This window comes from Varroa jacobsoni, unplaced genomic scaffold (assembly GCF_002532875.2).
Source record: "Varroa jacobsoni isolate VJ856 unplaced genomic scaffold, vjacob_1.0 scaffold_923, whole genome shotgun sequence".
Classification (NCBI taxonomy): domain Eukaryota; kingdom Metazoa; phylum Arthropoda; class Arachnida; order Mesostigmata; family Varroidae; genus Varroa; species Varroa jacobsoni.
In genome coordinates this window covers 1-72089 of record NW_019213825.1, presented here as the reverse complement: position 1 = coordinate 72089, position 72089 = coordinate 1, and the positions used below count along the sequence as shown (strand labels likewise).

General features: G+C 38.6%; 5 protein-coding genes and 1 long non-coding RNA gene across 15 annotated transcripts in view; 2 read left to right on the top strand and 4 right to left on the bottom strand.

Moving 5' to 3' along the window:
- LOC111265014 (uncharacterized) overlaps nt 1–2745 on the bottom strand; it is a 63841-nt gene extending 61096 nt beyond the window's left edge. The window contains exon 1 of the mRNA XM_086970307.1: nt 2155–2745. Within this exon, the coding sequence (XP_086826433.1) occupies nt 2155–2181 (27 nt within the window). The 5' untranslated portion in view covers nt 2182–2745. The remainder of the gene's footprint in view (nt 1–2154) is intronic.
- Nucleotides 2746–6885: 4140 nt separating this feature from the next.
- Nucleotides 6886–13308, bottom strand: LOC111265017 (uncharacterized). Its single transcript, XR_002683208.2, has 3 exons — nt 13122–13308; nt 7576–7896; nt 6886–7335 (listed from the first exon to the last, which is right to left on the bottom strand). It is a non-coding gene; the product is annotated as an uncharacterized LOC111265017 (long non-coding RNA).
- A 5353-nt stretch (nt 13309–18661) lies between these two features.
- On the bottom strand, nt 18662–19796 carry RpL15 (ribosomal protein L15). Its single transcript, XM_022841330.2, has 2 exons — nt 19568–19796; nt 18662–19199 (listed from the first exon to the last, which is right to left on the bottom strand). The coding sequence occupies exons 1-2, from the start codon at nt 19737–19739 to the stop codon at nt 18757–18759; spliced, it is 615 nt and encodes a 204-aa protein (XP_022697065.1). The 5' UTR covers nt 19740–19796; the 3' UTR covers nt 18662–18756.
- A 634-nt stretch (nt 19797–20430) lies between these two features.
- Nucleotides 20431–22501, top strand: LOC111265010 (SOSS complex subunit B1). Its single transcript, XM_022841329.1, has one exon. It carries the CDS (start codon nt 20709–20711, stop codon nt 21429–21431), a length of 723 nt encoding a protein of 240 aa, XP_022697064.1. The 5' UTR covers nt 20431–20708; the 3' UTR covers nt 21432–22501.
- Nucleotides 22502–23628: 1127 nt separating this feature from the next.
- Nucleotides 23629–38430, top strand: NitFhit (ntrilase and fragile histidine triad fusion protein NitFhit). 3 transcript variants are annotated; one of them, XM_022841326.2, is made up of 10 exons: nt 23729–23928; nt 25185–25691; nt 25903–26233; nt 31390–31610; nt 31872–32453; nt 33566–33737; nt 34226–34342; nt 35782–35930; nt 37299–37397; nt 38081–38430. In XM_022841326.2, exons 1-10 carry the CDS (start codon nt 23923–23925, stop codon nt 38168–38170), a joined length of 2274 nt encoding a protein of 757 aa, XP_022697061.1. In that variant the 5' UTR covers nt 23729–23922; the 3' UTR covers nt 38171–38430. The 3 variants fall into 3 exon arrangements, with proteins under 3 accessions (XP_022697063.1, XP_022697061.1, XP_022697062.1); XM_022841327.2 differs by lacking the exon at nt 35782–35930 and adding an exon at nt 35359–35504; XM_022841328.2 differs by lacking the exons at nt 37299–37397; nt 38081–38430 and adding an exon at nt 35359–35504 and having other exon boundaries at nt 23629–23928; nt 35726–35875.
- Nucleotides 38431–41619: 3189 nt separating this feature from the next.
- LOC111265018 (lewis-type alpha-(1,3)-fucosyltransferase) lies at nt 41620–64217 on the bottom strand. 8 transcript variants are annotated; one of them, XM_022841338.2, is made up of 5 exons: nt 63968–64216; nt 45520–45632; nt 45107–45256; nt 43900–44115; nt 41620–43659 (listed from the first exon to the last, which is right to left on the bottom strand). In XM_022841338.2, the coding sequence occupies exons 3-5, from the start codon at nt 45254–45256 to the stop codon at nt 42859–42861; spliced, it is 1167 nt and encodes a 388-aa protein (XP_022697073.1). In that variant the 5' UTR covers nt 45520–45632; nt 63968–64216; the 3' UTR covers nt 41620–42858. The 8 variants fall into 8 exon arrangements, with proteins under 8 accessions (XP_022697073.1, XP_022697077.1, XP_022697074.1 ...); XM_022841342.2 differs by having other exon boundaries at nt 63973–64216; XM_022841339.2 differs by lacking the exon at nt 63968–64216 and adding an exon at nt 60599–60662.
- Between the last annotated feature and the right edge of the window lie 7872 nt (nt 64218–72089).

Here is a 72089-nt window from a genome sequence, read left to right as displayed (position 1 = left end):
ACACGTTAGCGCCAGTCTGGACCATTCCCGCTCGTCTAGAATAGAAGACCACTGTTCATCTGAATTGATCGGTACGGTTTTAAATTCTTCTTCTTCTTCTTTCTGGCTATAGGTTTGTGAAGACAAACTGCCTCGTCGTCGTAAAAATGAGCCAAATCAAAGCAAAAAACGATTCGGATTCCCTCCATAGAGAAAAAATTTCGTTTGTTATTTTTTGCTTGGCCAAGTATTATCTGCTATTCAAAATCGCCCTTCTTATCGTGCAAGTCTGTTATTGCTCCTTTGTCCGGAGAGCAGTAACTTATCTCTAGCTTGAGATCTAGATCTTAGTCCCGAAAACTGGCATCTTTCCAAGCAAGTTAATTTCAGAATTTTATAAAATGAAAAAAAAAATTTTAAGGGAACAATTAGCATGAAGAATGTATAAAAATCGAATTGGTAAAGGCTCTTTTAGTCGGTTTTTTGTCGACGTCTAGGTGACGTACCATATATTGAATTGGCTATCGGTCGACATCTAATGAACAGACCTGTTGACCATATTCCCTAGATGCACGTAGATCTCGGCGTTTCCGGCCAACGTCTCAGCAACGTTCTGTCTTTGAAGACGGTAGGGCTAATGCCCCGGCGACGCACGTAGATCGAATGGGCCTTCAACCAACGTCAAATAGGCCAACATCAGAAACTGAATTCGTTAAAAAACTCACGGATGAAAAAGTTAAACCTGAAGATTGCTGAGCGTAAAACTAATCCACTTTTATGAAAACGTTGTGGTTTCTTCTAGAAGACATGCGATAACCCTTGCACAAGGTTCACAGCAATCTTTTTAATATGTCTTTGGCCAACTTACTGATTTTATACGTTGCAAATGCTTTATCAGAGAACAAACGTAGAGTATGGACTTCAGGTTCAAGCTTGGTCAATCAAAGTCACTTATTCACCTTTGAAGGGCAGTTTTCGTAATAAATTAAAACGTACATTTCCCGAGGTTAAGTTGTATCATTTTAATTAGTCGTCTGCGGTTATACAATATAATTGAGTCTATACAAAAATTATTGAAAAGACCTCGCAAACGATCTAAGAAAAATTGTAAAGGAAGAATAGCTACATATAATACCTTTCTGGAACTTTTTCTTGCAATAGCGTTCATCACATAGACTGAACTAGTCAGCGATCTCATAGAGTATAATGACAACAAGCAGAGCGTGTGCGGCAATCCAAGGTGTAACATAGATTTTATATTGAGGTGTAAATAAAGCGCATTACTTAGGCGATTCGTGTAGTTCTGTATAAAACCGTACCCCCATAGATAGCATTACATAGGTACCTATACGAGTTTTATATTTATCGTTGAATTCCTGAAAAACAGCGGACTTCGCCAACAGAACATCAAAGATCATTGCAAAATATTCTTATTCCCCGATAAAAATCAATAGTTAATAAGCGGTAACTTGACAGCGTGTTTTTCCGGCAACTTCCTCTACACCGAGTACGACTAACAATAAATAACTTTTTATCATTAATTGCTTACAACTTAGGTATTAATTTATTAAATCACAAAAAAAGCTCAGTACAGATGACCTCTTATTCCCGTTATGTAACTTTTATTCGTAAAATTTTTTCCAATACTTGTCAATTTTTGAGTCGCGCACTTCTGTTTGACGTTGAGCTGTAGCCGATTTATCCGTGATGTCTCGGAAAGGGCTGTGTTAATAGAAGGCGGAGGCTAACTTGTTGACGGTTTCATATTCAGTAAACAATATCCGTAAACAATATTCCAACTCCGCCCTTTAACGATAACCAGCAAGACATTTCTACAAATAAGCGGTTCATTTAGTATAGTGTTTGGCTGGTATCGATGTCATATCTATGCCCTATGTCAATCTGTATTTATGAATTCTTAATGCTCGTCTTAACATCGGTCGATTCACAGGAACTCGGTATACTCTCTAAAACTTCCGTCAAAACACTTAACTGCTCAAAAATCAGGTAATTTCTAGGAAATTCTTTTTCAGTATAAAGCGTCCACTGTAGGCGCAGCATGTTCGGATAGCCGATTTTTCGGTACTAGGACAGCAGGTTAGTTTCTAAACAAAACACGAATAGTCTTTGTCCGTTTGTTGAACAGACGTTAAAACGCTTCCGACAATTACTTACCTGTGCTGAAATTGGTCGTGGCTTCATATTAGCTGAGTGTACTTCATTGATGGGAAGTGCACCGAAGTGGAATGAGTATTCCACAGTGGCTGCAGAGACTTCCAGCACCAAATATACGCCCCATGGAGAAATACGATTTGACGAGAAATTTCTAAGTAGCTGCTAGTAACACTTTTGTTTACTAAACCTATATAGGCATCAGTAAATCGAGCAGCGTAAATCGGGACCTACGTAAATTGAGGTTCTTGAGGTTGGCGTAAATTTTTATACCAGCTGTGCTGAGCTGCTCCAGGTCAGTAGCACGAACTTACGCGAACAATTACGAGCAGTTTCAGCTGTTCCGTTAGTACGTTAATCAGTTATTCTGCTGTGGTCTTTGTGATCAGACTCCAACTGTCTTTTTTTATGCCACTTTGGAGCCAAAACACACTGGCCAAGCCGCCGAACCATGGGGCTTACTGCGATTGGCCTTCATTGCCCATGGTTGGTTTGGCGCTAACTGAGATGAAGCAGGAGGTTGGCAGTGAGATGAGGTTCAAAAAGAGGTGGTGTCGCCTGGGGTTGCTGGTCATTGTCGGTGCTCCGTTGGTCACCGGGGCTACCACCCAAGGGGGTTAGTAGCAAGTCCCCACTGTAATTTGGCGAAGTCCTATCTGATATAGTATCTCGCTCGATGCCTAATGCGGCACTAGAAAGGGCTGAGTGGCGCGCCACCGCATAGTAGGATTCAGTCTAGTTCAGCAGTAACGTTGCGAGACCGACAGCCGCAGCATCCTTCATCGAAACAACACATAAATGAAGCCGCAATGGCAACGATAGCTTGACCAGAGGCTATATCAATAATAGAACGCATTGCCAAAAAATTAACACTCACATACGTTAATTCCGATCGGAGTGGAAAATACTGATACATGTAAACTTCAGGCTCCTGTGAAGTCTTGCTACAGCAAATATAAGTCATGGTCCTGCTTATTCGCTAATAAATTACTCAGTTTTCGATTTGGTGATGAAATCGCAATTAGCGTACTAAAAAAGGTATAAAGCGTGAAAGACTGATCGGGCAAATTGGGCTAACATTGCGTGGCCTCATACTCTATAACACAAGTGAAGCCAAAAGAAACAGCTAAAAAATAGGCTAAAAGTGACTGACAATCGCGATTTTAACGTTGTAAATATACCTGCTGGTACATTTCTTTTGCCGATAATGGTTAGACGATGTGCTAGTTCTTTAAAAGTAGTTTGCACCTTAGTGGAGTAAGCTGATGTCTGCTATATGCCGGGAACATCTTTGTTGACATACACGAAGACGTACTATGTTTTGTTTCTCTTGCCTTAAACCCAACTGTTACTGGAAGAATTCTCTCAGATAGTAAGGGTTTATGATGTTCTGTGAGCCTGTTAGTTCATCGTTGCCGTGACAACGACCGAAGGCCACCGCTCCTCAACTATGTTTATACGAATCGGCAATACGCAGGCGGATATGCATTTGTTTTTCTCTCTGGAGGGATCCGAGTTTTGCTGGACCAGTGCTCATGAGGGACACTGCCAGGGTCCAATTTGCACGAGGCCATAGGTGCTGCGTGCGATGGCTATTAACAAAACTGTGACGCTGCGACAAGATATGTGAACCGGAAATGTGGCAGACTAAGCGGATAGATTCATTGTATCTCAACCCGAACGTACTTCAGATATTATCCAAACTATCGTTATGTATATAACTTGCTATGCGCAAGTTATTTTTTTTCAATAATTGCATGGACATATTATATGCTATCTATACCCTTTTTATAGCAAAATATTAGCCTAATCGTTTAAGTTGCTTTGAAGCCAGTTACTTAGAGGACTGTGATGGACCGGATTCCTAAGCAGATATTAGCAAAACATGATGCATCCCAGCGCTATTTCCTATACGGAGAGAGCAAGTCATAAAGTGACGCGTCAATAGCCTATATTTTTTTTTTCGGGTGGGTTGCTGCTATTCGGCCCAACGAACCTTTACGGCAGTCCGCATAAAATAATAGAGATAAATAGTATTATTAACAAATATGTGCCGCAGTGTATCTTACCCAGCGCATATGACTTGGCATTGTATGCATACAAATGTATACCCTTTTTCCCCATAATAGACCTAAACCACTTACCAAACCTAAGCAGCTGAACTGAGCAAATTTACCTACTGTAATGCTGCGGTACGATCCCGTAACCCGCTAAACTATCAAGGACGCATCAAGGGAACTCGAAAACAAATTTTATCTAAGATTGATAAAAGGTTGACTTTAGCCTATTTACACTGAAACACTTGATATAATCTAGAGGAGTTTATTCAAACTTTTGCTGGCGCATCTTTTCGAAAAGTTTATAAATAATAATAATATTTACAAATAAACAAATGTTTCAAATGATGTCCAAACAGCTAAGTATCAAGTTTTCTAAGCCGTTTACTTTCTAAAATTCTTGTAACCTTAAAAGTTTAATGACCAGCCTTCCACATTGTTGGATCATTATACCACTAGATAATGTACAGTATTCATACATTGTGCGATTAAAGCATTAGAAAATCATTATCATTAATTTTAAGACCGTGTGGACTCTAAGATCTCTTTTCATGTATTTGCTATTAAGGTTTCTCCGCCTATGCTTTTACTCTAATGTCCTAGAACTTACAAGCTAATCTAGAGAATTAAAAAAGGTCTGTCTAAAACGAAGTTTGACCAGAGGCGCCTGAGATATTCATCATCCAAAACATATGCTCCCGATTTATGCGTAAAAGGAACATCGACTCAGATCGCATTCACCATTAATTTTTTTTTGTTTTTCAACAATGCATTCTGTTAGTGTAGGGCGACACGTAGGTCAATCATTCTAACTCATTAAGATAAATACCCAAACTGTGCCTGCCGCTAGGTAAAACCTTTACTTCAACACTACTACAAGCGAGGTTCAGGCCCATAAAGTAACCATATTAATCGACATCAATCTTTATTACAACGATAAGAAACTTATTTTCTTGATCCTAAGCATTTTAAGTAGAATAGTTATTAATTATACGTGAAAGACGATGTCAAACTGTTGGAATGATGGCCAGAATCAAGAGTTGCAAGAAGAGGAAATGATTTTAATTCGTATCTTCCACCGGTTTTGATCGATATAAGTCTAGTTGCACAAATACAACTTTATGCAAAAGAAACAATCAACAACGCCAGTAGTAGGTGCACGCCTAACGATAATATGATGAGTTTTACGCTTGTAACGCAGGTGCTTGCAACCTTTGCCGTGCATGCAGATCTTCAGTCATCTTCATGGGTAAGTATGGTTGGTACCCTATCCAAGTTAACAAATTGTGAATTATTATTATTAAGGCAACAAGTTCCTTTTTTCTTTTCATATATAGCCCACAGAGATTCAAGTCAAAAAGAGATGCAAAGGAACCGCTGACCACGAAAGTTGCAGTTGCCTCTGAAGGACTGCTGGAGAGGTCTACGACACCAATGACTCTCAAATTTGGTTCGGCATGCGCTCCAGGAATCATAGCGGTATCATGAAGCCTATTATTACTGCCCAATTCCCTTGCAATGGTTTGAGTGAAGAGACCAAAAAGATCGTCAAATTTTGTGCCTTTCTACATCAGAGACCCCAGACGTCGAACTCAGAAACGGCTTTTAGATACAGATTTCGTTTATTGTTAAGTGGTTACTACAGTCCTATAATGTAAAGGCAACTTAAGCCAACCAGCTCTGTTTAAATAGTAATGCCATATAATTTATTTGAATTTTGGCGTTGATTAGAAAGGAACAATGCGCTCCGGAACAAGGACTATGCTTTAGGCTCATCGAAGACACGCGAACAGACATTTTCACAGTGTCACGGGCGGGTATATTGGTTAGTAAGGACAAAGCCACTTATTTGAAATTCCATCGGTAAGGAAAATGGGCGAATAAAACAATGATACTTATACCGACTTTTGGTAATAGGTATATAATAAATTGATTGAAACATTTGTCGCTCGATTCGCCCCCGACGTTGGATTCCAAATCGAAGAAGCTCCAGCTAAATGTAAACTAAACATTCTTAAATCGATTGCAATACCTTTATGAAACGTATTTCTAGGTAAGGAGGAATAAACTGTTCACCTTGTTCCGGCTACCGTCAACGAAAAATTAAACAAAATTAATATATAAGTGGAAAAAATAATTACCGAAATGTAACATTATTTAAAGGCTGGCTATATCAGGAGCAGGAATTATTAAACAGTTATATTATAAAATGCAACTATCATTAGTAAATGAACCAGATTAACGGAATTTGTTCTCATAACTGTACCTAAAGTGACAGTTTAAGACCTGAAAGGTGAATTATTAAACCAGTATCTTTATGAATACATGAAAACATCTAACGATTAATATACTTTTACGAATAATTTTTCTATCGAGTGGTGCTGTTATCAAAGGTATGAGTTAGCGAAAAAATACGCTAGTTTGACAATAATTTAAGTGGTTTTTAAATGGGCAGCAAATCAATTTCGTCAAGGACGTATCTCCTTTTCGCTACCTTCGGCCAATGTTTACGTTATTATTTTTACGTAGTTTACGTAGAATATCCACCAGTCTATATTCGACGTGCTTCAATGACGAGCTTAACCAAAAAGCAATGACACGTGCGATTAAATTAAACAAGTGAAGAACTAATAGCAGTACATATATTTTTCAAATTTTTTGACATTTATCTCATTTCTGTAATACTTCCTGTATTATTTAAATGTTGGCTTTTAGGTAGAAGAAAAATCCAAAATAGTTTTCTAACCCTATCCAATAATACTAAATAGACTAGAGTATAGATCTCTTCTCAGAAATACTCTATATGATTTAGTTTTGTGTTGTTATAAGGATGTACGGCTTTTAAATATATTGGTTTTTTTTAAACCATTGGTTACTACGTTTTACTCCTATTTATATTCAACAGGGATGAAATTTTCCCTGAAAAATGCGGGAAAAATGCAAATTTATTCGCACGAAACTTTATAATGTCCGCTTAAGCTGATGCACCAATCGCTCAGGAGTTCATGTCTCTCCCTGAAGCATTTTTACTGTTCATTTTCGTCAAGTTACTGATCTTTCTATGTATTTAGTTTAGAATTTTCGAAGGGTTTGCATTGCTCATTCAAGCCACCTCTAGCGGCCATGCCTGTAAGTAATAAGTAAATAAGCAACGTCATAGCTCTCATGCAAAATTTGCGATATAGTTTCTAACCGTGTTCATAGTGGCATTATTATGATAGCAACAGGGGTTTCTTTCTTCGCGTCGAGCGATTATACGGAATGCTGTTTACGATAAAATAGCAGAGGTTAAAATACCAATTTGCTTCGATCACATTGATCTCATCTGAGGAAAATATGAGTTATTAAAGGTTATCAATATTCTTACTATTGCCGTTAATTTATCCATGACTGTAGTTTCGAACGGCTTGACTTCACGCAGTAGGTGCTCACCAATTAGTACGGTCAAAGTCACGCGTAGGGGGAAAACGTGGTATCGTAGATACATCTAACAAGGTGGCAAGCAGATTGTGACGGTGTGTGGTGTCGAAAGGACATCAGTTCGACACTATCAACTGTCGATAGTTCTGAGGTATATCCTAGTGCTGGTCAGTCTTAATATCCCAACTAAAATTCAACTCCAAAGGGCGACGACTCGGTACAGAAGCTAGTCTGGCAGAAAACGTTTGTTAATCTCGCTCGCTTTATCCTGCAACAATCAATGAATTGATTTATTATTTCAACTGGATTAGGTGTTTCTTTCTAATACAAAGTGTATTTCGCATTTTAATTGGATCCATAATAATCAACAAATGTCAGCGTCGGCGCTACCTAAAGACCTAAATAACAGTTCCCTCCATTGGTTCGTAGACCAAATCGAAACAGCAGACAGGAACGGTATTTATTAAAAAAAAAAAAAAGCACTGAAAGTGTTCTCAAACTTAGTTTAGATTAAATAAAGCAACTGTGTATACGGATAATAAGTCATATATGCTCACACATACACCTCGTTAAAGCCCGTTTCATAGCTGTTCGTTTCGTCGATTTTATTATTCGCGTTGGATTCAAGTAAATATAATTAAGACGGTACATACATATAGTGAAATTGCTCGGATGGAAATGGATTGCGTTCAACGGTAACGTTTAACACGTCTTCCGTAATTTGAAGGGTCCAATATATCGATCGAATGTTAACGACTTAACTGGAAGTTCACCGGTCTTTTCCGGTCGAAACGCTCGTTCTCTACAAGTATAACGCACAGCAAGCGGTGAATCAACATCTTGCGGCCCGTGAGGTCTGCATTTCGTGGCTTCGTTTATATCTGTACAAAGCTCCGTTTGCTGATAACTACTCTTCTTAACTGATTTTTATTCGTCTAATATCAAATGAGGCTAAAATGATTTATAATATGTAAATGTACATCATTTTCTGAATCAAAACCGTTGTTCTTGTATCTAAATATCGATTGTTTTAGAACGGTAAGTTAGTGTAGCAGTCAGTGCCTAGACCCCTGTTATGTGAATGGTCGAGTCTTCTAGGCGAAGCCTAGTGGAGAAGATATTTTCTACTGTCTGCCCTATCGTGCGAAATATAATCACCGAACATTTACTTCAGCGACGCTGAGCAAATCGCCTTATCGACTTCTGAGCGCGTCGTATGTAACGTTTGGCGCCTACGATATTGATTTTCTAAACCGCTCAACAGTAATTATTCCGTTCACATTCCGTGTTGGTGTTTAGTGCTGAGTCCTTGCAACAACGGTTGGATTTACCGCACGCGATAACTGTGTCCTTAGTGTTGTGATTTCACACCCGCTCAAAAACGGAAGTTCTCATTTGGCCAGGTAGACTTGCTTCGTTAGTGCATATGTCGTTAGGCTATTGGCGTAGACCTTCTCAAAAGCTGTCCCAACTTCCGGTGACGTATGCGAGGTCCTACACCTCGCTAAAACTTTTTGCCGGGTACAGAGCCTTTCTCGAGTGTAACCTGATAAACGCTTATCTATTTAGGTGTACCTCTCTGTGCGACAATTACGTTACCCACTAAGCAATCACAAGGACTATACCTATGTTATTTCAACCACTTGTCCTCAAATCCATTTACTATGCTTACGCGACGTTCAGTTAATTTTATAGAATTTATAATACGCAACCTCTATGTCGTTTCGTAGTAATTGCCAGTCCCGTAAACGGTTGGAGGAAGAACTGCCGATTTCAAAATACTATTAGAGATAGCGTTCCTCGCAGTCTAAAACATACATGCAACAATTACAGGATCTTTTGAGGAACTTATATTTAGAATGCATGAATGAATGAATATTTACCCAGAGTATACTTCTGGAATTTCCGAAATAGACGAGAAAATTTCCTTATAATTGCCCTAGTCTCGGCTTTGTGTTCAGCAGTCGCAAAATGCCCCACAATGATTAGCAGATACCACCAAGGGCTTCGCGTCTTTAGCTTTGTGTATTGTTTACTTTGACTGATGCCATATATTTTCACAGGGACGGTTAATCAGTAACTTCATTTATCAACTTGCATGACGCTAAATGTTTAAGTTGACTCTATTATTTGTTGTCGCTTCTATAGCGCTCGTCTGCAATTTAGGATCGGCGATTATTCATGTGCAACAATCTAGCTCAGAAATTGAGAATGTGCAGTGTCATGCTTTCGGAATTCATTAAATCGTGTTGCAAATCGTTTAATGTAAACACAGGAAAGTTCAGTAGTATAGATCCTTACGAATAAATGCCTAAACAATTTCGCTATGGGATACTTATATCTGTATAAACCAAGACGCTACTATGGTCTCTCTTCAAGATTAACAGGTTCTACAAAGCTAGTGTTTATCGTGATTTGACATGTTGAACAGTTGTCTTTCAGTGAACACTTAGGCCTCAATGAGAGCGAGCAATACTACAGTGAAGAATACTATTTTTTATTTGTTTTATGATCCAAGACATTTACGAGCAATATAGACACGTTTTTATTGATTCGAAGAAAAATTTCTTAAGTAAAAAATGCCATGTTAGTTGTTTCTCCAGAGCGGTCGTTTGTTTCGTTAAGAGTGTGATACAAAGACTCAAAAGAATACATGGACAATAACACGCACCGTATCTTAGTCAATCAAACACGTACATACCTATGCATAACATATTATATATCAATTTATTGCAAATGTGGTGAAGGGATACTTGAGGCCAAGCGTTAAAATAAACATGAAAAAATAATATGTTCCGGTGAGAAGCTGGGTCTCATGTACGCCCTATTGATGTTGTGAGTGTGAAACAGTAAACGATCGGGCGGTTTACATAATAGGTTGATAACGACGCACAGCAAGAAACGCTTCAACCTAATTTTTCATTACTGTAAAGCTGAAAATTGCAGAGAATGTAGCGAACCTGCGCGGCTCATCCTAAATGATCAATAAGGCCATCATGTGACAATATACGGATGTTCTAATATATGACCAAAAGGATAGTGTTCAACCGCTCTAATTAATGCTAGAATTAGGCATGCCAAATGCTTCACGTACTTCTCATCACACGCATTTTTAGTGTCACGTAGAACGATATAATATGTATATAGCAAAGACTGTATTTTTCACACAAACGTTCTACGTAGATAGACCCTATTCTACGTAGATAGTACTATCTTTTTTCCATACCATCAGTTTATTTTGTCTACGCTTTTTGAAAGGGTAATTGAACTTTCTGCTATCCGATTGTCAAACGATCCCGTTCATCGTTCTAGCAGCGTCTCGTGAGCTTTCCATTTTCTAAAAATGGATCCCTTTGCGAAGAAGGTTGATTTTCTCCAGAAGAGAAGTTAAAAGGATACAAAACCTGCATACTGGTCTCCCTTACAGGTGCTCATAGAGACAGGTAGTAGCCACAATGGAATAAGTGAACACTTTCAATTCGCTTTTAAATTTTGACAGGTTTATCTGTTTTCAACGGTAATAATATCGTGAGTTTTACATTTTCATCGTCCGTATAGTGGATCCATTTTCGAGGCGAATATGGGCGCATCCTATGCGCGTTACTGGCGAGGCTTTTACCACGTCAAGATTCCTTTCTAGGCTTTAGCTTTCCTTAATGGAAATTAGAGCCTTTTATTAGTGTTTTTGTATATTCAAGGTGAGTTTTTGTAAATAAATAAATGTATATTAGGCATGGATCCAAATCATTTCTGAGGCTTCGCATATCAAGCTCTGTTTATTGTCAAAGGTATTTTGTACGAAAGTTTTCCTTTTTACCAGCGTTAACTAATATACTACGTTTAGATTTAGAAAGAAGAAGTTTCGATTTAGAATAAAAATGCAAACATGAGCTCAGAGCAATTCAGTGTCGATTACTTGCATCATAAAAGCACAACTGTATCTGATGGGTGACATTAAATATCCACTGCTCTATAAATTATCGTCCCTTACATCAGTCGAATCAAGCGATATATTAATCCGATAGTATCTAGGGGTCACCTACAATAAAATTAAATTATGATGGAGCTATGTACAGTAGCAGTAATAATGCTACACATTTGTTAGACCGTGCGTACCCATGACCAAATGCAGTCACGGCTCTTGAATTATTCGCGTAATAACGAAGTATGTATTATATATTATCAATTGCTTTGTGTGCGTGTTGCTTCAATTTTCTTAGCTTAATGTTTGTTTCTTTTTCGTCAAGAAAGTGACTGTGTTTTTACATACGGTAAGTAAAGCTGCTGCTATGTTGACTCATAATGTTATATGCGTTATAGGTGTAGGGGCTATACGGGTCACCAATTATTTTACGTGAATGAGCCAGTACTTCTACAAAACTAAAGCGAAAATATGTTTCTTTGTACAAAAAGTTGTTATCATATATATATATATATATATATATAAGATTATGATTCGTCTTTTATATATCCAGCTAAAATTTTACTGTGCAGTGCCAAACCGATTTTTTAATGGCCCAGCTAGTGGCACGCCCATGTCTGAAATGACGGGAGAACGATCAACAATATGCGCATAATTTTCTAAAGCCAACTATACCTGATTGATCCCAGTACAACAATAGTGGTCATGCTGATTCCGGTATAAAAGATGATCCGCGGTAAATTCTGATCATGATTAGCCGTAATATAGTGCATACGTCGGTAATATGGCTTTGTCCGAACGCTGTATTATGCCAATGAAATCGCAAATATTTTCTTCGGAAGTTGTGCTTAACACCGATATTTGCTACAGTGAATATTAATCTGCGGCGCCTTTGTTTAACTTGTGCAAATAATGAAAGCTATTACATATACACGCACGCATTTCTACTAAGCTAAGGCCTGTTAAGTCAACGGGGTGTTTTGAGGACGCTTAGTTCTTTCCGTTTTTCTGTCGAATTTGCATTTGTGGCATCGGATTTCACATATTGTCATATTCAGCACCAGTGTGAAGTAGGCATAAAGCCCTGCCTCACATTGGCCCCAATGGCCCTCAGAATGAGCTACATTTACTACATTTACATCACTCAACGCAATGACTTCTATAAAAAAATAACTGATATTCAGTTTACATTTGAAAATGTATTTTATAAGCAGGCGAAACAAAGTGGCTACTTTGCTTCTTTATTGTTTAATAGTAATACAAGTTTAATAGAATGCAAAAAACTTAACTATTCTATATATCATCTTAAAGTGTGATTAAGTAAAAAAGTTCCGCAAGTTTAATAGTGTTAAAGTTTTTAAATCAACACCCCTTTGCTAGGAAAACTTAGTGGCCCATATTGCCCTACGTTTCCCTACTCATTCTTAACGCTACTTATTAAAAGATCTCAGATTTGTATTCGTTACCTACATTGTTGCATGTTTGCGTTATTATTCGTATCGCGCAGTAGATTAGCTGCTACGGCGCGCATTCGCTAATAATGGGGTGAACGTTTTCTAACTCATACTTACATTGGATGACGCTTTATACCACAAGATTGCTTTTTAAGTATATGTGTATAACTGTGATGAGTTACGGGGCATAAACCTATTACTAAAATATTCCTTTTCAACGTACTTTGTAAACACGCCACAACAAAAATCACGTTCACACGAGGCTGTCATGTTGAAGAATGTGCGCTGTAGAATCAATTAATCCAGCCTGAATCCATCACAAAGTGGGCTTCATATAATCTAAGAATAAAAGTTTATTTAACTGGAAAACAAATTTTGCCGCAGAAAGAATACATATCTATAATAAGAAAGAGCTTTGTCATACTTTTTTCAAAAATCAAATAGCCACTTTTCAAAAACCCAATATAAATTCCTTATTTAGTTAAAAAAAAAAAAACTGTATGAGCAATACGAATATTCTATCCTATTACTGTTGATGCAAGCTACACAATCGGATTATAAATGGAAAAGTGCTAGTAAAAAATTCAGCTTGTTAAAGGCTAACTATTGATGATGCACAAATCATGCCTTGGTATCATTATGATCGGTTCCTCGTAATACGTGTAGGACAATATTGTAATACTTCTACTGTTTCCAGCAGGAAACGTACGGTGTTATTGCTTGCAATTCTAATTGACAGTTCATTATATATACACATATTTTAAATTGTAGGTTATCTCCGCACAACATAAATCTAATAATACAGAGGTAAGTTTTTCCATGTCACACTGAGTTGCTAAAAGGTGATACTTACATTCTTGTGCTCAAATTAAATAACAAAGAAAAGTACTTAACGTAGACAATCTTTACATTTTTCCCATTTCCCTAAAATGGCTCTGAATCATCTTAAATTAGAATCCTTATAACAAGCTTTAAAATAGGACCATTAGAGTAAACAAGTAAAGCAGTGTCAGTAATGGCAACTAAACTAATCGTGCTAGCTGGAGTGACCTGTGTAAGTTTACGACCAAAATGAACTTTCAGAAATGCCGTTGTAATTTATTGTTATAACAGAGCAACTTTAATAAGCAGAATCTGTTAAATAATTAGCCCACAACCTAAAAAAACGATTTAACGTATTTCTAAGAAAAACCGTTACGATTTTGCCATACATTTCAAAAGAATTGAACTCTTTTTTAATCAACCACTGCTGATTACTTATGGACCGTGTTAATGGAACCCTTAACATCAACTGATTTTGTTGATGCATCTTGGACCAATCTAGATATTATCAGACTTCTCGTTCATCAGAAACTCAAAACTGATTTTTATTGTGTCCTCGGTAAGATTGAGAAAAACGAGTATAGTACTGTTAAAGGGTACTACCTCTGTATATCGTAGATCAACATTACTTAAGTAATAGAGGGAGCTGATTTATGTGAAGTCTCGAATATATCTTGTTGCATTGACAGAAAGGTAGGACAATATTTAGTTCAATCAAAAAGTCAACTAACGATTCAGCAAATTTTAAATACTTCGACTTTTCATTTCTTTTTACTGTTGTTAATTTTTGTTTCACAGAGCTGACTCTTAACACGAAACGAAGTGTGCTTACGGCCAGTTTCGAATTCAAACTACCTCGAGGTCGATTTAGTTACGACTATATCATCATAGGAACTGATCCAGCAACCTAAAGACTCGTTCGTGTTCTTCCAATCCTAGATGAAATAACCAAATAATTTTATAAATAAAGTATTTATATTTTACAGCCTATTCTTCATAGTATTATCTCAGAGTTCTATAATATATTTATTTATACCTTTTACCATGTGTCAAAGCCCTCTATTATAAACTGTTGATTAGTGTTAGGTCAGTTAACATGCATAACCTTTAGAATTGGGATAAGTGAAAGATAAGTGACAATAAACTATTAAATTAATTTCCACTGAAAGCGCCATCAGCCTACTGCCAACAGCAGTGTTAAGTATACCTTGATTAAGTCAAAGAAAGGCACACATTGGTATTTTCCATTTATTTCTAAAACGATGAATTTTGGACAAAAAAATGTGAAACAACAAGGTGGTGGGCACTGTGAACCGCGTGTATCAATGATGTAAGATTTACCCTACAAATTATTCGTTTCAAGATCTCGAACTCCCTACCTTTCTCATATTTCTTTTTTACCTAAAATTATTATCTTCCAGGTTATTTGAAGTTTTTTGGTACACTTATACCTGAGTATAACCATTTTGAAAATATATGTATTGCAGAACTTATATCTGCATGTGTGTTATGACTATTGCTATGTCTCGCCAAAAGCAATAACAATGCATATATTTATCTATTTTTGTTTTAAATTCCCCTTTCGTTGAAAAAATACTTTTATCATTCAACTTTTTACCACTATTTCCATTCCAAATAATAATATGCTATAACTGTAAGATACATTGGTTCTCGATTAGGGCAAAAAAATATTTGACATTAATCGAAGTTAGATTGAGAGGAAACTGATCCAGATTTTTATACAACAGAGGCTACCACCAATGAAGATGAAAAAAATTGGGTTAATAGGTAAGGTAGTAGGTTAATAAACAATCATTGTTAGCTATTCTGTTTGAAGCTTTCATTACATACAATGTTAGACAGCAAACTTTCCTCGATTATTGTATCCGTATTGCTGTTATTGCAGTTAATGGAATGCTAAATACCACAGCATATTGAATTAAAATAATAAAGCAAACGTAAAATTTAAGCAATAAGTACTTGTCAGCTGCCTTATGAAGTAAACTTGCACACGTCGAATTTTTTTTTATTGTTTACCAGTTGCTAAATAATATTCTTTACGACAACCGCAATAAATAATTCGCTTAGATATTAGCCAAAATGCTCAAAACTAGAAAATGTTTATAAAAGATCTTTAAATTTCTGCTCTTTCTTGAAAGAAAACTTTTTTCCACGCATATATTGACGCACGCAATTTCCCAAATTTTTCCCAATTTCAACTCGGATGAATCCCTCAATGATGTAAATTCTAGGTGGCAAAAGTGCATCTTTAACACCTTGTGTTTTATGCGTTTTCTCTGCATAAAACACTGCCGAAATATTAGATTTATCTAAGGCAACAGCACTATTGCTAAGAGAAATGCTCAAAACTGATTTGAGAACGGTGTCCGGGATCTAGAGCGTGCCCCCCGGCGCTATCGACCCTGCATTTTTGGAAAAAGACAGCCGACAAACAACTCAGGAATTAGTCGGAAAGATGGGCTGCCACACGACCTTCGCAAATCACCTCAACTTCATTAGGTTTTGACAAAGACTCGAAGCTTGGGTTCCTAATGGATTCTTTGTATACACCAAAGAATTACGGCCTTTTCAGCACAATGACCGACTTCTTCTCAGCGTTGTCATCGACGATCAGAAGTGGTATTTATACATCTACATGAACTAGGGATTTGAGTGAATGGTTCAGGAGAGAGACCAAGGCCTAAAATCCAGCCTAAAAAAATTAAAAAATGATATATTGTGCGTTTTGTGTAACTGCAAGGGTCTAAGTCACTGAGAATTGCCTCCTATGAACCAGACGGCACGTCTAATCGACACATTCGCAGCAAACTGCTGTGGTAAAGTATTTACCTACTAACCATAGGACACATGGCTATCTGGATACGATTCCAAGCATAGACAAACTTTGTTTCTCAGTGGAAGCTAAACGTTTGATGAAATGCCTAACGGCGGTTTCAAACGTAAACCGGGGAAGAATTATTCCATAAAATGAATGAAAATATACGACTCTTTTGGACCCCCTTTTCGAGAGCAAATCGAAGTTATTGTTTAGGCTTTGAAGAGCGTAACACTTGGAATTAATCTGACCACGGCCTGCACCGCAAGTTTACCGGTTATTAAGGTTTTCACACTATTTTGCTCATTTAACCCTTTTTAAACTAAATCGAAAGAAAACGAATGTGTATTCATCCCGTGTACAGTCACATAAAAGTGTTTAACTAGATATTTTATGTTTCTATAGGCCTCGCTGTAAAATAGCCGGCCGTAAAAATTCTTTAACAGAATTTGGAAAAAACATACGTTCGCCAAGAGCTAAAGTGCTAGCTCTAATAAAAAAATATGACAAAAGCTTGTACGAATCATTCTCCAAAAAACAATTTGTCGCTTGTAGTATAGAAATAGAGCTCTCATTATACGGGATAACGACCTTCGAGACAATTACCTTCTCTGTATTATAATTGCTACGTTGTACTTTTAACTACACGTACATGAGAATTCACTATTTTGAAAATATAGGCTATCTTAGATTACCTGACAATACGGTAAATGTATTTATCTAAAGATAAAAGCATTATAGCGTCTGAGAATAAAGGATAAAAGATAAGCTTGTTAGCGAGAACTCCCTGATGAGAAAGAGAAATTCGTTCATGGAGCACAGATGCGGATATCTGTTATACGATAGAATTCATACCGCTAAACAAGACTCGATGTACTTTTCGAAAGTACAAGTTTTAAGTTGGCTATTGGCTACGAACTACGTAATTGAGTCGGTATACACAAACATTCGCACAAGATTCAAGTAAGACGAAAATAGTCTACATTACAAATATTCTGTTGTAAATAAAATCATGTCATATCAGTTTCTAAGGGTAAACAGGCAGCTTTAGAATTTGGATGAGAGCCAACGCCAGCAGTTAGCACTACTGTCTAGTTTCGTCAATCAAAACGTTCAAAATGACCAACTCAGCAGAAAAAAGTTCAAAAGTTTTCTTAACCCGACGAAAGCCATCGTATGTTCATGGATATGTATTCACTAACCCAATTATTCTTTGTGTCTAAGTAATGACCTAATAGAAGTTATATATAACTCATATATATGTATAATATAAAGGTTCTTAAGTATAGGAACCTAACCTTTTCGTTCAATAACATAATCGATATAAAACACAACTGTTTGAATTTCCAAATATTACTTTTCAGGCGGTCTTCGAGGTAACATTCAACGAAGATTCGGCGAAGTCCAACGTTTGTACCTGACGTTTTTTTGTACTAGATTTCTGTGAAATGATTATTTGCAATTATTGGTTAATTTCTAATTATTAATAGAATAGAGCAGGACGATTGACCATCGTCAGTCAGAAGCCTTCCTTGATCGAAATAGACAACACAGAGCCCCTGGTTGAACTCCACATTTCCAGAGTCTTTCTATACCAATTAAAACTACATGCAGTTATCCTCCGGTAAGTGACGCGTTAACTGTTACGAAACATTGAAACGTTATGTGCTTTAAAGAGAACGGAAGTTGCTTCTCATTAGTGCCTTGGTGTCCATATGTCTCTCTCTAAACATTAGAATAACATCACTCCGATACAACTTTAATGAACACAGCTCAGCTATTTGCTTATTTCATACTACGTTGCTTATGATGGTCAACATTTCGAGCTCGGCTTACTTTTGTGTTACAAAATATTTCCTCGCCTTGTGGAAATGGCGTACACAGCTTTTTGGAGCACATTGCCGTGTGACAACTTCCTACTTATTTTCCCTCCATTAGCCTGATCTCACAACTACGTTCTCATTAGGCGTTACACTCTCGAAAAAAAAACACCGCACACTTCAAACTCTTCACCAATTGTTTGTTTATTGGTGATGACCAATTACCAGCTGTATTTGTACAACCATATGACGAAGGAGAGTACTACCATTTTCTCTAGCGCTTAAGACGCATCTGGAGGGTGTTTCTCCTCTTCCAGCTGGCACGGCGAGACCCACCGATAGTCTTCGTGTACCGACGACCCTTGCCAAGACCACGGTGTTTGCGGCCAACCGATGTAAGGCCACGTTGTTCGCGATGCTTGTGCACAGGCTTGCACACCCAATTCATGCGAGGATCGCGTCGGATGGCCTTGTGGAATGGATCAACACAAATAACCTCGAAGTACTTATAGGTGGCATCCTGAGCCACCCAATATGAGTTTAGCACCACAAGGGCCTTCACGCGTTTGCCAACGCGCCCCTCAGCGATCGCCTGATGATTGCGAGTCGGCTTTAACTGGTTGACACCGTGGTTGCGAGGCTTGCCATACGTAGCTCCCTTGGGCACCTGGCGTTTGCGGCAACCACGGCGGATGCGGGTGCGATAGATGACAAACCCTGCATATAAAATAAGTAGTAAATCAGCAGTTAGTCTTTGCGTGTATACAATATTATTCATATTGGAAAACTGAAGCATCAGTTGGTAGTGCATGAATCAAATAATCCTCACGATTTCTCAGTAAGGTGGTGATACTTATCATCATTGAAAGACATATATATATATAAACCACACCAAAACAGTATAGCAACCACGTGGCCGAGGCAAGAACCGAGCACTTCGAAATACTCATCTGTGACCTGTAATCCAAGCGAGCGTTTAAAATCAAATACTAGGAGCTTCAACCTCCTATCGAACCACTTTAAATATTTTATAGTTAAACTTCTACTAAAACTTAATAACACTAAGTGATGACTTGTTAGCACACCTTGTTTAGCTTTGTACCCAAGACGACGAGCTTTATCAGGTCGGGTGGGCCTGGGCGCACGATGAACACGGTTCAACTGCCTAAAGTACCAACACCTAAGACGCAACAAGAAGCGCATAACTTCGCTTTGCTTCTTGCGCCATATCTCTTGCATATACTTGTAAGCTCCCATTTCGTCAATCAAACCCTGCCACACACACGGAGCAAAAGAATTGATGTTGACTCAGGAAGGCTCGTCGTCTGCTTCGGAGCGCCATACGCCGAACAATCACACCATGAAAGTACCACAAATGTATTTTTGTACGTTTTTCGGTTCCTAACCATACTAGCGTTCTAAATGGTTTAGCAATAATTACACTTATTTCCAATATTTGTTATATAAACGAAACAGTTTCACCTGACTAATTGTTAATTCGCTCTATTAAAAATACAGCAGTCGTACGAATATAGCATCTGTGGTACGTTTACCAGTAAAAGTTCCTTAAATAAAAGAAACTTTTTGCTCATAATTTCGTTGCGATACAACGCTTCAAGTCTCTACATAGTATTATCTTCGCTTAGTATGATTTTTTGGAAGTATTTTAAATTGATGTCGCTTGAGGGAGTCGAAAGCAAGAGCTGCTAGATTAGTGGCTTCTGTTTAATTGTTATGGGGCATTATTTGCTCATTCCCACGTCAACACAAGTTTTATAGTTTGATATTCTGGTTCCGCGCGTTATTTTACCGTTTACTGGGAGCACCGCATGTTTGGTACGTTTAAATATCCACACGAATTCTCATTAGGTAACAATTGATTACGTAGTACGCATTAACACTACAAATCGATTGCATGCACCAGCATAGTCATTCAAGCGAACCTGCCAATGAGCCATATGGGTTTCGGTCAACTTGCAGCAATATAGGACACGATGTTTTGTATAGTATGTATCTTTACCAACACGAAGAGCCGCTCAGAGCCAATCTCTTTTTGACTGAGCGTGTTCCTTCGTCATTAATGTGTCCCAAATACGTGTGGAAGTACAAATAAGTTGAAATCAGCCCATAGTCAGCTGTTTATCTTGGTGCTTCATCTAGTCACATGATTGATGAAATGAAAGAGACTACAGGCAGTCGGTTGTTTCATATAGAACGCGAAAACGAATGCCTAAGAGCTACTGTTGTGCTACATTGAGTTCGCTTTCTGTGACTCGCGTGTGTTCTATTCGCACTAAGGGACCCCGCCAATTGATCGTCGGGCGCCTCGGGGTACCTCGCGAGTGTTGTGAAATGCCGGAGACCGGCCAGACGCCTGGTGGTAACGTAGCCCCAGCGAAATTGGAGCCGCAAACGTACTTGCGGGACCTTAAGCCCGGCCTAAAGAATCTGCATTGTGTGTTTATTGTGCTTGAAGTCGGCAAGGCGTCGACGACAAAAGATGGCAACGAGATTCGATCATGTAAGGTGGCTGACAAGACGGGCAGTATTAATTTGTCGGTGTGGAACGAGGCTGGACGCCTCTTGGAACCCGGAGACATCTGCCGTCTAACTAAAGGCTACGTGTCGTTGTTCAAAAATTCGCTTACATTGTACACTGGAAAGGGCGGCGACCTGCGAAAGATTGGTGACTTTTGCCTAGTATTTTCCGAAACGCCAAATTTATCTGAACCAAACCCAGAATTCCTTCAATATATGGCTAACAAACTTAATCCGGAGTCACGTTCGAGTCCGCCCAACGGCGCGCCTCGACCGACGCAGGGACAACGGCCGCCGTTTCAAAATTCCAGGCAACAAAAACTACCTCCGCCGCCAAATGCCAGCTCCCAGCCGGCGGGACCCGGTGGAGTACCTACAAGAAATACGCGACCAAACTGGCAGCTAATGTAGAAGTAGTTGGAGTAGGCATATCGAAGTAGAGATTTAGAGATCCAATTGTTATTATTACATTTATTATTAGTACTACGGTTACTACTAAACTGACAATGACAAACAGCGCGAAGAAGAAAAGAGACGAGATATTTCAAAAACTCAGTGACATGGACTGGGATGGCAGAAGCACCTTTTCGGCCAAAAAAAGTTCTCTGAGGATACTCATTTGTCCGCGATGAATCGACTCGTAACAACCGAATTTCTACCGGATTGAATTTTCTTTTTTATTTGAAATCACTTCTTTCCACAAAGCTGTTTGCCTTTATTTAGCTGGGTACTCTCTACGGCGCGGGGATCAATTAACGGAGTGTTGGGGACAACGTCCACCTATTTCTAGCAGTGTAATAAAGAACAGCGCAGTCGTACGCATGCGGTGATGCTATGTAAAGAACGCACATTTTCGAACAACATACGATAACGTGTAGCGCACTGGAAACATGTTTCTTCAGACTCTGATTGACCCGCATGCGAAGTTGTGAAATCCAACAAAGATATTGTTTGTACAGTAGTAAATTAGAAACGTATAATAAACATTCCCGGGTTCATAGATACCTACACGTAGACAAAGCCGTCTATACGCACACTAAAGACAAAACTAAGTAAATCAATAGACCTACTATAATACAACCTATCAAACCGTAAAGCTCTCATAAGTTTCGACGTTTCGTAGTACTGTATATGGGCATATCTGAAACTGTGTCATTCTGTTGAGCGCTTCCTGCGGGATAACTTGCGTAAGAGAGGATCGCAAACAGACAAATAAATAGAGGAAGATACTTGCGGAAGGATGTTTGTTTACGCCGACGGCCTTTTTAGTTGTTTGCGTATATGCGGTCAGGAACGAAGTTACGTGGCCAGTATAATCAATAGAGAGACGGTTCGGGGTTGTTCCCTCAGACGGGAGAAAGATTCAAATGTTGTATTCAGTGTTATGTACATAGGATTAAATTAGATTGCGTATTGTAAATTTAATAAACCTATGGAAATAAAAAATAATGACAATAAAAGACAAGTCTGTGATCTACGTAGTTTACTCGCCTTCAATTTTAGACGTCTCGTAAAATCTATAGAGGTAGATACTAAAGGATACTTTTGACTACAAGAGGAAAAGCTAAATCAATAACTTCGGAGGATTCGTTAAGTGGAACTGTTGCTGTTTTGTGTATACATATGGGCTGGAACGTGTATTAGCCGATCGGTGTTAGAAATGACTTTGTTTAGTACGTACGTTTTGACACAAAACCTAAATTTCTATTAACCTACGAAATTTCCGCAAATTTAGAGGATAATTTATTTAATAAATAATTTAATGTTAGCTCAGTATGAGATTCTATGGTTGTTCATGCACGATATATGACGAATGCTGGGCACCGACTAGAATAGGTTGCTTGTGTTATTTGAGATCTATTATTATCGGGTGAAGTTCAACAGTTAAGTATTTGAAAAAAAAACACTGATTCGCATTTTTTAAGGGCGACGTCAAGATAAAGACATCGCCTGTTGTCATTCTAACATGAAATAGTCTGAAATTTTCGTGACAGTGGCTGACCCGTACTTTAGCGAATAATATAGCAAAACTTACGTAAGCCAGGAAGTATTTTGCTTATGCAAGTATTTCATGTGCTATATTCAAATCGTCATCATCTATTTGTTATGAAGTTGAATCTCCCCTGCCAGCCTAACCAAAGTAGAATCGAGATAAAGTCACTACGACCCTTAACAAACAACGGGGGTATATGAAAAACTTACATAGACTTATTCGGCCAATACGTATCTACAGCACTAATCAATAGCTCTTATACAGTAAGATAATATATGTATATATATAAGAAAAACATACTAGACATACAGTATCATAAACATTCTTTATCTACTGTATAAATGGATATTTAGTTAATATAATACTCTAAGAATTGTCATATTTTTTGTATTGCTATTTGTCTTTTAAACTTTTTATGGTGCTGATATAAATATAGTCTCGATGATTTTAACTACGAGGTAATTTCACGCATTGCCGAGGAAGACTTCAAACGATGTTCAAACGTCGGCGGGCGTCGTGCCCGCTTCGAAATCTATTCCGAGTGGTTTCGAATTTAGCTTGTTGTTGCTGAAGAACTATGTTGATATCGGTCTTGGAGACGTTTTGTTTCGATTGCCGCTACTTCTGGCAATTGTGTGTACAAATGGTAACGCTAATGGGTCGAAGTAATAGCAGATTCAGTGTCAGCCGAGGAGTCCGATGTTTTGCTGTCGGTTCTTCTAGCAGAAAATATAACACGACAAAATATGTTGTAATGAAAGACTACTAGAAAACAGTGACACTCTTTTTGTTTACGCAAATGCCGAATTCTGAATTCGGAAACTGGTGAGATAACGGTTTCCTTAAGTAAACCGCCAGCAGAAGCGACTGGCAACGGATTATCGTCCTGCTTTTTTGCTCGCCTGCCCCATGAAGGTAAGTTCTTTTTTTACTATTTTTCCAATGAGCGAATTGTATTTCTCACCTGTGTTGTTTTTCGAACTATGTGTGTTACCGTTGTCAGGGGAGGCGGCTGTAGCGGGTGTTAAATGTACATACGCTCGATATTAGACGTTTTCTTTTCGAACCAAATGGTATTTTGAACCATAAGTTGCTATGTGATATGCGTTTCTTTATGTATTTATACTATCTGAAATTATTGAAGAAATTTATTTCTATCAAATATTCTTTCAGTGTAAGCTCTATTCAGATAGTGGTAATCTTTTTACGAAATGTGTTTTTAACTGTTTAAGAAAACAAGTAGGAGGCTTTCAATTTCTATATTTTAGTTGGTCCTGTGCACTTTAATGATAAATTTCTATAGTAAAAGTAAGCAAGATGACGAAATTTGTGAAAGAGACTCTATATATATATCGCCCGAAAACTAGCTGCAATTACAGAACCGTTGTTGTCCTCAGGTGATTAACTTAAGGAACTAGAACAGTACACATCTTGGATAGAGTGCATTAGTTAAGGAAATTTTAGATGCTAATTTACGTACATTATAATTTTACTTGGGCACTGTAATAATAAATACATGGCATTTTGACAGTTTGCGATCTAAAATATACTTTTCACCCACATAACACCTTCGTTAAATTAAAATAAATCAGTTGTACATGTTCAGTTTCCTTTGAATTGCCTCTAGAATTTGTCAGATTTAGTAACGCACAAATTTTTAGTTATGTTAACGGTTTATGTTGGCTCAATTCACGTGAAAGCTGCATTAACAGAGTACGTACAAGTATGTAGAATAGCTGATAATCCATTCATTTGTGCAGTATATTGTGTGTAGCATTTCATGTAATTAGATCACTAAACTGGCCGAATTTTTTAAGATTAAGAAGTATTGAATTTTACTGTGTATTATGTTTCTCCGAAGGGGCGTCTCGTTTGTGGGTTGTCAGACTGCTATGACATACCAAATCGCTGAAGTAGAGCGAAATTTTGAACATTTTTTCACCGGAGTTATATAATTTATAATAATATCATTTATAATAATTTGTACGCTTATTTGTCAGTAATTAATTCCTTCATATTTGTGCGTTTTCTATACTGTGTCCGTGAGTTACAGTTTTAAAAAGGAAGAAAAGTTTCAGAGTTACTGACCTAAATATTGCATTATTTTTGAATAGCTTCATTTGCTTGGTATTTTTAGCGTCATAGTAAGAGCTATAATGTCCTATTTTCAGGGAAAGGCGATGGGGAACGAACAGTCGGGCCGTCCTAGCGGGCCCTATTACAGGTTGGCGCTCATGACCGAGGCCATATTGCCTCGGACGGACAATTACATACTCAACCAGATCGGACAGTGGGCAGCTCAGCAAACGCGGACGCCCATTCCTCGTGTCATCGAAACGACCGAGTGTATTGACACGACCAACGGTAATGGCAGCGATGATGGTGTTCAAACCATCGGTGATAATCCGCCGTTAGAGAAGCCCTTATACCGACATCTTGGATCCTTCGGCTTAAAAACTGCTGGTTATGCTACGGATGTAGCTATGCCTTCGCCGAAATTAATGGAAGGTTATGACGCGAAAGCTCCAAGAACTAAGAGAGCGACGCCGGCGTCGTCCTCAAGAGATCGGTCACGATTTGCGTCGTACCACAAACCGCCGCATATACCTAATGTTGACGGTAAAAGCTACCTCGAATTTTTCAGACGCGATTTGCCGAATATCTATAGGAAGCAAGCGGTAAGCCGACAGATTAGCAACTTGTTGTTCCTTAATTATTCTCGCTGGAGAAGTTATAATCGTAAATCAATATTTAAGTGGTAGACTATGTTATGACAGAGAGTTTGTCAGTTTATCTATTGTAAGAAACTGTATTCTGAAACAAGCAAGGCTAGATGCAAATTAAATTTCACGAGACTAACCAACGATGGGTATTTTCTTTGGTTTCTAGGTCAATTTCAAACGGAAAACAGATAGGAGAGAGAACGGAGTAAATACATATAAATCATCATTAACGTTCATGCCCATATCAGATTTGCTTAGTCTCGGGGAAAAGAAATCACAAAGTACTCAAACCGAACTGACTCCAGTTGCAGTTAGTACCGATGCCATTGATAAAAGCGAACCCATTCGACAGTCGCCAAGGAAAGTGTTAGGAGACGGTTTGTGTCTTCAGCTGTTAAAAAAGGAGCTCGATCAGTTTGAGGAGGATCGGTTCCGTGAGACAGCGGCAAATCAACGGCTTGTTGCCAAATTGGCAGAAAATCGACGAAACGTGCAAGGTCAACTAGCCCAGCCAATCATATTAGTGCTATCGCCTCAGACGCCACCTTTAACAAATGAGATGAGGAATTGCATTGACAAAGCTTTACGGATAGCTGATCACAGTCGATTAGTTGTCGAAGAGTTTAAATTACGAATCACGCGGGGCGATTTACATAAACTTGAGGGTTTGAACTGGTTAAATGATTCGATTATTAATTTCTATTTTGCAATGTTAGCTGACAGAAGCGAGAAAGATGAAAAGTTACCTAAGGTATATAGCTTTAGTACATTTTTCTACGAGAGGCTACGTACCGAAGGCTATAAAGGCGTCCAGCGGTGGACGAAACGAGTGGACGTGTTTTCTAAGGATATTCTACTTGTACCGGTCCATCTTGGCATGCACTGGTGCCTAGCTGTTATCGACTTTAGGCTGAGCTCCATTGAGTACTATGATTCAATGGGTGGTGATAATGATGAGTGTCTGAAGTCTTTGTTCATGTGGGTTCAGGAAGAGTCCCGTGACAAAAAGAAAATTGAACTCAACGTAGACGGGTGGAGGACCTTGAACCGTAAGGATATTCCGCAACAGCAAAACGGGTCTGATTGTGGAATGTTTGCTTGCCGGTTTGCTGAATACGTGACGAGGGCCGCGAAGATCAATTTTACGCAGAAAGACATGGCATATTTTAGGCAGCGCACGATGTTTGAAATTCTCGAGAAACGACTTCTATAGTGAACCAGTGCTACCGCACACGAGCGGACAGGCATAAAGAGTCACAAAAGTGTTGTTTCTCGATACTGAATTGTCCCCTACAGAATATAAAACGTTTTCTTGTTGAATTTGCGAGTTTCGGTCCACAGTATGTATACGTAAGTGGGTAACCAAGCTTGTGACTAGTTCCGTGAAAATGTAAACTTGAAATACATGAAACAAATTATTTTTTTCAACTCTTTGCCCTTCAGCTGACCGACGTAAGAAATTCTAGTAAAAGTATTAACGAAGTTAATCTATTTTTTACTACCAATGTATTACATGGCAATAGATCTTGGTCGGAGTTTTAAAAAGCAAATCATTCGATGAACCCGGTGTTATGGTTAACGGCGGCAGGTCGAAACACAAGGCGAAGACACCGCACACTTCTTTATAATCGGCTTACATTGCAGTCGCATCACGAAAATAGTTAATTTAAAATAAAGGTATATAGTTGCGGTAAACCTCTTGCAGATTACAAGCAGTATACTGTATGCAAAGTCATTCTCTTACAATTTCACTATTTTTACCCATTTTCCTAATTATATCAAATGATTATTCTGTATGATAGACCCTCCGTTCTTATTTTGTCATGCACGAAAAAGACGTTAATCATGTCTATTCGCAATCAAAGGTTTAGCGGTATGTCAACGCAAAGCGCTATAGTTGTGAAACCACACATAATTCCTATTATTTATGCTAATTGGTTCAGTACGAATTTGTTTCGTTACTCGGCTCCTACAACAATTATGCATGATTGATGTTATAGCCTATTAAGATCGTGATTTTTATGTTGCTGAGAAGCTTGTGAAAATATAGATCGAACTGTTTGCCGCAGGTCATGTTTTATGCAGTTTTCCAATAAGCTGCAGCATAATGTAACTTATTAACTTGAATGACCTCCCAAAATCATAATAATAATTTTATATTGACGAAATACATGAAGTGTACTGTGTACATATGCAAAACACAGAAATACACGTGCATACACTACGAAAATTAATTTTCAAGGTTAATAATACAGATCCACCATAAAAATATGATGTAGTGATTCGCATGTGACCTTCCATTTCTGCGTCTACGTCTTCCATTTCTATGGATGTCTGCGTATGTGTTGGGTATTTTCTAGCGAAAAAGCAAACCTATTACAATGTTAAGCAAGTGTCAAGCGGTGAAACCTTAAAGAAGAGTAAGAGATTATTTACTATACAAAAAACGTGGGCCTTAATAACTTGAATTCACGTTTATTCAAAAAGGCTATCTGCTTTATGCACTTATCTTGTGCAAGGCAGTTTCACGTTTAGAAATTAAACAAATACGATACCTTGTACATTAATATAATCCAGTCGTCCCTGCTGCAGTGCTGTAGGTCTATATCAGGGTCGTCTATTAGTGTGCTGATGTTTTATAAGTCACATTCTGTAAAATCGAGTCAGCGATCCTGGGCTAAGAAAAACGAATGTTCTTTCTGCACTTTACAGCTGCTTTAATGTTGTTTCCACTTGAATCTAATAATGTAAAATACGCCTGTACTATACATGTTCATATTTAAGCTATTTGAAATGGCGTACTAATGAACCTTTGTGGTGTATTGTTGCACAATCTAGATGTCCCATAGTCTCAATAATTATAAGTCGTGTAGTTCTCGAACAGTTTATTCGATTTGTAAATATACCTGTATGTACGAATTTCTAAATGAATGATGGTAGATCTGTAGGTAGGACTGTCACGTATGTGGTCATGAACGGCCGTCATGACACGGTACGAGAGCGCCTGAGAAAAAGAACAACGCTGCGACCGTGCGTGTGATAACAAGCGAATATCAATATTTATTTCTGTGTGCATTGAATGGTGTGTTGTATGTTACGTTAAGCAAGCAGACGCATTCGGATATTCGAACGCAAAGGAAGATTACACATTCTGAATCTACAAGTCATGGTGGATGTATCTGTTTGCTTTCAAAATAAATCGAATTTAAATTCACATAGATATATCTAAAAATATACATATGGTGAAAAATATAGATATAAGTGAATGGTCGTATGGTAAGCTTTGGCGTTCTGTTTGTATATACTTGCTTTTGTCCTCAGTCCCTTGCCACGGGTTGAATGCAGTTATACATGTAAAAGTCCTTGACGCCTTCTATCAGTCTGTATGATTAGTACTGAAAAATAAACACAGAATTTAATCGAAATAAGGCCCCGAGAGAACATTTCAGGCAAAAAAGTGCATTTTCGATACCAGCTTTACTTCGCATTTCTCCAAGATCAGGCAATGTCTGATATAACTTCGACGATCGATAGTTTCTAAAGCCTACTAAGAATACAGTACTCAAACTACTCGTGAGTGGGCTAAAAATATGAATTAGGCGATAATGGTAACACACCTAAAAACAATAAGTGTAAACGAATTATCTACTTTGCAACATCTCCCCAGAGACCATGCATCGTGAAGAACGATGTTTTTACAGAATCGTCACAGCCATTGAACCTTTTTGATGAAGTGAAAGTGCTACAGGACTTACCGTTTAACTCTATAAATAATTATAGAAAGCTATAGAAATTATGTTGATGATGTTGTCATCTATTATGATAGAAAAAATTGTAAAAAAATAAAGATACACAAACCATTCAGTCGTAGATTTTGCGTTGTATTGCAATCTACCAAGTTTTAGACCAAGCAGAAAAATATGATTTGTCTTTTCTTCTTTACGTCTCTTTAATTCTTTCAATTTAAAAACTGCCTTCTTTTTATAGAACATGCGTTTTAGTGAAAAAGCTTAAAATAACTGAAATAGAATCCAGAGTGCTTTTACTAAACGGATATTTTTGAAGAACTGTTAATATGGGTTGTTGCATGTGGGGTGCTCAAGTGTTGTGATCCAAAAACAAGCTTGAACAGAACCCACAAAACGATCAAATATGAGCATGTCGATATATTTTTATTGTAATTACGCCATCATTTAGTCGTCAGTAACTTAAGCTGTGTGTTACAATACGGAAATCTGCTCCTAAAAGGCTCTCCCTTGTACCTTTACTACAGAAAAATGTATTCGTTTGCCGCATGGGACAGTGGACTGAATTTTAAGTTGATAGTTAAGCCTAGTCTATACGTATGAGCTTGTTACGGGCTAACTGAATGGTACTAATACCCATCAATTAGTACTCGTAATAAATAGAAATATTATTGGGGATGCTCATGAAGTCATAATGGTCTATTGACATTTAATCAGCAGCTTTTTACTGGGCTGAAACCTCTTACCGCCAGCACCCTTGCTAAGCACATTTTACCTATAGAGGGATGAGAAGGTTGCTCACTGTTCTCTATTAGGTATTACGAATATATATTTAAACACTCGCTTTTAAAATTTAATTTTTTGTCCCGAAACATGCATTAAGAGTCACAGTGGTCATAAAAATTATAATGCTGATAAAGTGTAATGCTGTCTTGAAAACATATAGTTTCAGTATTTGTGGATGACCAAACTTTTTTAATCGTTGAAATTTATTTGGAGAGTATGCCAGTATGTACGGGTACTTTTTAAGCCACTGGGATCACACATCAACTAAAACGACCTGCAAAATCGAAAAAAACAATCTAAAAGATATTTGATCATTTTCTTTAAACAAACTTTTGCGAAACCGTTTATATACCAACTGGATATCGAGCCGCAAAAATAACAAGTGGTTGCGTGATTTATCAACCGTTAGAACAGACAAAACACCGAGTCAGTAGCGCATATATTGTTAACGAATTGTAGCATCTCTTCAAACATCGGCGTACTGTGATTTTTTTAAAGGAACGTTTCAGAGAATAGGGTAAGGCAACCAGCCTTACTCAGTTGGCGATATTCTCTTTAGATTTCTGTCCTACACACTCTAGGGACAATGCCAATTCAGGATACGCTCGATGCAATTATGCAAATAAGTATAGAGTCACGCTTTTTCTTGAAGCCGCTCTTCTCACGGCCGCCTTCCTCTTGAATTGGTACACTGGGCTTTCATCACATGCTTCAGAATAATAAGCCTTTATTTTGAGTCTAAGTTCTGTTGTAACATATTCTGATAGCAGATTGTGCATTTGAGAGTCGGAGAATATTTCTACGTGCCTCGATAACTGCCCATGTCCAAATGGCTCACACTAACGAAAGGGTCGAATTATTTCTTTTTACTTGAAGATAACCTGAGTAAAAGTGAAATACTGAAAGTATTCTGCTAAACCTACGTCTTGAGACAGTTGGTTGCTTCGTGTCTCTTCCCGTTGTTGTTTTGTTGTGTACGCCATTTGTCTATTCTTTAAATTATATTACTTCAGGTGATTACTCGCTGAGTCAAATCAGTATAGCATTTCCGAATACTCACTTCGGTGATTCGAGGGCCAGTTTTGTTTTCAACAACGTATTTTGGTTGCCTTTTTTTTCAGTGATGCTTAAGGCTGTACCTCGCTTAGCGTTGAGCTCCGTCGTGACTTATCCTTTCTGTCGTCCTTTGCCGTACCTCACGTACTTTCGAGCAATGAGTACCACAGCTGAAAATCGACTGGGCCGAATCGCTGTCTGCCAAGTTACGTCATCATGTAAAAAGGACGAGAACTTTAATAAATTCTCTGAGCTTATTGTTCAAGCGAAAAACAATGGTGCTAAGGTATGTGCTTATCGATGTTGAAAAACTACTTGAAAGAACGAAAGGCGGATTATTCTTTATACATGTTGTAATCTTTGAATAAGTAAGAAATTTAGTAACATGAACTACCAAATTACTTGTTTATTTAATAGCATTTACTAACAGTTATTATTGGAACATACTTAATTCATTTAAAACGCTCACTCTGAACGCGACGTTACCATTTACTACGCGCATTAGATTACGTTATCAATGTATTTATCTGGTGATATAATGTTTCAGATGGTGTTCTTTCCGGAGTGTACAGACTTTGTGGGTGAGAATCGGGATCAGGCTTTTGAGCTGGCAGAGCCACTTAACGGACCCTTGATGAAATCGTATTGCAAACTCGCTTTTGATAACAATATTTGGATCTCGCTGGGTTCCTTTCACGTTCGACCCGAACGTTTAGCTGAGGAGGACCTAAAGAAGATTAGCAACACCCACATCGTAATTGACTCCGAAGGAAAAGTAGCAGCTACCTATGATAAGGTGCACCTATTCGATGTCGATATTCCAACATTCCGAATCAAAGAATCGCAATTTACAGTTAGGGGTGGTCGGATAACGGCACCTGTAGAAACTCCGATTGGTCGAGTGGGTTTGGCCATTTGTTACGATATGCGATTTGCCGAACTCGCCCTTAGTCTGGCAAAATCTGGAGCTCAAATTCTCACCTACCCATCAGCGTTTACGGTCAGCACAGGCTACGCTCACTGGGAAGCTCTTTTAAGAGCGCGCGCTATAGAGACACAGTGCTATGTAGTCGCTGCAGCCCAAATTGGCCAACACAGTCCGAAGAGATCATCGTATGGGCACTCAATGGTACGTGTATTTACTAGCTTAATATCTGCATAATGTGTTTTGTTATATTTTAATTCAGGTGTTTATATTTACGTCGCGTTTCGACCAACATTCTTTATGGTAGCATTTACGATAAAATGTAATTCGTGTTCTGTCTTCTTGTTGGTTTTTTAAACTTGTAGAACTTAGGAAGCGATCGGAATATATAATAAGTATCGAGGGGCTTTATACATTGGATTATCTCAATTATGTCCAAATAAAGAATGACGCATGCACTATAAGAAATGACTGTAAATAATCAAAGATCCAATATTCATTTTTGCAATCGCAAGAATTTTGCGCATGCAGGAATAATAGCTAAATCATGTGTATTTATCAGATGTATAAAGCAACACGGCTGTAATAAATAATGATATCATGCATTGATTCCTATAAAAATGTGAAAGAATCAGAATTCCCTTTAGCAGTACAAATTGCGCAACTATTGGGTTGTCGGAAAAGTATTAGTTGTTCTTAAGCCAAAATTAAGGCAAACATTTTATTATATTTTGATATATTATTACAAAACTAAATATGTACAACTTTGATCGATAATTTCTTGTCATTCTTCTGGTATTGCCACAACTTCATCGCTGTAAAACTTCTGTGGTTTCTGAATGAACAATTTTCATACGCGATTTTTTGTATCCCTTTGTTAAAACTAAATTAACACGGAGGCCAAAACAGTTAATATTCTGATACAAGATCGGGGTCATATGGTGCATGCATGAAAATTTCATATTGAAGTCCTTTTACTCTTCAATGAATTTTCGCATCGCTTCGCAGGCCATCGAAGAAAAAGCTTGATCACTAAGCATTGGTCTTCGAAATGTTTTTTTTTTTAAATCTATCTCTCTTACAATCACTCACAAGGTTTTCACTCACAAGTTTGTAAAAGACTAGAGCATTCACCAGCTAAATTTCCTCTGCTAATGTCATGTAGTTTAGAAATTATTCAATTTTAAGGTCCGCCCTATTTACTTATGACAACTTAATATTTATGTAAAAACAATGGTGCAGGCTTATTTCAAACCCTAAGACTAACCTGGAATTTCACTGGGAAGGTTTAAAAGAATCAATTTTCTTTTTTAAAGGTAGTCGATCCATGGGGGGGAGTAATCGCTCAGGCGTCAGATAAGACGAATCAGGTGATATACGCTGACATAGACTTGGGATATCTCGAAACGGTTCGCCAGCGAATGCCCGTATTCTGCCACCGTAGGCCTGACCTCTACGGAGAGCCTGCTCCTGTATACAGCAACAGCGGTGCGTTTTGTTTATTCTGTGTAAGATGGTCTGCTTGCCTTTTAATTATGTGTGTCGCCCTGATTGTATGAAATCTGACCATGGCTGTCGAGTCCTTTACCTGTTTATGCATTGCAATAATATGTTCGAACATAAAGGCTTTGTAGGAAAATATAAGTAGCTTATTTTTTTGACTATTGAACGTCCAGATACACAGCGTTAAGTCCATTTGTAACTTGAAGTAACGCGCTCAGCCTTCGCAGTCAGAGGTCTAAATATTTGACGCACTCCGATGAACTCATCCAATTTTTCTATTAGTAATGGTTATCCATCTCTGCATTTACACGAAGTGCAACACAAGAGGCTAATGCCTAGTCGGATTTATTAATTTCTAAGCATTTTTCCGTCTATTTTTCTAAATTTAATTCTGAATGTCAATTATTCTAAGGAAATTTATTAATAGTAAAGTTAATCATTTCTGTTTTTCTTCGTTGTTTCCTGCCGTTCAGGTATCGATTCCCAGGAGACCTACCAGTTCGGCCAAGTGCAGCTATGTAAATCTCAGCTCTTTCACAAAACTGCGTTATCGATGGCGTTTGTCAACAAAATGCCCGTTCTTAACGGACGTATCCTTTTTGAAAGTCTTGCGAACACACTGCAACATACTGTAGCTTTGTGTTGAGTGCATTTAACTTTACACTAAGGCTTTTTACGATCAATCCTGACGATGACAACAACATGTTATTTTTTATGTGTACACAATCGATTCGTTCTGTTACTACATGGACTTCAAGCGTTTATTTGGGCGAATTTGGTAAATCACTGAGTCGTACACTGTTAAAATCTTATGAACAAAAATTAAACCAACGGGTAGAGTGACCATCATTAGCTACACGTTGGACCGGACAAGAATTTTTGAGGACAATAACTAGATAAATCAGGTTATATCTCTCATAGCGAAACCGTTTTAGAAGTGGCTTGTTTAGAATCAGTCGGGATGCTTAGATCACTGGTTCTCGCAAATTTTAGGTTATATTTTGAAATTGAGATCAAAATTTGATACAAAACAGACGCAAAAGTGTAGATTAGAGACTAATTAGATCTTCAAGAGCTGTAATAAGGCATCCCCTGGGTACGGAACACAGTAGTGTAGTAGACTTTATTTACTACGTTAATAAGACTTGTTAAATTATCCATGAAAGTGGTTAAATTATCTGTGAAAGTGTGTTACGGGTAGTACCTATCCGGGTAATCCATGAACTGAACGAGCAACTCTTACTCGTTTCAGATAGTAAATACATGTTACAGATAAAATTGTACGTTCTGGAGAGCTTTTGCCTGGCGCGGATATTTGTTCCGCTATAGGCAACTATACCCAGAACGAATAGACGAATGTTCGGGATCCCATATCGCGACTGGTTTGTGTCACCTCCTGCAGTGCAATCCGAGTGGTGATTTTGGGTACCAAAACAAGTTCACAATGAATTTCTAGATTAGTTTTCCAAAAACTCAAAGCAATTAATCTCAATATATATACTAGATCTTTCTCGTAGTTGTTTTCTTAAACAAGGCGGATTGTAGTGATTTTCCTTAACTTGCACATCCGTTGCTTCTTGACAATGGGCGCTTTGGGGGGCCACAGATGTTTTGGTTACTCCTCTGCGTCCCGCTCTTCGACTCAAAGATTTGACATCTGTAGAACGGATGGACCTCTTCGAGCTAGTGAAACGAGTACAGGCAGTCGTCGAACAAGAGTATCAAGCGGATTCCACCACCATTAATATACAGGTATCACTAGCGACTTTGTCAGCAATTTGAGTAACAAACAGGTTCCTACTTACACGCACATTATACAGATACAGGAATTTGCTCCAACTGCATTGTCAACGGAACAGTATTGTTCACCATTATCTAAATCAAGCCCCGACGTAAGTGATTATAAATGTTTTCGGTGTCTGGGAGTTATCCTTAGTAGCTTTTTATAATTCTCTTGAAAATATCTCGGTAAGCACGCAATTACGCCCTGAACGCGATCGTCCTTGATGTTTGCGATGATTGCACTCAGACGTCTTAGTGGCACCCTTGAGGGCAAGTGCTATCCGACTGGCAGATATCACTCCCGAGGAAGCGAGAGACATGTTCTGGCTCATCAGTGAAGTTCAGAAAGCTGTCGAGGAGGAGTTTAAGGCAGAAGACTCGACTATTTCAATACAGGTACTCTCATATACATATTAAAAGACTACATCATCATTTCTGCGGGCTTCACTTCCTTGCTTTTTCGCAGAAGTCATCGGACGTCGACTGCTTGATTGCTTAGTTTTATTTATAGGACATAAGATTACAGAACTACCAATTTACCGTACTACCAATGCTTAATTTCTGCATTAAACTTGTTCAGGTTCGCAATGTTTTCATAAAGATAAAAAAAAAAACAGGAATGGACACAGGAACTGCTTACTTAAAATGCATATAACAGAATTATGAACTGTAAGTAAGTCTCAAGACTGCTCTTAGTGGTAGCTTAACCAGTAATTAATTAGTCACTATTGGCAAAGCAACGTTAAAGGAAAACGTCTACATTGTTGCCACACAATCCTCTGCCAACGTATCACGTAAATTATTAAGGGAATTTTTGATGTATGCAGATTGGCCTTTTTGCAAAATGTTGTGGGAAAATCACTGGATAACAATTCTGGAAACAAATCTATCCTAAACATTATTAAAGAATTAAAATTATTCTTGAAGACCAAAGGTCGCTAATTAAATAATTTCATTAATCGTAATCTTCAAAAAAGTGTCCTTCAGCTGGGCTTATTCTGCGTAGAAGTCTTTCATGAACCCTAACAAAGACGCATCAGTGACATCTGCTCTAAGGCCTTATAAATTACTGGTTTTATGATGAGCAAAGCCAGTACACATTGTTCTATAGGAGCGGCCACTTGCAAGGCCGCGATTATCACTGATTTGCCAATTCATCCTAAGTGCTTAGGAAGATTCCGCAATCGTCGTGAAGGTCTCATGCCAGGAAACGACGTACGAGTAATCATTAAAGTGTAGAGCATTTGGCGTAGTTGGGCGAACTGGGCTCTAGAGGCCGCCACAGACAACAGTTTTTCAAACTGAGAATAATACCAGTGACGTTCGCAAGTTATTATTGCTGTATTTATTCACACCTTCTTCAAATCCTGCAAACTACATGCTAGAGTTTTCCCTATGCCCTGTGTATCATTATTATAATGTGGCATTTATGGTCGATAGCAGCTATAGTGACTTGGGTCAATTTAGTATATATATTAAAACAATATGTTAACTCTGTGAAAATATAACTATGATACAAAACGGAAACTAGTAATTAATTAAATTGTGACACTAAGTAAAAGCAGCGTCTATTAGATAGAGTGGTCAGAAGTACATCAGAAAGAGCTACATCTATTACAAAGTTATAATAGTTTCTATATATATATATATTTTTTTTTTTTTTTTTACCAAATAATGCACAGAATGTTATTGAGCCGACAGGCGTTCTCAAGACTATCGCAGAAGAGCTACTATTACTGGGAATCCGCTTTGTTTCTCTTATAGGACGGCACTCTGGCAGGACGAAGCATAGACCACTTGCATGTGCATATCCTTCCTCGTCATATAGGCGATTTCAAAAATGACAATGACATTTATACAGAGGTAGGTTCATGACGCCGGGTTCCAACGAGCCGTATTACAGGTTCGGTAGTCTACCGCAATAGCTTTCAAATGTTATATTTCTCAAATGGTATAAGAAAACGAATGTCAGGCATAAAAAAATTGCTTAATTGTTAAGGAGGAATTGATAGGGAAGAGCGAAGCTGAGCTGTGGCCACGTTGTATTGGCTCCCTGTGTTTCGCAAATGTGTCGTAGTACGTAAAGAGACTTCAGTGTAAGGCTATCAGTTAGAGAATAATCGTTTGTAGATTAGATAAAGGTCGGTTTCTAGTTGTTCAAAAAGTGTCGTAAACTTCTTTTAGGTTTGCGTCGTGTACTACCGTAAATTTACCTTTTGCTTTCCTTTGGCATAAACAAATACAATGAATTACTGTAGCATATGTAAGCTAAATTTCACCTAAGTTGCTATCTACACTCACTGATTTCTAATAATTTTTGAAGAACTAACGATAATGTTGATTTCACTATTTTTATCCAAAAGCGGTTGTTGTCGTTCTTCTTTTCTGCATACTAGGATAAAATTAATAGAACAAGTGCACTATATCATCTTGTATGTTTACCTGAGATAAAATTTGTCCGAACCTATGCACTTTTACCATCACGGATATGATAGGTGTACGTATTCTTTCAATATATATTGTCGTCTGTCTCTCTTAACACACAGCTTCAAGACCCCGTGCCGAAGAAACGCCCAAGAAGCCAAGAGGAAATGGCAGCGGAAGCTTTAAAGTTGAGGAGGTACTTTCAGGCTTAATTATCACCAACAGCAAAAATGAAACTGACGTCGTTCTTCGTTCTTCCTGCATATAATCTTCATAGTTAAGCAGCTAGTGCAATTATATTTAGCACATTTACTTCTGGAACAAAAATATGAACTTCAATAATTTTGTTACGGACGCAAAGGGCGCTGTACTTTTATTCTCACACTGTGAATTACTTATAAGTCGATGCAAGTTGATTCTGATGTGACAAAATTGTAAATAATAAATATTATTTGTACACCTTCGCCCAGAATTATAGAGATCTCTTATGTGGGTCGCTATGCACGTTTCGAGTATATATATATATATATAAAGCCGTGAAGCTCCCAAACTGTAGCTAATAGATCGAAACAATTCAGTCTAAGTGAGTTCTTTTCTTGATCAGTATGAAAAAAATGAGGTTCTTTAAAATGCGACTTGTTTAGTGGAGCCATAGGGACTTCTATATTGTCCTACGACATCTTCACTGAGATCGATTTAATTCAACTGCATGAATTAACGATTGTGTCAGGAAGGTGTTCACAGAACCGTTTTAACACAGTTTTAAGACCTGTCGAGGTGAGCTCAGAAGCCAGGTCTTCTCCACAGCGTTAGGGAACAAGCGACAAGTTATGGAGTCTCTTTCTCAGACGGAGCAGATGCACTGCGAATAGAATGGACTTGATCTCAACTGATACAATAAAATAAACGTGGAGATTTGCCAAGAAATATTATTGCCAGATGTATTTTGGCCCAACAAAGCAACTGTTAAACAGGAATCAACTCAAAAAACTTTTGTCAGACAGGAGAGCACATCAAATGGAGCAGACGATCGCTGTCAGCGGCATTATTCTAAATGCCACAGTGGTACGATGATGTGTGAATCAATCGGTGGTAAAGTTCATTTTTAAAGTGAAGCGCCCCTGGACCCGGGTACAGAAAATCATTTACTTATGGACTGAAGCATTTTCTTTATTTAGATAATTTATAATTGGTCTCGGATTCTTAATTAGACTGCAATTGGTCCTAATTTTGAAACGTTCAAATTCGATCGTTTACTATTGAGGCCTTTCATTATCAAGGCCATCTTGTCGATAGCTTGGCTTCAACTCGGCTACGGTCGGTTTTTCTCGTCGAACTAGGTCACAAGTTCTACAGTGTAAATCGAGCTAGTTATGTACGAAATATTTAATTTTCAATGAAAGAACTTATTATACTTTGCGAAGTTTTGGGAGATCGCGTGAGGATTCGAAGCAAGCATTTGCGAATGTACTTTTGATGCATGAACACACACACTGATGTAGCCAAAAAATGGGGCCCGGCTGCTAGATAGCTACTGGGTGCTAAAGTATACCGTAAAGCTTTTCTGTGAGCTCAATCGAATAAAGCGCATTCTCGAATGCTAAATAGAACATATGTTTTCTGCTAAGCATGCAGAAACCTATTGAACCCTTCAAGGGCTTGTAAGAAATGGGGAAACTCATCTTGAGCTATTGCCCATAGCCTCTCTTCTCTTCGACTACCTGACCAACAGTTACTGACCGACCAGGCTGCTGCCAACTGCGCGCGTAAGCTCAGCCTTTGCATCTTGTCCTCAGCTAAGGTCTGCCGTTTATACTCGGTGAAATATACGTACGGTGAGAAGGCATCCGCGGTCGGCTCATAGCTTACCTCCATAATAAATCAACTGCTTCCTTGTTCGTACAAACGCCGTGATGCATGAGGACGCGCTTAATGGTTTCCTAGAATCCATGGCTGGCCAATTTTTTCCGAAAGCTGAATATCATACAACACGTGACACGCGTAACTGTAGCCCGCGCTATTTTACGTTAGAGGCAAGATAACTATTGCAGTTGAATCGTGTCAGAAAAAAGACAAAAATACCATAGGTCTCACTCAGATATATTATCGCTTAATACCCCCACAATCTAATAGAGTAGACTAATATAGAGATATAGATGATAAGTTAGTATTTACCGTTATCGGTATGTTTGACACATTAACATCCTTTGCATACAAGGCTGATTGTCTTATGATAGATAGCTCGGTCGTATAAAACGTTGTATTCGATTTTCAAGTCGGAGCAGTCTACTTTCTATAGATTGGCTTTTCTCGTTTCCATGATAGCTATCGTGGCTAATTCTATAGATAACAGATTTGTCCGCTAATCGTAGCAAAACATAATGGTATATGTTCGAACTCGGGCTTAGGGGGGCTTCATTTTGTGCTGGGAGCCAACTGTCCTATAAAATACTTAAATGTGTTCCCGGACAGAAGACATTCAGGTTGCTTTTTCTCCCCACTGGATTGTTGGCAGCACTAACAGTGGGCGTTTACGATTGACAGCGATTCCAGGTAGAGTCCTTGTGACAACTTATTTGCCTGCTAATCTTCGGGTCTAGGTTGTAGTCTACCTTGGAACCCAAGTAGTGACAGACTTTGTTTCGTGTTGGGAGCCAGCCGTCTGACGGAACACCTGACGGCAATATCGGCCGTAAAACATAGAGGCATGGTCTAGAGTAAATGTATATATATATTAGCTATTCAGCAATGCTACGCAACAGCTATACTTTGATATAATCGAAATTTAAATAGTGCGAAATTGAGGCCTACAACAGGAAAATATACATAGTATTCCAAAGTCAATTGTGACGTGCCTGAAGTACCCTACGAGAAACAACACTCGTCGAGGCAATTACAAGAAAAAAATATTGCGGAGACTAGATTTTGAACACACCTGCAAGAAACAAAATCCTTCTCTAGAGAAGAACCTATTAAACATTATTTTAGCCAAAACATATATTGAAACCAAAGATTGCAATTTAATGAAAATCATATGACGATTGTAGCTAGAGCAAGAAAAAGCCCCATGGCCTTCACTAAGCTTTTCTTATAACTTCAGAGTAAACCAAACAAACGCAAAGTTTTAAGCACTTACTGACACATTTATAAAACATATCTGCCCTTAGTTTATTGTTATTAGTTTACTGTTTGTCAAAAGTGATGTCCATCCTGACAACAGCGGGTCCAGCTTTGCAGGAGATACATTGTGGTTTTTATTGAATAGGTTTATCTACTTTGCCATAGATCAACCATAAAGAGGGTACCTGCTTGCTGTAAAAGCAATGAATGGAACGGAAAAGCCATTCGCGCAGCTTTACGCGATACCTTAGAAAAACTGCAACGTCAGCGTCAAAATCGGCTGGACCATATCAAGAAAGAACTAAGTTACCGAGAGCCGATTCCTTCTAATAATCTTTTAAGTTTTAAAGTGGAAATTTTTGTTGGGATGGGCAGCTCATATCCTGGAAGTTAAACTAGTTTAGGATTTTCACCTCGGGATACTCTGCCCGCTTACGGTTGTATATGCGCATGCAAATCTAAAAAAACCTTATTGGAAGTGCACACGTGTGGATGACTGAATGAATATTGCAGTCCCTCAGAGATACAATTATAACCGAAGTAGTGTTATAGGAAACGGGTTTATTGGTCAGTCATACTCCAGGTGTAAAATGCAGCAGAGAACAATTACGATACCAAAAACTTGTTATTGATATTGATAGCAGCTTACTAGTGCCCAATAATGGCAAGAAAACGATGTTACTTTAAAAACTCAGTCTAAAATTTTGTTTGTTGAGAGGTAGTATTTATGTAATTTATAAATATCCATCTGCAGCACGGATGCCAGTAAATATTTATACTCGACAGGATCAGATTAGGATTCGTATAAATTCCATATGTACTCTAAGTACTAGCTAGAACTAACTAATCAACGAAATTGTACTAGTTAGTTACAACGATACTTACTTGTTATGATTCGCTATGTGATAACAAAAGTCTCCTAGTTTAAACACTGAATCTTTTTTGGAATTTCCTATAGCATAAGGACAGTGGGTTTAATGGTGTAAGTGTTTGGTTCTCACCACCTCCATGACTGAGGTCTGGCAGACTTTGTAATTAAGTTGGAGACTAACTAAACCAGTTCCATAAGGCTAGCTACTTATGCCAAAGTGAGATCCAATTCCACCTACTAGAATGTTGGTATTATCAAAGTTATCATGACTCTTTCAAAGTTGAAGAATATTTGCTTATCTAACAGGTTGCTGTATATTCTGCTGGACATGGGAGCGATTAAATAAGTTTTTAGAACATCGGTGCCTGTGCCACAATCGACCTCGTTCCTTCGTCTCGAGCACCAGTATATGGCTGATACGTTAAGAACCTTAGCGCAGACAGACTTACCGAAAAGAGACTAATACGTTTGTTAGATTTGGACCAGTCCAATATTTCTATCCCGTTCTTTAATGACAGTGCAGTGCGGTTAGCGAATCTCTGTGTATTTGGAAGAAACAAAAACATTCGTCTTGTCAATTGACAGTAGTAAGCTTTTCCTTTGTCAAGAGAGTTCGTAGCAACTCTTCATTGCGTCAGCAAGCGTCCAATAATTTCTAAGTCGACTATAATCGGGAGTCTGAATAACGTATTAGTATATAAGGGACTAAATCAACGCCGTAGCAGACATTGTCGTCCGACAGATGCGAATGCTTATCATTCAGCTGTAATGCTTTGAAAGTGGATTAATAAATGACCTTATCGACATATGAATCTCTTACATACAAACGTACACCTGTGAGGTATACGTTTTCTGCTTCGTAGGAGTAACTGCGAATATCTAATAAGTAACTTCAACAGGCAAACTTTCTCACAAGCCGATTGATTCGAATTTTTGAGTATTACTGTTCCATGTTTTGCATGCTCGATGATTCATCCGGTCTGTCAGGTACGTTCGGTTCCTCGCTTTATAATTCATTGCGCCATTTAACTGTTTTCGAAATTTATCACATATATGGCATAACGGATTAACTTGATTGTGCGCTGTGTACTTTTTCTTCCAGACAAAATACGTAGCGTACTGGGTGATGTTTTGAGAGATTTTCTTAAGCTTTAGGGCTAGTGACAGCGGGTCGAGATTCGACGCGTCAACAAACGCGTGCAGAGAGTCAAGAAATTGGCCTCTGCTTCCAGTCATAGTAACAGGTATTATAGGGTATTGAAGTGTACGGTAAAGCTTTTCAGTCACATAATCTGGACATATCGAATTTTCGAAAGCCAAATAGAACATGTACTTCTGGCTCAGCGTATTCATGCAGGAATCGCTTGCACTCATCGGACATATGCGGTTTCCACATGCCCCATATACGTCAACGGGAAAATATCTTTGGAGCTCCTGCACATAATTTTCTCTTCTGCTTTCGGTCCAACAATCACTGACTAACCAAACGGCCCCATTCTGTTTGATAAAGCGCTTTTCGAGTTTTTCCCTGTTTTCATCCGAAGCCTCAGCTCTCTTCTGACTGAAGAATCCATATGGTGCGAAAATGTCTGCGGTTTGCCGGTAGCCCAGCTCCAGGTCAAACAAATTACTTCCCTGTTTGTAAACTTGTATTGGCGATTGGCTCGGTGGTTCTTGATTCCATAGAACCCATGGTTGGCCAACGTATTTCTGTAAAGGAATATATTGACACAAAGATTGCTTCATAAAGTGTTTGTTACTATATAATACAATTAAGGAGGAGCAAGTAATTCGACTGGCAAATAGCAATGGAAAAACACTTGCTTTGCCTAGATTTCCAGCTCATACCGTCCTTCATGGCTGCCACTTAGGATAGACGATTATTTATATCTTGTAATGTTTCGCGTCTGTCTTATTTTAGAGAAACCCGAGCTGGCAGTAAGAGCTTACCCTTTTTGGCATGTCCCAAAAAGACACATCTCTTCCATGGAAAATAAGAGCTGCGGCCTCGTGAACAATACGACGGTCGCTGGAGACATCGCACGCGATCTTAGAACCAAAGCAGTCGATCTTGATTAGGTCACTTTGAGCTAAAGTCTTGCGCCATACTGAAGTCCACATAAGAAGTGTTGGCCGAAAACGGTTGGCATGGATCCGAACTAAAACCTAAAGGCATAAATAATACGATGAGATTTGTGGATAAGAAAGGTGTCGGGCTTATGAATGCTTGACTATAGACCCGTTTATAGATATTTTTTGACAGCCTCCTGTGCCACGAATAGTAAAGTTCTCGGATGTTTTAAGGGCTTAAAGTGGGTTGATGCGTTACGCTCAGTATTATTATACAATAGCCTTGGCTAAGCTTAAAGTCTACGTTAACCTGTCAACTATCCCAAAGTGGCTTACAATATGACTGGCTGAAAATGAATCTCTCTCTCTCTCTCTCTCTCTCTCTCTGCTAACCTTAATAGTCTCTGTTTAAGGATTATTTTTCAGTAATTGCTCATAAAAATTAAAAAAAAAATAAAATAAGAACTGTTTTTTTCCTAAGAGAAGTTTAATAATCGAAATTAACTCTTACTCAAGTAAATTATGGCACGGATATGACAACGTCATTGTTCAAGTAGATCTGGCATATTCATGTATAAGAACTGTAAAAATTAATTTTAATCTACAGTTCACGACAATGAGCTTTTACGAATCTACTATGAAATAAGCAGTTAATCTTCGACCGCATTTAGATAAACTGTGAGATAACTAGTACCGGCTCTATTTTCACAGAATGCGTACAGAGCTAAAAAAACTTCGTCACCTTTAATATGTATGAGATATCCGATATATTAACCCGAGAATATTCGATAACGTAATGTACTACAGGTTTTACCAAAATCTTCTAGGCAAAAGAGCTTTCGCAAGTGTATTAAGGCGGGTCAATTTCATCCCAGTAAAAATTAATACTGATAGATATTGAAATACATGTTTTGCATTTGTGTCAGCACCAAAAATAGACAAAATAAATAAGTGTCGAAAAAGCAAGTGTCCTACTTTTATTGCTTATTCTTTTATGAAACCTGCCATGGATGATCTTCATAGATATATACAACAAAATTAAATATATTTCGTTAGTCAGGGTCACGGTGAACTTCATGTCGTATACCTCGTTAGACTCCTCAACAAGAACTTCTGGGGCCGTCGTTAAGAAAATGAGCGGCAAACCTGTACTTAGTAGTGTTAAAAGGAAAATCCAAATAACCCGACGTGCAATAAAGCCCCGAAGAAGCCTGCAAAAAAGTATACGGGACGCCATCTGCAATTGTAAAGCGGAGTTTAACCTTGTGTTGACCTCTACTTATATCATAAAAAATCATCTAGCTCGGTCAATAACAACCGTGAATATTCGTGGCTCACTACAACGATAACGACGGGAAGATATCAAACAAACAAAACTCATATATATATATATATATATATATATATATATATGAGTAATATATATATATATATATATATACATATATATATACATATAATGAGTAAAATGTTGAAAACGATAAGGACCAATATACTTACTCGCGTAACGTAAACCTCAGCTGGATTACAAGGAATTTCTATTCAGAAACGTATCGTTGAAGCGAGATTAGAGTAACTAAAATAGTCGATCGCCATCGTCATGCCTCACTCACCTGCAGCGGAACGGGCACAGGCATATTAAAAACAAAGTTAAAAACTGTTGTCGGTCATCGAGAACTGCCACCGTCAATTAAATCGCAGTAATTTATCAGCTTAAAAGTATCTCTTCCTTTTTTTACGAGGCATATTTCTTGCGCCATATATATCCGAGAATATAGATTTTGAAAATATATGCAGGGATACCATACAAGCATCATATGAATCATTCTATTTTCATAATGTATGAGATTGTGCTTGGCATGGCAGCCTCATCGGAAGATATAATCATCTTTCAGTATCCAGCGTTGATATTTGAAATAGCCGTTGCTATGACCAAGTAGACATTTTTAAATTTACCCTAGAGTATACTCCGAAATACACCTTAGCTTATTCAGTATATTCAATGAATGCATACACACGTTGAGTGAATGAACCAGACCAAGGGCGGGCACTGAAGTGGCGTCTTCAAATGTAATTTGCCACGTAGATAACAACGGTTACGTTGGAATATATACTTGATCATCGCACGATGCCAATTTATAATACGTTCTGCTTTGCTAACGTACCTAGACGTTACTCAACTGTAGACGATATTTTCTGTGTACTGGCGTTAGCTTTACTTCTACAATTGACACAATCAGGGTGTTCTGTCCAATAGTTACGGGTTGTCTACTTTTCATCTACTTTATTCCTATTTTACTGTTGAGCCGATCAGCGTAATCGTTCCGGGACGGCTGGATAGTGCGGCCGTGTCAGGCACGCAATATTCCGTGACTCACGCCTGTCACTAGTCATGCGCGATTCCTTGAGCGAAGTGTCTATATGCTCTTATACACGAGCTGAAATCGGAAGCCAAGTTTGCTGTACGGGCAGAATGGGAAAATACAATGGCAGAAGAAAAGTTCGAATACACTTGGTATTTTTTCATAAATTGCTTTGGAGAAGCTTCTAGAAGTAGAAGTCGACTAGAGAAGCTAGACATTCTATGAATACCTTGTAACTAAGCGGTAGGCGCAATCTGAAGGGTCGGTCCTAACATCAAGAACTAAATGTTTTAGTCATTTATTCGAGCAGTCAATAGACTTTAGAACATTGTAAATACAGCACCTTACGAGTAGGTGGCACGACACTTGTTGTTGAACACGGTCATCCTTGTGAAGCATGACTTAACTTGATTTAAAAGGCGTCACGCTAACTAGAACTGTCGCTCTTACTTAGTCATTAGCTGACTTAGTGTCCACCCTCATCTACTGGTCTGTTTATTGATGGGATGTCATTAGCCATAAGTTTCAGGCCTGTGTAGAACTTCACAGTGTCGGTGAGAATTTGCCGCGGGAATTCGCTTTCGGGATTTTTCCAATTCATATAAATACACTGCGAAAATTAAGTCTCTCCACATGATATATATACACATATATATAAAACAGGCGTATCTGGCAACAGTTTCTTTTACAGAGGCATCTGCTCGCCTTTCAGCCTACGTTTTTCATTTAGAGGCTAGGGCCTTGCAATGAATTTCTCAGTGTCTTCTTCTCATTCTGTTTGTTTTTTGCAGGTTGGATACTTCATGTATATGGATAATGGACTAAAATTCTTTTGCATAGAAATTCTTTAAATATTTGTGAATTTTGTAGATTGGGCGCGGGTCTTATAGCTACATTGTTAAAACTTTTATTACTCAGTAATATTTCGCATTACAGGGTTCAAGACAAATATATCCAGCTTTTACAGTACTGACCTGAGTCGTTTGTAGACCACAAATTAAAGTCACAAAAATGAAGCTTTAGCAGAGAAAAATACTATTTTTTTTATGGACTTAGGATTCGACCTCGTTTATTCTACCGAACCGCGTTAAATCCTTGTATAAACAACGGTCAACTCTTGTATATGCAATATATTTCCAAACACGTTGGTTCGTCAGCTACAAGCGCTTTGTCGTGTTTCATAAATAAAACGGTATTGTAAAAACAATTATTGCTTATAGGTGTCAACGGATAGCATCATTATTCATTCTGACCTGCTTCCGCATAACCACGAGTACTAGAAGTAACAGGGGGGAGTCTGTAATGTAAAAGTTAATTCATCTCGCTTCCTTTTAAGGGATTGGCAGTCAGCGGCATCCCTGTTAAGATGTTTATGTGCGCATGATGGTTTGTTAATCAGGTCACCTTCATTGTATTAGCACTTAGCTCACTTTTCTCTTAGTATCAGTATGTTTTTTCTATGAAAAACAGACGTTCTTAGATCATAAAGGAGGTCGGTTATTTCTCTCCCCCATTAATCATACGATTTATGAAACCGCACGCCAGAAGCTCAAGTCACGGGTATCATTTGCGAAATTTCGATTTGGGCCAGAAAGATCCGGAGGCAAGCCTACTTCTTCACATAGATCTTTACCGAATTCCGACTTCCGGGCGTATTTATTCTGAATAAAAAATTTGCGTTTTCTGTTCAGATGAAGCAAAAAGTTACGCTTTTCATACACAGTTGGCGCGCTCTACACTGAAATACATCACAGGTAAGTACTCGTCAGTAGACACCAGAGTCTCAATGGCAGACGGCCTCAGGGACATTGCACTTTACGTCTGTTTATCCAGGAATTGTTGAATAAATGGCTATCTACTTAATACCCGAACGATTGAAGAAAAAATAAGGCTAATGAAGGTTGACGCGAAAGGCAATCAATCCTACTGAATTGAGTCTGCAGGATAAGCGGGTCTCGTTTTTTGATCCCGCTATAAATCTCGTTTGGCTGACGTCGTACAGAACCTAACCGAAATAACGTCGGTCAACTGATATGGTGGTATGCGACACTCTTTCCTATCAGTTTGTAGCACTATTAAAAGAACACTGGAATTGACATAGAGTGATGTATAAGGGAGGAATCAAGTGTCCGATTAAGGGTAAATTGGAGCACGGCGTATATTTCCTCAAAAAAGCCCGAAAAATAGAAATATAGATGTTGTATAGATACAAGGCCGAGCAGGCAAACCTCGCTTCTTTTGTCCAAGAAGACTCCAGAGTTTGAATCTATAATTGCGGCATTGAAGATTTGCCAAAAGCATCGGCTTATCATCGTAATAGTCAATATTTCGTTAGTATTATTTGTCTCAACACAGTTTCACAGTCAGACAATGCGATGACAAAGAAACTCATACAACAAAATGGTGAAAAAAATATGTAAAACTTTAATTCTTTTAGCGTTTTTATTATTAGATGTAGAAATAATTATGCACCGCCTTACGTTGTATTCTACGATAAAGTCCAACGACATGTATTTACTGGAACATGTAACACAGAAGGTAGTGTCGCCTTAGAAGATCATAAACTCTACCTTAAAGCATACCAACCATTTGAAGTCCAACTACCTCCAAGCGCTTGATTTTTCAATCGACTTCACTCAGTTGTTTCTGTCTGTTTCTTCTGGAAATAACATCCCAAAGACGAGGTGATTTGAACTGTTCGGCATAACTAAGTGTAAGTAATCAGCTGTTACACTTCGGCTGAATCGCGCAGTATTTCTATGTAAGGTCAATTGATACTATTGGTAGGCTTCAGTTTTTTTTTTTGGTGTACTTACTAAATTAATTACGTCGGAACCAAAAACAAAATGTGAATAAAAACTGAGCCATTATGATCAGCCCATTGCGCAGAGGTGACTGAGGTAACTTTTAAGTTCGTGGTAAGATGTGTATGCCGAGCATTATGCTTGACATGTACTGTCCACGATTTACGAAAATTTGCTACGCGCTAGTGTTTGGCGTAGATGTTAATAACTCTTACAGCAGAGATGCCTGAGGTGACGTAGTTACATGCTTAGTATTCGATTATAAAAAAAGAAAACCTTGTAAGTACTTCAAGGCTTGAATTCATATGGCAGTTAAAAACGCTTAGGTGCCAAGATGTATATATATATATATATATAAAACCCTATAAAATATAGATCTAAAAGCGTTTTTAACAGCCATATGAATTCAAGGCTTGAAGTACTTACAAGGTTTTTTTAAACCTTCTTTCAGCGGACTACGTGCGATGAACCCAGATGACATTGGCCAAGGCACAAAATGCACTAAGCGCAGCTATTTTGCCAGAGAATCCTCAGAAACTTTATTATAAAAAATTTATTTAGGATAAATCTTTTCGATATTTAGCCTGGAATGGCACCAGCTGCAGTATATGGTAAATAGATATTATCAAATAGACTTAACGTTCCTAATCTGGCAGCACACGGTTGGATAAAAACTTTTCAGTAAGTGCAGGCCTAGCAGGCGCTAGGCGTATTTGTTTGTTTACGCCTCCTCGCCTACCTAGCAGGTTAATACGAAACGATGTCATATGACCAGTAATCAGAGAAATCAGAAAGGATGAAAAAATGATAGCGGTGGTCAATCAATGAGGTGTGAAGGTAGATTGAAGTCGCATGACAAATCAGGACTTGATTTGAGCATACGCGCTCTCACCATGTGCTTTGTTGAATTAAAGGTTTTTATAAACCAAGCGACATACGTTTGTGTAAGTACTGCAATTTGTTACTTACAAATGTTTGTTATGTAATGTTGTAACTTCGTGCTTCAACGAGTTCTGGGCGGTCGCCTCACTAATACGACTGACGGTACCGTTTTTTCCCGATGAAGGATAAATCCAGGTCTACATACGAATCATATATGTGTAGTAATACCGTTTTCACACACATAGTGTCTATGAAGCGTTTATGGCTAAACAGAAGACGTTGTTGGCTCAGTTTCAATAGACTAATTGATTAATGGGAGCTTTAATTTTTTTTATTCAATATTCCATCTCGAAAATATTAAAACCTATACAGATTTGATTTAAGGGAAAGAAGGTAGTGTTTATCACTTGACTGTATTAGAAAATTCGTGCTTTAGAAAAATTATCTTGTTTTTGAGAAAAACCAATGATGAAGCATCACACGATCACGATTGGGCTTTTATAGATACTAATAATAGCATCGATGCAGAAATGCCCTAGACTAAAGTAACTCAGGACTTATGGGAAAGAAGTTAGAAACTAACTTTATAAACCCGTTATAATCAAACGAAAAAGATCTTAAAGCTCATTCGTTTCCTATGCGTTCGCTTTCAGATACCCACAGCATGCCTAGAGCGCCCTCGCAGCGTGGTAGCAATGAGTCGACGATAACAGTGTATGCCGGTACGTTCCGTTCTCAGCAAAAGGAAGAAGGTTGTCCGACTCTTTTGATTCTCAGTCGGTTTCGATAGAGCCGCCGTGCAAGCTACATTTTTACCTGAACTGTTAGACATACCCAGTCTTGTGTCTTGCATCAGCGTGAGTGAGCGAAAGGCAAAACAGTGGCTCATAACCTGGACAATCGATAAACGCAAGTCAATGAACGATATTTACTCTACACGAGTCTGCGATATGAAATTGTTCAGGGAGAGATCTGGAGACTACGTTCTGCTGGATCTTAGCAGCATTAAAAGCTTCGCTCACATAGAATATGGTTTCTTAAAGTCTAAACGCAGTAGGCTGCCTTTCGTAACGGGTATCATGGAACCGACTTTTAACTTGATTATTATTTATATTATACTCAAGTTTTGTTATAGTTAAATAACAATTGAGTCTTGAATTTGAATAAATAGCGGATTTTCACTGAAGTTATCTGGCTGCTGCGGCGGCATAGCACAAGTTAGAGGGTTGAATTAACTATTACCACTGCGGAACTCTTACTACTACTGTTGAAAAATCGTATGAGAATTTGAAGCTAGCCACCGCGTTAGTGCTTGGCTCAAAATGTCCAACAGAAAATCCGATTTAGTTATTCTAGAACAACATTTGAGCTATATTCGGTAACTATTCCGTAAACTTAGCGAATTATAATACGCATACGTTTGGTACATAAATCTACAAAGGTTACACTGATTCTAGTGAATTATACGCGCATCTCTAGTCCGTTTGAGCGAAATTTTACGGCGTCAACTCTAACTATTCCCGAGATCAACGAACTCAGAAATCGATGTAACCATTGTAATGCAAAGGTCCTTGTGTGGTCCAACTATTAAGTTGACAAGCATTACCTAATAGGGGCCACAAAACAGTTAATATGTGATACTTTAGCGAGAAAAAAATCTAGTAAAAAGGGCAAAAGTAACTGTAGCAAAAATTTCATAAGCCCGGCATTTGGCCTGAACTGGCCCTGTTGGCTGTTAAATTGACAATAGGTTGCCTTTAAAGGTAATAAAAAGAATATGATCTGCCAGTAGAAGCCGCTGATGCTCTATGAAATCGATTTTGTTTTCAGAACAAGTAATGTCACTAACCTGAATTCTTGACGGAAGCGTTTCAGAGTTGTACGTACAACCGTCCCATGAATCAAACACAGCTGGCTAAGACGAACGCAGTCTGCACCTTTTAAACATCTCCAAGTTGGCATTTACCAAAATCGGAAATGTCAGCCGGCACTGTTGTCGTACTAGCGGGATTTTTTTTTTATACATTAGTATTTTACAAACTACTTTCAGTTGTACCAATCACTCACAGCTTGACTGCAGAATATACTTTCAAATAGCGTGGCTGTGTATCGTCCTCTAAAACGTTGAAGAGTTAGAGATCGATGTTGTTCGCGTTGAGATCAGTGTTATTCAATTAATTAAAAATTTTCCAAAGGGAACCCGCATGCGCATTGGCTCCTGCGATTATTAACGTCCTTTTTTTGCGTAATTGTTTCCTTGTATATATATATACGTTTATAAACATCTCATTGGTATAATTTATAAACAGTGCAAAGCCGCATAATCTTATGGGAATCAAAAACGGTGACTTGAGAATAGATGTGCTCCGCAACTTACTCACTCGAGACATTCAATGTTTTCCTTTACTTATATTTAACTCTTGAACAAGTAATAAGCTTAGGCACCTTATGCGTAATTCGTCGATCGAAAGTTTCCCCGCCATTATCATTGAGGCTGCTATAATTTCAGGCGCGCAATGCAACAGTTGTCGACGGTTCAACAATGAAAGGTAAACATTTCATTGAGTATTTATTTATTTATTTATTAGTAACAATACAAATGTTGCTAGCAATACCGTTAACGAACGACAGTTCGGCATTTCTGTATTTACTAGACTGACCAAATTGTGTAAATAAGGTGCTCAGTCAATTGTCCTCATTAGCCTTACATGAGGTATATATTGCAACTAGGTTGAGGGGTACATTCTTAAACGTCTTACGCTATACTGTCATCGAAAAAATAAACCAAATTCTATAGAATATAGCTTTGTAGTGCTTTTACCGAATGCACAATAAATTAACTTAAAATTCTATAAAATTTACTTTGCGATTGTCTCAAACTATACGCCTAATATAAAAGTTAAGGTTGAGACGTGGGCCTATTCAGGAGGCATTGCAATTAATTAATTAACAATCTTAAGGTTCCTCTAACCGAAGGTAAACTTATCGACAAGCTATCCGGTTAATCTGGACCGGTCAAGTGATCATTGACGCGACGAATCGAAGGCAAAACTTTAGACGATTGCTTAAATCCTATGGTCCCTATTAAACACACAACGATTTTGGAGAAAAAGCATACGCCCTCGAATCACGTTTCGCTATACAATTATAAAAGCAAATGTAGTACGAATATTCCAATGATAAAATAATGATCGTTTCTTTCGATGAAACAAATTTATCCTATATCCATTTACAAACAACTGTAATTGTTTCTAGTTGTTGTCTCACGAAATTAAAAGGAATAAACTTTGATAATAATCCCTTAATGGTGTACGTTAGAACGCATTCATCTTACAGATCATCGAATCTTACAAATCGAGAATAAATTTAACGAATAGGTAGGGTGTGGCTGTGTTTGAAGAAGGTGGAGACAAAAAATCTGTCCCATTTCTTATCATTCACTAGAGAGGCTAATGGCAGGCCGGTCGGCAAATACAACGGGCCGTTCATGGCGACGTATCTGCAGAAGTTTACGTTAAGCAAGTACGGACACTCGCATAGACGTTGGACACCCCTTGTTGTTTTAATCAAGCATTTAATAAAGCATGCCTTTTTAATAAAGCAGTATATTTACGTTTTTCTATTTTGAAGTTTTTTCAATTTTGATTCAACGTGATAATCACGCCAAAAAAATCCTAATTAAAGATATAGTACGGAGACGAAATAGAATATTTATGTAAGCGCATTAGAAACTTAATAATTACTTACTAAACTACGTGGCAGTTATTTGAAGGCATGAAAAAACCCGTTTAATTATGATAGCTTCATTAAACGGATGTATCAGTTCCCTTATGTTCCCTGTGCATAATTTTATATCAATTGAATAATGCACAGTTTGTGATATAGGAGATCGTCGTTATTGGACTGCAGTATGATTATACTGAAGAAAAAAACAAAGGATATTTCCACCGTTCGTTAAAGCGATTGATGTACTGCGCTTGTGCTAATAGTGTTCCTACCCTGTCACTTCCAAAACGTTTTATCTACTTCTTTATTCTTAGCAATAAAAAATGTTTTTGGAAGTTAACAAACAACATCTTGTTTTTGACTGCTATTAATTTTTGCATAGATGCAATTTTTGGCTGCTAGTAATTCTATGAAGCGATACACAATTCTATATAATCAGTCCCACTTTTGCAGTACATTCCTGAAGCTGCTATGCCCTTCTTTAGCCACTGCACCGTTATGATTCTAAATATACGAAGACTTCAATTAAACTTTGAATCACAAGACATTTAGAGATTCTCGCGGAATGATAACCATTTATCGTAAAGTAGAGTCATAGTGTTAACACCAATTTCTTCATAGAATAATTTGGCTCCTTGTTATCTTATTTTTTTTTATTATTACTAAAATATATCACTGTGGAGCTCTCGCCCATTTATTTATATTTGTAACCTTGATATCTAAAGCTATTCCATTCTATTCAACATTGCCTCAACGTCCCTTATAGTCACGCGTCTCGATTTGCGTATTCTTTACATATGAACCCCTTATTTACTCATTGCTTAAATCACAATTCATAACCTTTTTACCTAATTTTTTAATACATAAAAATAGATCTAAAACACCTAGCCACCTACTCGCTGACGATGTATGCTTCACAGGTTTGTTGTAAAATTTCTCACGAAATACCTACGTGACACCCGCATACTACTTTTACTTACATCCGTCTTCTTCTTAATCTTTCAATCTGTAGCTTTTATTTTTAATAATTAAACACAAAACAACACCTGATTTTCCAAGGGGGTTGAGGGCTAATGCATTATGCCGACTCCATTTCATTGCCGAGGTATTCGCTTAGTACTGTCGAGCTCTCGCTCACTTAATCCTGGACTCTGTACATTTGAGCTCTGGTTCGAGACTGGTTCAAATATTGCTTCAAATAAAAATATTGTGGGGATGGCTAGTGGACTTGTAAATTCATTAGTCGCGTCCCGATTCATCCTTCTGTGGGATTCCACGCCCTGTCAGCAGCGGTAATCTCGTAAAAAGCCCTACCCACATTTTTTCTAACGTACCGGGCTGTGTAGCACCGTCCTGCATATTCTCCCTGTGCTCCTCATTCTCATGCTAGTGTTGGACTTACCGTCGGCCAATTAGTTAGTTACTCCATCATATTTTTCTGTAGCCTTTAGTCGATACATTTCTGTCGGACAATTGTTCTCAGTGCCATCGCTCAGCATTGTGTCGCAGACGTAGCGAGCTAAGCCACGGAGACCGACGCCCCTCGCTTCAGTAAGCTTTCGTTTGGAGGTCCGGCCACGTGTGACGGGCAGGTCATTCCACCGAAGAGCGTACGCATCTTTGTCAAGTTATCTTTCCTATTCTGTGTAGGCGATTACAGAAATTTCCATGTCCCATGAGGAGCCGTGTCATATCGTATCTGAGTTTCCTTTCGGGCCTGTCAACCCAGTGTGCCATCGTCGGAATGACGTCCTAAATCGCGGTTCCGGGCTTTTGCGCAGTTGCCTTTTACTTCGCTAGCCAGACAATGATGATTGCATGGACTACAAATAGAGTTTTTTCGTACGTTAACCTTGAGGTCCCGTTCCTGCTAAGACCGAGACAAAGGAAGTAGAGTCATGTACGCCTGAATGATACAAGTGCAGGCATATCCCTGGCTTCCTGCAGTAACGCCGTGATCCCTGCTATCGTTGACACCAGTGTAAACAAAGCTGGAGCTCTGAATAAGGCATTGGATTCAACAGTTGACATTCTGCCGAAATCTCCAGTAATCCCAGTCGCCTTTGCCGTTGCCTGTCGGGTATGAGAATGCTCTCCGTCCTTTAATCTAAGGCATTTAGTCGTCCTCACCATTTTCATTTCCTGCCGTTCAAAAAAAAATATTCCATCTGCATTTTTCCCTTCCAACCAGTAAGAATCCCATGCCCTTGCCTGGGGCTCAGATCAGGCTGGTATCTACCATCCATTTATAAACATGCCTCAACTTTTCGTTACACCTGCTTTCGAATAGTTCTGATCTGAGTGCCCTTACTGTGATAGTCAAGTCATCAGCAACCGCTATCAAGTTCGCAGGTCTCGAAAAAGAAAACTCTTTTTCTCAAAACTCTCGCGGCAACTTTGATAAGTTTCCTAAAAAGAAACTCCACAATGCTGGAATGCCGTCAAGGGTCAATGCCTTGTCTGGCATAGTTTTTTCTTTTGCTGTCATATACGCATGTACCGGCACACACAGAATGCGTTCAAACAACGTTGATACTTGTACACCAATCGATCTATTAAAGCCTTGGCAACTAGAAAATAACTTTTTCATTATTTTTCCTCTTGCTTTGTTGAAGAGAACAACGTTATTTTTAGTCTTAATCTCTTCACGAATCATCTTGAACAGGGTCGCCCAATGGGCTCTGTCGGTTGTCTCCAGAAACTGTTCCCAGCATGTCTCCTTACTCCTGTTCATCGCAGGCTTCAGAACCGCGTTGCATCTTTTAAGTGTTGCCATTAAAGAAGCTAGCTCATCGCAGGAGCTCTTCCATGCCTCTGCTTGCGTCAGCTTTTGGCGTGTTCTAGTATATTTCTGTTGACCTAGGTTTATTTCCTCGTTCTACCAGTATTGCGGGCCACGGGGTAAATCGGCTTTTTCACAACTTCGCGCGGTAAGGGTCTGTAGACTGGGAACGAATTTTAGATACCTTAGTGCATTCTTGAGTGCTCTGTCTTGAGCGCGTCATCATTTCGTATCTTGAGTCGCGACAATCACTTAAGGACTCTTGGCTTCGTCTGCTTCGCACTCAGTGTAGTGACTCTGACAATCTCTTCTTCGTTCAAAGTTCGGCATCGTGCTACCTGGTTAGCAAATAGAGAAGAGCAGACTCTTGCGTCCACGTAAGATCTATGTTTACTTTGCTGAAAAATAGCAATGAGAATTTTGCACTCTACCCATAAGGAGCCTATGCCAGATCCTGTCTGCAGCACCACAGTCGGCCCGCTAACTGCAACACACCATTGCCCATTCGTTTTTCTCTAAGCTTGGCGTTGTGTTTCATTTACTCATAAACGACATGGCGTCTAGTAGCTGTGGCGTGAAACAGGACATCAGCAGCTTTGCTTTGATTATAAATAAGCTGTATAACATCAAATTGAACTATTATTATTGCTAGCTTTCCGCATTCGTTGATTTACAAGGCCAGGCCTGTTTACGCAGTTGCTACTAGTGTGGCTAAACGAAACCGCGTAGCCATATTCATCCATCTAGGTTTCGCGTGATAGTCTTTTAATCGCGTTTTTCTTCTGTAATAGCAATCCTTGCACCTTTCTGCGATTCTCTAGCTGGTGCTAAAGACGCGTGCGATTTGCACGCGCCTACTTTCTTTCATCCCGCTCCAAGCAAAAGACAGACTATCGAGATTGCTGCGTGCCGCACCTACAGTATTTCAGTGTGGCGTCGAAGCCTTCTTCCACGTGAACAAGGGTGCCGCATTTGTAGCATTCTTTTTCCCCTAGCTTAATTTTGGCAGTTTCTGGCCGCGTACCCAGTTCTTTGCCATTTTAGGTAACATGGAAGTGAAACCCACTTCGAGGTTTAATGTGAAACCTAGCATATGGGTAGTCGTTTCAGATTCAACAATCCCCTCGGCTGCGGTTGCGGTCCGAAATTCGAATCAGCCCTGCCAAGGTACCAATACCATAGTCAATCGTATGTCTCCGTTCTTGAGCTGCTAGGTTTTCTCCAGTGTGACATTATATTGGGTAGGACATACCTTCCGCGTAAAAACTGCCTTTTCATTTTTGAGTAGAATCATACCTTTATTGTTTATTCTTTACTATACTACGCCAGCCGTATTTTTCGACTCGATTAGAGTTCCTGTTACGTTTGCTTGTTATATCAGATAGTCTCAATTCAAGCTACCTGACAACTTAATCCATCTTAATTCATCTGTCATGTGGCAAGGTAAGATATTCCTCTTTAAACCTACTGTCTTGCATGTTATGACCGCTTCTAAAACTTTTTAATAAAGTTAGAGTCTATTAGCCCTGACTTTTTGTTTGGTAGGCAAAGACTAACCAGGACCTGCTAAACCGAAAATTTATTCTTATTTGTTTCCTGTCTTACATGAACAGTGATCTTGTTTACATCACCCATGAATTCACCATTCGGTTCGTGGAACTGAACTGGGATGTTGTTCCACCGAGTTGCTTTTTCTAGCTATGCGGGTTCGAAAAGGCCTTTCTTTTGCTATGTTTTTCGTGTCAGCACACTCTGGCTTCGCACGGCGTGTCTTGCACTTCGGATTTTGTCGCAGCGTTGCCCTCTCTGATCTTAGGTACCAATTTCCTTCTCGTGTTCTCACAGAGTTATTCCCTTGTTGCGTCGCTTATGCAGCTTAATCTCTTGTTTTAGCTCTGTAACCCGCTGTTGAATGTCCCTATAGACCAATCATATCTTTCATCGAAAAATTGAACTATTTTCAATGGTAAAACCCCGCATTAGCTTAGCCAGGATAGTAGTTTTAGCGTTGCATTTCTGTCTCCGTTATTTCGCTCTTGTTTTACAGGGAATAAGCTATTGTTGGCCGTAGCAGTAGAGCTGACTGTTTCCTTGCTGTCCCGAGGTACTAGAGTTGCATCCAAATGCATCGAGCGGCTTCTAGTTCTCATGTTTACTGGTTCTTTTTTCTTGCCCTTGGAAGGCATCACAGTTATGATGCGTCCTTTCCCGAAACAAATCTATGTTGATCAAACGTCTTGTCCAGGCTAGCGCGTTGTCCCTATTTATAGTTCTGTCTAGCAGCTGTAGCTAGCTAGCGCCAAAAAAAGCGCAAGGGCATAAAAAGACACGTTATCCTCACTGTCATGATTGTAATCTAGCAGAAAAAAAACCTGTATATTCGATTCATCCGGCAACGACCGCTACCGCATCTTACGTCAACATATGTTGAGAATCTATGCCCCGGAGCCAAATTGCCCATGCAAAAAACCTCGGTGCAGTTGTAAATCGGGCAGAATTGCGTTCTTTTTCGTTTGCGTACGACGTCCGGTGCTGAGACCATTTGAGATTACTTCGAATGGCTAGCCCTCAACATGAAACAAATCGTATCTGCGTCCGAATTCAGACTTAAATTGTTACGTATCCCTAATAGTAGCAGAGAAAACACTACCCGGTGCGTTACCGCATTGCTATGCAGGTAGCTGACAGGCTACTTGTAAGACCCTTGGACTTCAAAGTTGGCCATTATGATCCGGTAAATAGTGCTATTGGAAGCGCTACAGTTTCAGCCGTTTATACTTTGTTAGCCAAATTTAACTTAGAAAAAATATCGTCAGTGTATAAAATCAAATATATGCACAAGGCTATATATTATGGCCATGCCATATGTGTATTATAGTGTTTATCAATAAGCTGATTCTGAAAATAAATATAAGTTAAACATGGAACTATTGAAATGACCCTAATGGCTGGATCATTGAATAATTTTAGCTTACTAAACTACTTTACTGAAAACATTATAGATAGGTCACGATCAGCGTTTTCTATTTGGATTAGGCAATCTTGTTCAGCACTTTTCAAACCTTAAGTCATTTTAATAAAAGCAATTAAATATACCATGTATAGTGCGCTTTGATCCTTTTTTACGCATTCTATGGGGAATATGAGTGAGCAATTTTTCGTTTTTGACAAAAAAATTTTTAAGAGCTTTACAGCTATTTATAAAACCTAAAGGATATTCTTATATTTCTTATCAAAATTACAGAACAGGTTACAAATATTTTATTTTTTAATTTTAAATCGATCGTAAACTTTTAATGAGATTGTCAAGATATCCCAAACTTTAAAAAAAAAATATAGATAATTAACATGCGCTCCTTTCGGACATTTGTCTTTCATCCGCATGTTCGCAATAGCGAAAAGTAACGGTATTATTCTAGATGTTACATGCTATTTGTATAATTTTTTTGTATCAAATTTGTCATCATACACACAATATTTTTCTACAAACTTGCCTACAGCATTGTGGTAGAAGCCTTACTCTACCAATCAATAGCAAAATTTAGGTGCGTTAGTTTAAATTAAAGCAGGACTTGAGTTGGTAGCGAAATACTATCGGTCCATGGAGCTAGGCAACACACGCTCGCCTTTAATACTTAATATTTACGAGCCTAAATGTTATTTACTCCGCTCAAGGTTATGCGGCATCTAATAAGAGCGACCATTTAAAGTCAAGCTTGCCTCACATGTGTACATAGGCGGAAAAGGCAGGACAAAAATTTAGCTCGTGCTAAATGTCACCTGTATAAAAACATATCAATATGTCAGTGTCTATTTTCTACTTATTCTATTGAATAAACAGAGTTTTCGAAATACGTTCAGGAAGCACATTCAGCATTTTAAAGCATTTAAAGCATTATGCAGTATTAGGACAACTAGAAAGGAAAAAAAACAAAAACAATTAATCTAATGCATACAATTATAACTACAGTAACATGTGCGTATAGTGACAAACGTGTACTTTGTTACTTATAGCGAAATACCTAGGCATTGAAAGCCCTATAATTTGTCGATAGATTCTTCCTCAGTCTCGAAATAGACTCGTGTAGGCACACTGTTCCATGCACCTAAAATCAAAATAAAAAAAATTAAAAAAAAAGAAACTAAAAATATATAATAGTGGATATTATGTTGTATGGTACTATTAATGTTCAACTATAATCTGGCGTGCACAAGTGACAGCCAATTTTTTTTTACTAGTAGCTTTCATTTTGAAAGTAAAATACGAAAAGGCAGCGACTCTTATATAGCCAACCGTACTATGATCAGCGGAAACAGCGTCAGAGTAAGTGGAAATCCTATGATAGCAGACAGCTTCAGATGGTTTTATTGCCTACGAAGCCTATTCAAACTAGTTTCTGTGATGCAACTGCTACGTGCCCAAGCAAAGTTGCACTACGGTGAATTTGATCACACTTAATTAAATCCTATGAGAGGAGAAATTAGTTATTTTAACAAATAAACCATACGTAACCAGTTATCGCAATGGACTGTACATAGCTGCGAAGCAAACATCTCGTTACCTTGCCTTTGATCGTGGCCACAATTAGTAATCATAACCAATATCATCATCATCGAATCCGCAATCCAAGACCGTATCAGGACGCATACGCTCTATGGGGCTGTAATGCAGGACGCTAAAGTGTCATGTCGTTGATGTGTCGTTTCCCTACGATCGTACTAACACACAATAACCAGCAGCGAGAAATCCACGTTATGAAAACCTCGCTCTGCTAAAACAATAGCCGAGAAATCATTTTAAACACACCCATTTATTTCCTGTACCTATCGGTTATAAGATATTAGCTCTAGGAACGTGTAAAACTACAGCCCGCCTACGATAAGATAAACCCTATCATGTCCTATTAGAAATAAGCGAGCAACCTTGCCCTGAATGTGGATCCGTTCGCATTTTCTATTTCTGATGATCGAACTCGCACTTGATTGAGATACATTAAGTAGTAAACTCAGCCATATATCACGGACGTCCATTATTGGCTAACTTTCGAAGCACAGAGGACGGCATCGGCCACCAATGTTAGCTACACTGACGTATCAAAACTCCGCCAATTAGATATTTACAGACGTTAATTATGGCGGTATCCGAGAATTTGGTGCCAGGAGCCAATACGTTTAATATGCCAGATCCGTGTGGCCGCGGGAACGATCCCCGTCAACGAATAAATCGTCTAATAATGTCTGAATATTTTCTATTTCGTATGGTCACTAAATGACGGCTCTCTAGCAAAAAACAAAGACTAAAGTATACCACTTTTGCCGTTCTTAATAGATTGCTTCGTTGATATTTATTGACTAAATCATTAACTGGTACAGGCTCGCTTTCGTGCTATGCGGCTTGCGCAAGTAATTGTTTACGCGCATTGACTTTGTGGGCAAAGTGGGCAGGAGAAAGATTTCAGAATCCTTATATTCTCAACGGCATCATCAACGGGTCCAGGCGTACAAGGAGTCTGATGTAAATGCGCTATCCCATAAAAGAATTCATCATTGTTAATTTTCCACTTCGTTCGCAGTGGGCTTTGCATCGCAAACATGAGTGGCTTTGTGACGTTCGCTGCTTTCTTTTGTAGTAACTTAGCTATCGCTCAGTCCACTTTCATGGGATCTGGTTCTCTGAATCCAGGACATTGAAGGCTCATTTATGTAAAAAGAGAAGTGGACTAATGATTCGGGCAAGGGTACTGACAAGTATAGGATATAGCTCAACGAGAAACGAATCCACACCGTAATCGATCGGCTTAATGGGTGTGGTTTTTGTTACGAACGAATTAGAACTAGTATCGAAAAGCGCAGCTAATTTTACGATTCGATCGCCGACACCGACCATCGCCAACGCTTCACACACGTATTTACGCTAAAGCGAGATTTCTTCATTTGGCTAGCAGGTTAAATAACCAATAGGTCAAGTAGGAAAATTTGCGTGAATAGACGAATTAGGAAACGAATTTACAAAACTATGTTAAGTTTTCAGGGTAAGAATAAGCATATGTAAGGTCCTGTGCTGTTGGCGTCTATTTCATTCCTTTCGTGAGATCATTATACTATTATTGAACTTTTGAACCTTTAGTTTATTCCTTCTAAAGGCAAACTTCCATTCGCTTCATTGTTTCTATAGCTATTTATCTTCTATAGCTTTGTTGTGTATCGTGTGCATTTAAAACATTCTATGTTCATTTAGGCCTGTATTTAGGACATTGATGAACCGGGCGCCGTAACGAATGCGTTTTCAGGAAACAATGAGTCTCATGCAAAGCTCTTCTGCTAGCGGAACAAGTCGCAAGGAGCTTTTGTACGCGAACATGGATTTCTAAGCTAAGATAGTCCGTTTGTCGTTCATTGGCCCGTTACCTTCCGCATCCGAACGTGCGAAATTTCACCGAATAGCGGCCTGTTTTTCAGCGATTTTTCGACGTACTCCCGCTCCAGCCCTTCCACTCACATAGAGCTTGCTTACGTTACGGCCTTCCAGTTCAGTAATGAACATTCGAGATACAAAGCGATGTAAAAACCTGCCTGATCCTGAAGCGCTACGATAAACGCCGCCTCACAACATTGTATTATTATACTGCAATTGATTTAAGGACGTTAGCAGTAAAATTGTTACTAACAGAATCTAGCGCAATTGTCAGAATTAGTTGCACTGTCGCAGTAGCCACTCTTTAAGAACAGATTAGTAAATGGGGTTATTTTGTTTGAATGAGAATATAAATGTGATCCTATATAAGGCTATAATTAGTCATTTAATTTTACAAAATCGATACCCTAGATAAGCAAGTTGGCTTTCTAAGCATGAGGATAATCACCTCCTACTGCACCTAAATTTTATAGAAACATTTATGGCGTTCATCATATCAACTTATTCACTTTTACATATTTATACGGGATGTGTAGTGCTAGGAAACCTCAATGCTCAACAGGATTCTGTGCTGCCATAGCTCAAAAGTTCTAAATAACTCGAGAAACAACTCTTATAATTAAACCGAAATATTCTTTTTAAGATTGCCTCACTAATAACTAAGAGCGACCAGTTACGTATGTAATACTTTTCGGCAACATATGGCCTTACTTAGCTCCTGTTTTGAGTCATGATTGAGATCTTTGCCACCAACACGTTCGACTTGATCAAAAATTAGATACAGCACATTCGTAAATCTGCACCATAATATCCTTTATAGCCAGAGTAAACCGCTGTCGCAACATGGAGAAAATTACCACCGCTCGACCTGGTCGGTGTTACTCGAAGCCCTAGCTCTTTTTAACGGAAAAGAGAGAGGGAACAGAAGATGAGGGTGAGGGCCACAGAATCTATTTCCGAACAACGTACTACTTACCGAACCTTTAAGGTAGTTGGCACTCCTGATTGGTCTGCGCGCCGGCAGCGCTACGCTGCTGCTTGTCACTGCTTCTCTAAATCCCTATGGAAGAATGGAGTTGCTCGGACACTGGTGGAACCACCGTCACGAGACGAGAAAAAAGGCAAATCCGTGGAATGGCTGGTTACTGGCGGTGCCGGCCCCTGCCACGCTGCTCCTGTCGGCCACGTCAGCCATCCACTCTCACAAATCCCTTCTTCTTTGGCATTCAGCCTGTAGACTGGCGCTATCCTTCCTGCGAGTTGCGTTTGGCCGACATACTCCGCTTGGCTTGAAGCTTCCGCAAGCTACACCCTATATTCTTGATGGCTGACTCTGCCCGCACAACGGGAACCTAGACTTAGCAGACAGCAGTATTTTCCTTCTGCGTTTGCTTCGAGTCAAAGGCTCTCTACCATAGCAGTGCACGGTATAGCGAGTGTCCCGGTCAAATTCCCTCTTCTTGCCTCTACCCAACCAATATCCTGCGTTTCAGTCTGCCCCTGTTGTCGTTACTAGTGAGTTGCTCTGCTGCATTCTTCTAACCCTACGTACCAAAGGCCACTCTATCCGTAAACCCATCCCATTTAAGCTTTTAGGGTAGGTAGACCGACTTCACGGCAGCAAGGACAGGATATATTTAGTATCAATCTCACCACGGGAGGTGTTCATGTTATTCCTCAACAGCACACATGCCGGCCATGCACGTAGAAAGCTGGCATTAAAGATCACGTCGTTTCCTCATCTTTTATATTATTTTCCACTGTAGTGATCATCTATGAACCTAGAGAGGATCACATCCTTCTCGACCGGGTCCACTAAGGAAATCCATACCCGTTAAACACCTCGATATTTGTAGCTCGTCCCTGAGACTTCGACTCGAGCAAATCTAACTGGTTAAAATAAGAGGGCTTTTTTTACCTAGGTGGAAAAAAGCATTGGGCTGGGGAAACACAGTTCGAACTTAAACGAGAGTTGGCACTGACTTAAGTGAGAAGTGGCGTTCCGACTGAGCATGTCGTAGACCGATTTATCTAAACACTCTTCCTTCGACATACTGATCATCCATTGCGTTACAGCTAGCTAGAACATTTTACATCTTTTTTGTCCGACTCCACAGTATTTAGCAAGTATTGATAAAGGAGCAAACATGATGCACTTAAAAATAGTGCACTATTCATGTGAATGTTTACAAATCCTAGGAATATGCGGCAGGGAATTATTTTCATATGATGTTATACAATTATGTACTGTAAATGTCTATGCCTTTTTCTTCAGCAACAAAGCTACAATAGGCAACTGTTTATAATGATTTAGATTGAAGTCATTCAATCATCAAGTCATCAAGGCAGATTGAAATCATTTGAAGTGTTATAAACATAAAGTGTTTTTACACTTTTACTTGCATTTACTTGCAGTTACATAAAAGTAATTGTGTTTTACAAACACAATTACTTTTATGACATGTCTCATTACGATAGCTACGGAAGTTTATTGATTTTTCTCTATTTAGTGGCTCCTTCTAATAGCTTAGCCGCAAATAAAAGGCCTGTTTTGAGTGGAATAGCATCACTTTAGGCCTGTCGTCGCGTGAAGCGTATTAAGAAAACGACAAACCCAAACAACGTCCATAAAGCTGCTAGTTCTCTTGAAGTAGACATGTTTTGATCCATATCCTTGCAAGAGTTCGTGACTTCGTCGCATCTCTTGTTCCTGCCTCTGCTTCTGGAACACCGTCAGTCGATTCAGCAGTACATTCGAATTTAAGCGACTCCCTTATTTCCACGTTGCAACTAAGCAAACTACAGTTCAGCTAAGTTTTTAGCTTCATTTTACGGCTTTTTTGTTAATGTATTTTAGATGTGCATTTTATACAGATTGAAGCCACTGGGCCTTTCAATCGATGGCCAAGACCCTGTATTTGTTCAGACTTCTGGATAGCTGTATCGTCTACGGTCCTTCTTTACTATACATGCCGCACTGCACAGATATGTAATCTGGGGTATCAGGGAACTCTTGCCCCTTCGTAGCAGCCGCCGGGCAGATATGCCACACTGTCATCAGCCGCGTGTCACATGCTCATTCGAGTCGGTCACCACGGACTGTCATAGCTATCTTCGTTCGCGCCTCTGTGGCCAACAGCTGTGAAGAATTTGTGCGCAAGCCCCTTTCCCGTTCAGTTGTAGAGCGTTCTGTGCGGATGTCTGAACAACACTTGGAGGATTGTTTTATAACCGAAAATACGGATCTTCAATCTCGCTTTACCTTATAAGTGCAATGACACTATAGAGTTAGCAAGACTTTTTGGTCGAATGCATTAATCAAGAAAACATGAACATAAATATGTTGTGGACAATGCCATCGCTAAGCTCTACGTAAAGGATAAGCGGTGAGCAGATGGTTGACGTCAGACGAAATTCAGGCGAAAGCACTATCGGTATTCTTTGAAGAAATTTAAATATTTCTGCCATACCCACCCCGCGTGCTTCCGTCATCTGGCTTTTGGCCTAGCGCCTATTGAGCTGATGCGCCTCAAAAGAAAAGCTTCCGATAATATTAGACAATGCCCCTTTCCCGCCTCTGCCAGCCATGGCCACCTTTAGAATCTGAGTGTTTAGGCATCGAGGTTAGCGGTGAAACGAATATTTGATGGAGGCAACACTGATTTCGCAAGCTATCGATTTTTGAAACGTTCAAATTTTGAAGAACACCAACAACTGTGCCGAAAGGTTTTCCCCAGCTGAGGGGTTGTTTAGATAGGGAGTGACTCAGGTTGAAATGCTGAAAGAAATGACGCAATCTAGTTTAAGTGAGCTATGAAGAGAAACGCATTTCAGAAATATATGCACTAGCCGGCTATTAAAATTCGCGTAGTATTTTATGTGTTTGCTTAAGTGTTGAGTGGAGATGTAGTATCTTCGGGGTGAGCCGTAATGGGATCCAGTATTCTTAGAACCGCTCTCTTCATAAAGCAAACGACCTGGACAAAGAGCAAAATTGTCAGACATGTCACAAGATGTTTCTATGCTAGAGTATTGCCGCATCCAACAGACTACGAACCCACAGGTGACCGGGGTTAGTGGTCATTCGAAGGAATTAAGTACGGTCATATGGTAAAAACGTCAGAATTATTTCATATATTTTCTATGTGCAATAACACTAAAGAAAATGGATCTATTCAAACAAGTCAGTTCCTTTTAATTATTGTAGCTAACGACCTCAACGTTATATTGCCTTAATACTAAATAAAGGATTTCCCAACATGGCAAAAAAGTGTATTCGCAGAAAGTTTTCCCTTAAGTTTCATACGCCTTTAAAAAACCTTTATTTGGGTTTGGCTATGTGAGTAATCAAGTCTTAGTTTTATGAGTAAAACGTAACGACTAACTGCTTGATCCATCAGTCATCTCCGGCTTATCAATCAATCTATACTACATCTATACATATATCATACATTATACATTACTGTTTCGGTAAAATGAAACAAGTAATATATAATTACACGATATAAACAAGGAATAATACCATCGAAAAATCCCAATGGATAACTAATGAAGCGTAGTAAGCAATGTAGTTTTTACACGATAGCATCGAAGTCGGCGCAAAATTACAGTTCTTCTTGTTTGCTAAATTTCTCTCAAAACAGTCGATGGTGCATTATTCGTAAAGAAACTAATTCAGCAGAATATCTGATCGTTACACGTTCAGAAGCATCTGCTAGGATCCTTCTGGGCTAAGCTGAGCCCACCTTTTTTCAGTTGTAGTAAACCAAAGGCAGGATAAGCTATTAGACATCCGATTAATTTCAATAAATAAGATCGGTATTAATTCAACGTGTTGTTGCAGCTTATATTTGTAAACTTTTTTTCTGATTGGAAAATAGTGGACCCTAGAACCCTAGAATATTCAGCATAGATAGAAAATGTGTCTTTGATGGACTGAACGAAATCTGTTTGTCAGCGATCCCGGACTTCGGCGAGATTAGGTTAGGTTAAGTTAGGTTAAATTAGGTTAGGTTAAATTAGGTTAGGTTAAGTTGGGTTAGGTTAAGTTAGGTTAGGTTAGGTTAAATTAGGTTAGATTAAATTAAGTTAGGTTAAATTAGGTTAGGTTAAGTTGGGTTAGGTTAAGTTAGGTTAGGTTAGGTTAAATTAGGTTAAGTTAAGTTAAGTTAGGTTAGGTTAAGTTAGGTTAGGTTAAGTTAGATTAGGTTAGGTTAAGTTAGGTTAGGTTAAGTTAGGTTAGGTCACTTCACGCGGATCAGCTCTGTTTTGATTCTTTCACCAATATGTGCTAGCAAAATGATTTACATTCGTCAACATCCCTTATTTCTTCGGTAACGATCCACTGTGGAAAACTGGATTGAAGGCCATTGGCTCTGATCTCGAACTTCGCACCTTCTTTGATACATGTATTTATTGAAAAGCTGCCGACTCACGAATACGGAGCGTGCCTAGTATGAATTGAGTTTAAAATTAATAAGACACCGTGCTATGTTGACCTAACGAAAGATCAATTATCGTATCTAGTAAAGATACATTACATTTTCGTTTAGAGAAAGCTTTGCAGAGAAATCATCACCTCCGGCAATAAGTGTGTTTCCACAAATGCGCTGAATACGTGAAATATTTTGAAAAGTACGCCCGATAATGACATTTAATGAAATTTCAAAATACCATGGGGACGCAATTGAACCATTGAATAAAACAGAGTTTCTTAAATTAATCCGCTTACGCTTCCAGCGCTTAAAGTATTGCCTGATTGTCTTGATATACATTGGTAGTGTCTTAATTGTAAACATACGGTAAGTCTAACAATTTTTTATAGGAATTTCTTTGTTTATTTTCAGTGCATCTCTCGAGACATCTTTAGATGTATAGAAAACATATGAAGACCCATATAATACTTAAATTACGTTCAAGCGTGCCGCAAACGTTCTGTCGTTCAGGGCTAGCTTTATATAGAAATCTAATATGGATTGGCAAAAAATAGCCCAAAAGTCGTAAAAACTTTTCTAACTAAATGGTACCTGAAAACATTATGGTGTTCGACGTGATTGCTTGTCGATATCTTCGAAACGGTCCCCTGTCCGCGCCTGCCTGCTGCTGCTCCTTCGAAACGATCCGCAGGATCGTTTCATGCACGGTAAAGACGACCTCTTCAAATAGCCGCATACAACAATAAAGCATAATTACGTGCTTTATGTCCCGCGTGTTCCCTTTGGAAAGGGTAAAGGCTTCAGTAAAATTGACCGACCAGTTCTCATCAGCTGTCTTTTGCTTTACCCGTCAACCCGTTGGATCTTTGATGTGGCGAATTTTTTTCAATAAAGTGCTACTTGATAAAAATAATAAGTTAATTTTATTTATTCATTATAATTATTGTAAAGTTATTTATTACTCATTTTATGTGTTTTTTTTAAATTTCAAATAACCTGCAACCAGTTGTTTTAGTGGGCTCAGCAGCATTCAGGTCTTGCTGTGCTTTTTTGGGTTACAATTGAGCTCAAATGACATTTCGACAATCGGTCTTTTTACTACGGACTAGCCTGAGTATAACTGTCAATGCTTAATTCTATTTTTAAGACATTTAGAAATAATATTGTTGACTGTTTTACCTACTCTGGTCATAGGACAAGCAGGCCCAGTCTAATTAGCTACTGTAATATCTCTGTTTAGAGTTGTTATTCAATATTTATCGTTTATAAGTAGCAGTTATATGTGACGTAGGCAAATCTGGTCCGTTCGAAATTTCAAGACCTGTTGGTTGACTTGACCTTATACACTACATTATCAATGCTGAGTATATATACTAGAGGCCCTGTCTTTATCTGTTACGGATCTGTTGTTATATGAACTGTTCTATGCACCACGTTCCTAGCTCTAGTCCCATACTGGTGATCGGACATGATTTATCGCTATGTCTTAACACTGATCCGCCCTTTTAGATGGTTGACCTGTTGCTCTTAAGCGCTTCCGCAGAAATCGGCGAGCGTTATTCCGTATGAATTAGACAACACTGTATAACAATCCTCGTCGTGATGATGTGGCATATGTTTCAGTTTATTCTGCAAAGGCATCTATTACGATTACAAACATGGTTTAATCTGGGTGATTGATAAAATCGATTGAGGGTTTTGTTCTTTTCTAGGTTTAGTTCTTAAGGCCCAAGTACATTTCGGGCAATTACTTACCAGACAACAACAAATTAATTCCTTTGTTTCATTTATTGTATCAACAGTGTATTTTGTAGCCCTGCTGGAATAACGCTAGACCTACCTGATAACAAAGCATCCGTTGTCATGTCTATAAATAATTTACCTGATCAGGTCAATCTAAATGATTTTCAATCGACTGTTGCACTGTTCGGAGATCTTCTAATGCTTGTTCTAAATGTTAGAAATATGGTAGTCTGTATTCACAATCGGCATCAGGATAAAGCCATAAAAAGGCTGTTTATTATAACAGGCATGCGTTCATTTGGTGCCCCTGGTAACAGACCAGGACCAGTTCCTTTTAGAAGAAAAGAATGAGTTCGTAATGAAAGGCAATCCTATAACCCTTTCAGAATTTAAGCGGAAATCATTCAATCCGTTCGTGCTGGGCACACCCTTGCCAATGTTCCAGATTTGTATCTGATATTAACGTACATTGTTACTAGTCTTCATGCGGCTTCTGAAAAATTCGAGGATAACTTTCATTAGGCAAACCGAAAGATTCTTAATAGGATTTAGATTTAAAGGACTAGAGATTTATCAAAATCTGTTGTGAATATAGAAACAACAAGAAGAAACAACAAATACAAAGTTGTGAATATAGAAACGAACGACATTGGGGCATTCAAATAAGTTTCAATGGTGAGTCTTTTGACACTTATTTATCTCTAGAATTTTTTGGCCATTTTGAACCTTTGTAGCTTTGGAACTTTCAACCTGCTATTAGGCCAAAATTTATTTTTGCTGGATTTTCTGCATGCAATATATTTAAGCGAAATTGTCACAAGTTCACATTAACCAATACTGCGTGGCCTGGAGTTACTATTAATAAATTATTTACAAATTAAAAAAAAGCAATATTTTAAAAATAACAATTTAATGGTTTGAATTTTGAATCGAAATTATAATAGCATCCAATGATGAATATATTTGACAAAAATAACATCTCAAGTACATTGAAAAAAGCTTCTTCGAAGTACCTGTTTTTGCTTAGAAGCAGTTTCAAAAGGATAGCGTAATGCAGATTCTTCATTTATACACCCACCCTATAGATATAGATGCGTATACTGTAACCGTAACAAATTGGAACTTGACCTATTTGCTTACTCCCGTTTTTACCTTCACGGTTCCGTTTCGAAGTATTTTGGCTCTTCTCGCGCTTTCATTATACTGTGCCGGATCAGCTAAGGCACTATGTACAGAATCATGTTATACTAACTGTCATCAACAATTAATACACCCACAGGTAATGGAGTCAAGGGGCCGCTTACTTTAAATCTCGACGAGCCCGTGTTGGTAAACGGTTGTTTGTGAACCATCGAATACCGAATCGATAAAGCAGATCAAGCACGATCAGTGGGAAGAGTGAAAAATAAATTATACTCGGCTGAGAAATTTACCTTCGACGTCCTTCCACTGGCCCTGGTAATCTGGTCGAACCTGAAAATGCTTGACCAGCTAACATCACGGGCTAAAAATTTTCTCACATAGCGTTCGGGCAGCCTTAGTGATGAAGGACGATCCGAATTCTATGAGCACGTGCGCGGCGCTCTGTTTTCATAGGCTGTAAGAAGCAGGTTATGTAACAGCTTCATTGTAAAGTGCTATAGAGGAAGCATCGTGAATGAGCAAATGATTAACGATCATCCCGACGGCCTTAATCGGTCATCACCCCACGACGATACTCCCCAGCCACCAATTTCCAGCAAAGCTATCAATATCGTTGATACAGTGCAAACTTCAGTAGAACGCCGCTGGCTACGGCTACATTAGGCGAAACACGTCAGCCGAGTTTAGGGGCAAGCAGACCTGGCAAGTTGTTTGTTGATAATCAACTTTTCTTTTATCTAACTTAACCGATACTCAGTTACTCGTAACAGTGAACAT

Excerpts from the sequence above, each read along its gene's own strand:
- RpL15 (XM_022841330.2), bottom strand. The coding sequence starts at position 19,739 with ATGGGAGCTTACAAGTATATGCAAGAGATATGGCGCAAGAAGCAAAGC. Across the intron at positions 19,200-19,567 it reads TGGGTACAAAGCTAAACAAG|GGTTTGTCATCTATCGCACC; the intron begins GTGTGCTAACAA and ends TTTTATATGCAG.
- LOC111265010 (XM_022841329.1), top strand. The coding sequence starts at position 20,709 with ATGCCTAAGAGCTACTGTTGTGCTACATTGAGTTCGCTTTCTGTGACT.
- NitFhit (XM_022841326.2), top strand. Across the intron at positions 26,234-31,389 it reads AAATCGACGAAACGTGCAAG|TGATGCTTAAGGCTGTACCT; the intron begins GTCAACTAGCCC and ends CTTTTTTTTCAG. Across the intron at positions 37,398-38,080 it reads ACAATGACATTTATACAGAG|CTTCAAGACCCCGTGCCGAA; the intron begins GTAGGTTCATGA and ends CTTAACACACAG.
- LOC111265018 (XM_022841346.2), bottom strand. The coding sequence starts at position 45,256 with ATGGCGTCCCGTATACTTTTTTGCAGGCTTCTTCGGGGCTTTATTGCA. Across the intron at positions 44,116-45,106 it reads TTGTTGAGGAGTCTAACGAG|GTTTTAGTTCGGATCCATGC; the intron begins GTATACGACATG and ends TTATGCCTTTAG. Across the intron at positions 43,660-43,899 it reads TTTGGGACATGCCAAAAAGG|AAATACGTTGGCCAACCATG; the intron begins GTAAGCTCTTAC and ends ATTCCTTTACAG.